Here is a 60,948-nt window from a genome sequence, read left to right on the forward strand (position 1 = left end):
GTAGCTGCTGTTCCACTGTTCTAACCCATACCCCCCCTCCCCAGAGAACAGACGTAGCTGCTGTTCCACTGTTCTAACCCATACCCCCCCTCCCCAGAGAACAGACGTAGCTGCTGTTCCACTGTTCTAACCCATACCTCCCCTCCCAAGAGAACTGTTCTCTGTTCTAACCCATACCTCCCCTCCCCAGAGAACAGACCTAGCTGCTGTTCTACTGTTCTAACCCATACCTCCCCTCCCCAGAGAACAGACGTAGCTGCTGCTGAAGCTCAGTGTTTCCAGGTGCTGTCGGCTGGTGAATTCCCAGCTGAAAGAAGTGAATTTATTGACAGTGGTGTGAAATCGTTGATAAAGATCCATACTCTATTACAGACCTACAGACCCTGGTCACTGTACATACTCGAACTGTGAGGCCTGATGAGTGGTTATATTACACGAGGAATTTTCCTGCCATGGAGTGTCGTCACTGTTTGGTAATGTTTTGTAAAGGCTGGTTTCTACCGCTGACAGAGTGCCCCTCAGCTACTACAACGAACAACACTTGATATTTAGATTTCTTTACAAGAACCGAGTCAGTGTCTCACGACAGAACTGCCCAGATACACAGAAAGGAAAATATCACTGAATATGGAACCAACTAAATCCAGCAAAGGCCCTTCTTAATGTTTTCATAAGTGTACTTTATGGTCAGGATCCCTCCCCTTGTCCCCCCCCCCCCCCCTCCCGTTTCCTCTTCCTCCTCGTCCGTCTGTCCACTCTAGCCGGACTTGACCCCCACCAGGGCCATCAGTCCGTCTGTGCTCATGGACTTGGGCCGCTCCAGGGGGAAGCCCAGCGCCCGGCTCCACACCAGCTGGGCCAGCACCCCCAGCGCCCGGGACACGCCGAACAGCACCGTGTAGTAGTTCATCTCCGTCATGGTGTAGTACTGTAAACAAGGAAGACAACGGGTGGACTGACTACACTGTTCACAAGAAAACCACAACTGCTTTTAAGGTAGGTAAAAGGTGGATTAATTATATTCCGAGTGAAACATATTCTTGGAATATGATTTGGTCCACACAGTGAGAACAGATTTAATAAGACGGTATTCCTCGTTGGAGATAATTGAGGGAAAAAAAGAGCTTTCACATCCACTATGCAGACCAGGTGCAGGACAAACCGGAGTAGTGAACTAGAAAAAGAACAGAGTCCGCACATTGGAGCATATAAATGATGGACTGTTCCCAATAGTTTATAATAACGTTGCAATCATTGTGATATTGATTTCTGATGAAGATCACAATGATCGAAAGGTTAAAATAAACCATTGAGAACAGTCCCATCATTTATATGCACCAGTGTGTGGACTCAATTATTTTTTTTATTCCTCTAGTTGGAGCCCTGGGCCGAGTTTCCCCAGAGTTATCGTAGCGCTACGATCATCGTAAGCTACGGCGTTCATCGTAGCGCTACGATGCCTCTGGGAAACTCAGCCCTGTTCCTCTGTGGCTGTCGCTGAGAGTTTGTCAGTCAATCTGACCACTTCCTGTGATGTCATCCTGCTGCAGACCCACCTGGAGCAGCACCCCGCTGTGGGCGTCGACGTTGGGCCAGGGGTTCTTGGCCTTGCCCTGTTCCAGCAGCACGTTGGGGACGATCTTGTAGAGCTGAGCCACTAGTTTGAACATGGGGTCGTCAGGCAGGTGCTTGAGGGCGAACTCTCGCTGGCAGGCGTAGCGCGGGTCAGTCTTCCTCAGGACGGCGTGGCCGTAGCCAGGCACCACCTGGACGCACAAACACCACGACAACATCTCTCAGAGAGAAAGAAGCTAGGCCAATATCACTACTAATAAATGGGGATCAAAAAATATTAACATGAGTAATGGCTAATAGACTAGTACAGATTATACAAGGCTCAAAATTGTGACCGTTTTGGTCCCATATACTCCTGAAATGTCATCTGTGCAACCTGAAAATATAATTGGGAGTATTTGTGTGAGTGCACATAATAGTTGTGGTGTGACCTTTTTTGCATTCGGACGTCCCTTTCTCTGGATTAGTTGCACACTCACATGCCTTGTCGTTCGCAGTGGTGGTGAAAACTAAAATGTTCCTCCCATGACTTAAAAGCCTAAACAGCCATATCTCGACTCGAGGGTCACAGAAAAACGGGGTTTGAACTGGGACAAAGCTCTTGACTTCATGAACGCTAGCAACATTATCAAGCTCAAGTTAAAGAACACAATGCTTTCTCTAAAAGTGTGGAGCCTCTTCTCCATTCATTGACATAAAACCGCTAGTCTACAGTAACTACATGTTTGGCCTGACAACCTACCTTATAGTCACAGTGCCTTGATGTGTCCTCACAAATGGTCTAGATTGTTTGATATTTAAAAATAAAATGGCCTATATTTTGTTAAAAATGTGTAACATTTACACTTTGCACATTTTAGCTATCATACCGTCAAAATCTCATACCGCCCCATACTGTAGTTGGTTGCTCCTTACACTTTGATGAGTGCTCCTAAATTTTTGCTGGTGCTCCTTGATGTCGAGAGCATCAGTTTGAGCCCTGTTATACCATCCATAATTAATAATGATCAAACAGGATTCGTTCCAAATAGATTACCGAGTGATAATATTATACATATCATGCCACAAAACTACAGCAACAGATTTAGTTTATTTAGGCTTCTGACAGGATAGTCTGGCCATTTACTTGTAGACATTGGACTACCTAGAAAAACGAAACGTTGAGATGGGGTACTGGGGATATGAGAGGACATATAATCATCATATATTCTTGTTATTACCATGCCTTATCTCCCTAGATAAAAGTAATAAAAGACATTAAAAAGCTGTGCCACTCCCACCCAACACACCCTAGGCTCTGTCCTCTCACCCTTCCAGACTTGAGTGTGTTCCAGATGTAGTCCCTCATCTTCTCGTCAGACACCTCCCCTCCCATCTCCTTCTGCAGCGCCGTCAGCCAAACCAGAACCTCCTACACAGAGAGAGGAGACCGCTCAGTCAGACAGACAGCTCAGACAGACAGACAGCTGAGTCAGATAGACAGCTCAGTCAGACAGACAGCTTAGTCAGATAGACAGCTTAGTCAGATAGACAGCTCAGTCAGACAGACAGCTCAGTCAGATAGACAGCTTAGTTAGACAGACAGCTCAGTTAGACAGACAGCTTAGTCAGATAGACAGCTTAGTCAGACAGACAGCTCAGTCAGACAGACAGCTCAGTCAGACAGACAGCTCAATTAGACAGACAGCTTGAAGTCAGACAAACCAGAACCTCCTACACAGAGAGAGGAGCCAGCTGAGTTAACACAGACACAGAGACAGGAGCCAGCTAAGTCAGACAGACAGTTTAGTCAGACAGACAGCTCAGACAGACAGACAGCTCAGTTAGACACAGCTTAGACAGACAGACAGCTCAGACAGACAGACAGCTCAGTTAGACAGACAGCTTAGTCAGACAGACAGCTTAGTCAGATAGACAGCTCAGTCAGACAGACAGCTCAGTCAGACAGACAGCTTAGTCAGATAGACAGCTTGAAGTCAGACAAACCAGAACCTCCTACACAGAGAGAGGAGCCAGCTGAGTTAACACAGACACAGAGACAGGAGCCAGCTAAGTCAGACAGACAGTTTAGTCAGACAGACAGCTGAGTCAGACAAAACAGAACCTCCTACACAGAGACAGGAGCCAGCTAAGTCAGACAGACAGTTTAGTCAGTCAGACAGCTCAGACAGACAGACAGCTGAGTCAGACATAACAGAACCTCCTACACAGAGACAGAAGCGAGCTCAGTCAGACAGCTCAGTCAGACAGACACAGAGACAGGGGCCAGCTCAGTTAGACAGACAGCTCAGTCAGACAGACAGACAGCTCAGTCAGACAGGCAGCTCAGTCAGACAGACAGACAGCTCAGTCAGACAGGCAGCTTCACATCGCTACAGCAAATTCCCATTACATTCTTCTGACAGGATCAAATGACTTTGAGATACAACTGAGGTCCAAGCTTCATACAAACACCCATACACACCTGGTTGACTCCAGACAAACTCCCATACACACCTGGTTGACTTCATACAAACACCCATACACACCTGGTTAGCTTCATACAAACACCCATACACACCTGGTTGCCTCCAGACAAACACCCACACACACCTGGTTGACTTCATACAAACACCCATACACACCTGGTTGACTTCATACAAACACCCACACACACCTGGTTAGCTTCATACAAACACCCATACACACCTGGTTGCCTCCAGACAAACACCCACACACACCTGGTTAGCTTCATACAAACACCCATACACACCTGGTTAGCTTCATACAAACACCCATACACACCTGGTTAGCTTCTTACAAACACCCACACACACCTGGTTAGCTTCATACAAACACCCACACACACCTGGCTAGCTTCATACAAACACCCACACACACCTGGTTAGCTTCATACAAACACCCACACACACACCTGGTTAGCTTCATACAAACACCCACACACACCTGGTTAGCTTCATACAAACACCCATACACACCTGGTTAGCTTCATACAAACACCCACACACACCTGGTTAGCTTCATACAAACACCCACACACACCTGGTTAGCTTCATACAAACACCCATACACACCTGGTTAGCTTCATACAAACACCCATACACACCTGGTTAGCTTCATACAAACACCCACACACACCTGGTTAGCTTCATACAAACACCCATACACACCTGGTTAGCTTCATACAAACACCCACACACACCTGGTTAGCGTCATACAAACACCCATACACACCTGGTTAGCCAGGCCGTGAAGTGGCCCAGCCAGGCCGTTCATGGCTGCACTGAAGGACAGGTAGGGGTCGGAGAGGGCGCTTCCTACCAGGTGACTGGTGTGAGCGCTCACATTGCCACCCTCATGGTCACTGTGGCAGGAGAGAGTTACAGAAACGGGAATTTAATCGCAGAACTGGTAGAGCAATGATGGTAGAGAGAGTTTTAAACCCAGTTCTCAGGTGCCTAACCTGTGGATAGTGAGGTAGAGTCTCATGAGCTCGGTGAACTGGGCGTCGCTGTATCCCAGCATGTTGGTGAAGTTGTGGGACCAGTCCAGGCTGGAGTCGATGGCGCCGATGCTGCTGCCCTCGCGGTAAAGGTTACGGTAGATCTTGGCTGCGATGCAGGGCAGCTTAGCGATCAGATCCATGGAGTCTTCATAGACGAACTAAATTGGGGAAAAAAAGAATGTTTTCTTAGAATGTCGTAGTACAGCTGACGTGTTAGCCAGGGTTGAGTTTCCCAGAGGCATCGTAGCGCTACGTTCATCGTAAGCTATGGCGTTCATCATAGCGCTACGATGAACGTAGCGCTACGATGCCTCTGGGAAGCTCAGCCCAGGTCTGTTGGCCGTGTCCCTGAGCTGAGCTCACCTCCCAGTACTTGGCCTTGTTGACGCCCTCGGAGTAGGCGCGGGCGAAGCTGCTCTCACTGTTCAGGGCTGTGATGGCGGCGCTGAACTGAGACATGGGGTGCAGGTTGGTGGGGAAGTTGTCCAGCATGGTGACCACGTGGGAGGGCAGGGCCGCACGCTTGGCCCACTCCTGCGATAGCCAGCTCACCTGGGGAGATCACACACCGCTAGGGTCAGCGGATCTCGCTCTGCCGAGAAGCTTCATGATTACGATGTGGTTTATGGCAGAACGGTTTGCATCGCTTTTTACAGCGAATATATACTGTATACACCACATACACAAATCAACCTATCTCTACCATGTGATGTCACACAAACATACTCCAGGAGCTTGCGCGATCGCCTTGTTGAGAGGGGTCAGGGAAGAATTTTTACAGCTCACTTATCTGGCCCCCGGGTGATTACTGTTTTTTTGCTTCCCTCTGGAATATGTAGAGAGTGGGTCGTATGCCCACCTCCCTTGTTCTCTGTAAAGCGCATTGTGTTGCCTCTGGGTATGAAATGCGCTATACAAATAAAGCTTTGATTGATTGATTGATTGTCTTCAATCGTCAAACAAGTGAGTGAACTCACCACCATCTCTCCAGACAGCAGCTGTACTGACCTGTTCCTCTGTGGGCACCTGGCCGGTCACTAGCAGCCAGAACAGACCCTCGGGCAGCGGCTCCTGACCCCCGGCTGCCTTGGGCAGCAGCTGCTGGCACTCAGGGATACTGTAGCCACGGAAACGGATTCCCTGAAACAAGTAAGTAAGTAAGTAAGTAAGTAAGTTAGTAAGTAAGTAAGTAAGTAAGTAAGTAAGTAAGTAAGTAAGCAAACTTTATTTATATAGCGCCTTTCACAGCACGAATGCACAAAGCGCTTCACAATACAAATAACATAAAAAGGAAGAAAGAGCGACATACAAAATGCAATACAACATACAGGCAATTACGACATACAAAATACAATACCAGGGGAGGCAGGGGAGGGAATTACCATACAGGCAGCCAGCCTCGACAAGCAGCCATACAAGCAGCGCGGACAAGAGTCACAACGGTATATAGTAACGGTATTTAGTATCAATAGTGCTGTTATCATTATCATTGGGGGGGGTATAACTTTGATCCCTGTATGTTAGGTGCTTTCATTCAGAGCCCACTACACTACTGCGTTCACCACAATTAATTTTTCCCCCATTTTGCTTCGTACATAAAGAGTTATGCTTGGTGTCTCGGTAAACGTATAGTCTATTCTACTAAGGAGGCCCGTCTACGTTCTAAATCCACAGAGTTCAGTGCTTGAGGTGTTTAGGTTCTCCCCGGGGAACCTCCCTGGAGAACACTCACCTCATCAGGGTCAAGAACCGAGGTCTCATACACCAGCCCCTTCATTCCTCTCATCCCACCGTACACCTGGGGACACACACACGCGCGCACACACGCACACGCACACACGCACACACACACGCACGCACGCACGCACACACACGCACGCACGCACACACACACACACACACGCACACGCACGCGCGCACACACACACACGCGCACACACACACGCACACACACACACACGCACACACACACACGCACACACACACACGCACACACACACGCACACACACGCACACACACACGCACACACACGCACACACACACGCACACACACACACGCACACACACGCACACACACACACACACACGCACACACACACACGCAGACACACACACACCACTTCATATTTTACAGTAAAAGTGATACGCAGAAGGTATTTGAGTAATTACCTTGTTTCACGGTACCCACCATGTCCACTGTGATCTGGCCGATGTTAGTCTTGCCATACTGCTGTTTGAAGCTCTTTATCCTACTCTGTTCTTTGGGGATAAGGTCTGAGAGCACATCTTTCAGGTTCTGCAAAGGAACGGCAAAAACAGGCATATATCACCACTCAACCCATCCCATAGTACCGTCTGAGAGAACCTCAGCATAAACTAGGGTACAAAGATCAATCAGTCTCAAATCAACGAGGAGGGCAGTCTCTGGTACTTACAGACGTCGATGAAGTAGCGTTTCTGGAGGCCACAAAGAGACATGCTGCATTCTGAAAAGGACAAGAAGGACAATGTTATGAGGAGTAAGCAATCAGCAAGTAAGACCTTGAACCCTGACCCTAACCTTGACTCAGAGACAACTAGTCAACCAAGGAAGGTTTCAAGTTTCAGGTTTCAAGGTTTCAAGTTTCAGAAGCACCTTGGTCTGTTCATTAAAAACATCACTGGGTTCCAGGGTTTCTCAAGTGCGTTCTGAACTTGGTAGAGCTAATTTTTTCCCATGATGCTCCTTATACCTGGAATACTTTACAACACACTCTAAAGCTTGAGGTACTTCCTTCAATCACAGTTTAAATCCATGGCTTTTGACATTTGTACTTCGACTTGGAACTGTTTTTAATTATTATTATTGTTATTGTGTATTGTATTTGTTCTGCTGTTATTTATGTATTTGTGTGAACTCGTCAACACTGTAAATGAGGGAAATCTCAGTGCTTTACGAGTATAAAGGTCTGAAATGAAATGATTCAGTGAGCCAGTATACCGTAGGACTAGATAGATAGATAGATAGATAGATAGATAGATAGATAGATAGAAAGACTTTATTTAGACAGGGGAGAACATACTGAGACCAGTATGTGCCCTGCTGCTTACAAACAACATGTATAGTAATTCAACATATATAGTAATTCAACATATATAGTAATTCAATATATAGTAATTCAACATATATAGTAATTCAGTGACAGAGTACAGAACATTACAAAAAAAAGGAAAAGAAAACAGTGATAGCAACTTCCCTTGGCTAGATACAGCTGGCTACATACTGTACAGCCAAGTGAAGTCAGGCTACTGTCAACATAACGACCCAGATAGCCGAGTTATTATCACTGTAGACAGACTGAAGGACAACTTCACAATTTAAGATATAGCTTAAAGCAATGGGACGAATGAAAACCAGGTTATTTCACAAAGGCAAGGGCCTATACATAGGCTATGTTCATGGTTCACAGCGCAACACAAGTTTAAACCAATATGAACGGATGGAAGGTATTACATATCAAATCATAGGTGAAAATTGAAACCTTTTCAACCCTGAGAGGGACTGACCTCAGATCTGACCTCGGCAGACAGAAATATAACTCCGCCCAATAGTGAGGAAGGATTCTCTTGCCTGTACGTAATGTTGATTATTTCAACATAATTTGATTTGCCTGACACTGTACGTGTTGCACTTTTGTACAACTTGAGCGTATAACCTAGATTTTGTTACATTTTTTTGTGTACATACATTTTGCATATTCTGTCTACCTACTGTAATCCATCCCTTATTGTGCCGTTTTACTGTACGTATACTGCTGTAGCACTAATACATCTGACATTATCATCGTAGGCTGTGGTGTTGAATGTTAGGACCTCAGGAACAGGCTTAACTTACACTTCCCAATCTTAGTGGCTGCTGACCCCATGACCTCCACAGATGACTGTTGGTCAAAATGACCCCATGACCCCCACAGATGACTGTTGGTCAAAAGTTATTTGTCTTTCAAGGATGAAAGGTGTGCATTGCACTTGCACATACCATGTAATAGGGCTTTATCTCGCTCAAGTCCTGGTGTGCTATTGTATAGCTAGTGAATAAACCTTTCTGTTGTCAACCCGCTCTACCGATAACGTTATTAAAGCCAAACTAAGTTACCAAGTACCCTAGCGTTACATAGGCAAGGCAAGGCAAGTTTATTTATATAGCACATTTCAGCCACAGGGCAATTCAAGGTGCTTTACATGAGACATTAAAAGCATTAAAACAAAAAGCAAGACATTATAGACATTTAAAACTAAAGGCAGAAAGTCGACATAGTCTACTTTACATTATTGATGGAAACACATGGACAGGGCTAACGTACCTAGGGCAATGAAAGCTAGCTAGCCTAGTTAGCTACCCAGCTTTAGCTCGCTGAAAATGTGAGGCTCTTTCAAAAGAACCGGGTCTCTAAGCAAGCTTGCTGTTCAGAATGTAAGTTTTCAAAAAGAAGGCTTGTTTGACAGCTAGCTAGGTAGCTACATGGCTGGCCTGCCCAGGTTGTGCAGTAGTGCTAGCTAGCTAATGCTAATGCTATAGGGGACGTCTCAACGCCCGGGTCCCCCTCCCTCTGGGCCGTCTCATCGGCTTACCTTAGAATTGAGGATCCTGGGGGCAAGTCTGTTGCAGGCGGTCAATAGAGACATGTTGGAGGCAGGGGGCTTGTCTTGAGGAATAAATATTAACCTAGTGTACTGGTCAAGTTCGCCAGTACCCCTGTGAAGGTGCCCCTGCTGGTGTGGTGGCGTAGTGAAGGTTGAGAGAGGAACAGGCCCTCACACGGGATTGGTTGAGAACAAGCATGGTTTAGGTGACGTCAGGGCCAGTGATAATCTGAACATGGTCACTGATGTACAGTATGTTCTTGATGGGATTATTCTTCTAATCGGAGATGTATCGTAGAAGAAATGCACTGTATTCAAGTATTTTAGTAACACATTTTTTAAAGAGGATTTACTGGCCACATATCAACAAAAAATACCCATCACTTCATACTGAACTCGAGTTGATGTTGTAGAAATATATATTTTCAGGAACATTGGAAATAAGTGATTTACTTTATAAACAAAGTTAATATATAAATAAGAAGGAGTGCTGGAGAGGAATAGTTTAAATCATTTACAGGGTTCACCAAACTTTATTTCTAATTATTTTCAAGATGAGAAAATGGAAGAGGAACCCCTGAAAATGTACATTGTTGCATGTAAATATTGAAATCATAAAGCATAACGTTTTATGTATGAAACTTGTGAAGATTTCTTTGGGGAAAAACATTCACGTTCAAAATAAGAGCACAAAAATATATTGTGAAGCCTTATATTTCATATTTCAGTGAGGTACAAATGTGTTATAACCAGCTGTACTGTATCTCATAGCATACACACGAGTTATAGACAGAGGCACAAACATGACGTATACAAAAGACGGTGTTATAACGCTGCACAGTAGTTGCCTGATAATTTATAAAAACCTATTCCTGCCTTGTTGATGGAGAAGATGTTACTTTCAATTTTTGTAATACAAAGGTAAACATCTGGCGATGGGCAACAGCGTTGTGGGCAGTGCCAGAGGAGTGAGCGACCCCAGAAGGAAGGGAGCTGTGACTGTGTACAGCAGGACTGGGCTGGGGTCAGAGTTCATCACGGTGCATCTTCAGGGCATGGTCGCATAGGTCTGCAAAACAAACCACATACAAACATCATGCCACTGTACACAATATCTACACTGACAATCTGTACCCCAAATCGTTCCCTTTACCTTGCTGAATAAATTATTTTGTTCTATAATATTTTTTTTCTTTTTTTTTTTTTTTTAAAATGGCATTTCTGCTTTATTAGATAGCACAGTGAAGATTTTAGACAGGAAATGTGTGTGTGTGTGTGTGTGTGTGTGTGAGAGAGAGAGAGAGAGAGAGAGAGGAGAGGAGAGAGAGAGAGAGGAGAGAAGGAGAGAAGGAGAGAGAGGGGAGGAAATGCAGCACAAGGCCCGGGCCGGATTTGAACCCGGGTCTCTATAGTAAGGACAGAGCTCTGTGGTATGCGCCATAACAGGGCACCCCAAGATTTGTGGTGTCATAATAAATCATTAAATGCACCCAAGTCAATATATGAGTGAAATACAGTAAGAGGAGAGCATACCTGTTCTCTTGCTGCAGAGTTTGTCTTTGACGTTATCTGTCGCATGGGCGAAGAATTCGATTATCTCATCTTCCTGTTGTTCAACAATCGTCTCACACTGGAGGGAAGATTGAACAAATAAATGAAACACACTGAGAAACAAATCCCACTGAGATGAAGAACACTTTCCAATTCTCTACTCTGTGTGCACACTTGGTGAGTAGCACCAAGTAGAACACTAAAATGCCAAATTCATTATGGTAGAACACTAGAATGCTAAATGCATTAGAGTAGAACACTAGAATGCTAAATGCATTATGGTAGAACACTAGAATGCTAAATGCATTATGGTAGAACACTAGAATACTAAATGCATTATGGTAGAACACTAGAATACTAAATGCATTATGGTAGAACACTAGAATGCTAAATGCATTAGGGTAGAACACTAGAATGCTAAATGCATTATGGTAGAACACTAGAATGCTAAATGCATTATGGTAGAACACTAGAATGCTAAATGCATTAGGGTAGAACACTAGAATGCTAAATGCATTATGGTAGAACACTAGAATGCTAAATGCATTATGGTAGAACACTAGAATGCTAAATGCATTAGGGTAGAACACTAGAATGCTAAATGCATTATGGTAGAACACTAGAATGCTAAATGCATTAAGGTAGAACACTAGAATGCTAAATGCATTAGCGTAGAACACTAGAATGCTAAATGCATTAAGGTAGAACACTAGAATGCTAAATGCATTAAGGTAGAACACTAGAATGCTAAATGCATTAGCGTAGAACACTAGAATGCTAAATGCATTAAGGTAGAACACTAGAATGCTAAATGCATTATGGTAGAACACTAGAACGCTAAATGCATTAGGGTAGAACACTAGAATGCTAAATGCATCAGGGTAGAACACTAGAATGCTAAATGCATCAGGGTAGAACACTAGAATGCTAAATGCATTATGGTAGAACACTAGAATGCTAAATGCATTATGGTAGAACACTAGAATGCTAAATGCATTATGGTAGAACACTAGAATGCTAAATGCATTAGGGTAGAACACTAGAATGCTAAATGCATTAGGGTAGAACACTAGAATGCTAAATGCATTAAGGTAGAACACTAGAATGCTAAATGCATTAGCGTAGAACACTAGAATGCTAAATGCATTAGGGTAGAACACTAGAATGCTAAATGCATTAGCGTAGAACACTAGAATGCTAAATGCATTATGGTAGAACACTAGAATGCTAAATGCATTATGGTAGAACACTAGAATGCTAAATGCATTAGGGTAGAACACTAGAATGCTAAATGCATTATGGTAGAACACTAGAATGCTAAATGCATTAGGGTAGAACACTAGAATGCTAAATGCATTAGGGTAGAACACTAGAATGCTCAATGCATTAGCGTAGAACATTAGAATGCTAAATGCATTATGGTAGAACACTAGAATGCTAAATGCATTAGGGTAAAACACTAGAATGCTAAATGCATTAGCGTAGAACATTAGAATGCTAAATGCATTATGGTAGAACACTAGAATGCTAAATGCATTAGGGTAGAACACTAGAATGCTAAATGCATTATGGTAGAACACTAGAATGCTAAATGCATTATGGTAGAACACTAGAATGCTAAATGCATTATGGTAGAACATTAGAATGCTAAATGCATTATGGTAGAACACTAGAATGCTAAATGCATTATGGTAGAACACTAGAACGCTAAATGCATTATGGTAGAACACTAGAATGCTAAATGCATTAGGGAAGAACACTAGAATGCTAAATGCATTATGGTAGAACACTAGAATGCTAAATGCATTATGGTAGAACACTAGAATGCTAAATGCATTATGGTAGAACACTAGAATGCTAAATGCATTATGGTAGAACTCTAGAATGCTAAATGCATTATGGTAGAACACTAGAATGCTAAATGCATTAGGGTAGAACACTAGAATGCTAAATGCATTATGGTAGAACACTAGAATGCTAAATGCATTATGGTAGAACACTAGAATGCTAAATGCATTATGGTAGAACAGTACCACTCACTTCCACTTTACCATAAAACTAATGACAGTTGCAAAACAGAGTGAAATGTTTTTTTGAACGGCTACCCACAGCATATTTCAGATCGGCGGTAACTCTGGAGTCTAGCTTAGCCTCTGAGAGGTCCAGAGCTTTCCCGTCCCAAGACGTGACCCTCTGGTAGGTCGTCCTGCTGGTGGCGGGGTCGACGCGTTCCCCGTAGTCCTGCATGCGCTCACACACCTCCTCCATCAGCTCCAGCAGGTGGCCCTCGGAGCGGGCCAGAGGCACCTGGGAACACACACCGAGAGGATGGAGAGATGAGGGGAAGCGGTGAAGCTGTCTATTAACAGAATGATTGTAAAAAATACAGTTTTACTTAGTTCGGCTAACACATTAACCATGAATGCAAATAGGTCAACTCTGCAGTGATAAAACCGTGGTCTGTGCTACTGCGGTTGGAACGTGAAGTCTGTGACTTCTTACTTCTCTAACAGATTGGCTTCCATCGGGGTTGATTCTGAAGGATCCCGTCTGGATCATTTTCTTGGGATCCACCTGGGATATGGCCCACTCCATCTCATCCACCAGAGCCCGGCATGCTGATTGACAATAGCAATAGGGACAGTTCAATGGCATATGATCATGACAGTTTGAGGAACATAAGAAAGCCACGGGACAGCCACTATGGAGCAAACCATGAAATCAAGATGATCCAAGTGTGAAACCTACCCCCACATCTGATGTCCTGCCCTTGCCTGGCTCCGTGGATGTGGCTCGCCAGGAGAGACAACAGCACACACAGGGCGAGTAGCTGCAGGGGATTCTTCATCTTTATCTAAATCAAAAGTGGTGCATTAAGATTATGACACAATCATACATTTGTAAAGACTCAGACTCAACAAAAAAAAAAAGTGTAGATCTTTTTTAAAAGAATCCACGAGTTAACAGAAACATAAACAGGGAATTATGTGCAGTCACTATCCAAATTCAATGAATGGGAAACGCCAATCGCAACAAATCAGTCGAGGCGCTAAACAGTTCTGCCTAAGCTACTAAATACTATATGCATTATTTTCTTAACATATAAGTCTGATAAAAGTTACCAGTTAATGCAGACCTCAGCCACCGCTACAAACACACACCAGTTCCACGCTGTTTCATCTTATTCGGTAAAATGTGGTGACGTATTCAACGGGACGCTACCGAGAGGTGTCCGTGTGTATGCCAGAACAAAAAAAGAAACAGGACCCTCTACACTGATGGAAAATAAAAGTTATTATTCAGTCCTCTTGGTGATTTTATAGCAAGAATTTAAACGTCCCGATTTTGAAACCCGTGTTTATTTTTTGTTTAATAGTTTGTTTTACATTTTGTAGCCTACATAAGTTATCTCCGCATTTGCCTTTTCCTGAAATAATGTAGGCATTCTAAGTTATGTTAGGGTGGGCTACTTTTCGGCATGGGCTAGGCCTAGTCATTTCCCGCTATGCTATTCACCTGATTCCCTCAAACACAATGTTCTGGGACAGGTCTGATAATTTTGGAGAAAGTAGGCTAATACAACAGTGGAGGTGTGTGGAGTTTACTGGTCAGTAACTACCTACAGTATCCACCTACCTACCTACAGTATCTACCTACCTACCTACCTACCTAAGTATCTACCTACCTCTTCCTACCTCTACCTTCCTACCTACCTCTACCTACCTACCTACCTACCTACCTACCTACCTAAGTAAAGTACCTACCTATCTACCTACCTACTTCTACCTTCCTTCCTACCTACCTACCTATCTACCCCTACCCACCTACCTACCTCTACCTACTGTACCTCTACCTTCCTACCGACCTACCTACCCTCCTACCTACTTACAGTACCTACCTACCGTATCTATCTATCTGGCGCCCTGTTGCCCTCACTCCTATAGTGAGCTGCTTCGAGAGGCTAATTAAAGTCACTGTATTTTGTTTGCACTGTTTTTTGTATTTTGTATTTGCACTGTTTGTGTACTGAATTTGCACTGTCCTGTCCTGCATCCTGTCCTGTGTCGTCTTGAAGACCACAGCTTGCATCTGAAGCGTCATTACCCTTACCACCCACCCTAGACCCTTACCAATTTACATATAGACAACACAGATCCAGATGATGCCATTTCTACAATACTCCACACACCATCCTCACCCACCTGGAGTAGAGGAACATCTATGTGAGGATGCTGTTTGTTGACTACAGTCCAGCATTAAACACCATAGCCCCCCCTAGACTCAACACCAAGCTCTGGGACTTGAGGCTCAACCCCAGCCTATGCAGTTGGATCCTGGACATCATTTGGGCCGCCACCAGGTGGTGAGAATGGGCCCTACACCTCTGCCCCTCTGCCCCTCTGATCTTCAACACAATTTCATGGGTGTCCATATCACTGAGGACCTAACCTGGGAGGTGCTGCACACTGACCATGTGGTGAAAGAGGCACAACAATGTTTCTTCCACCTCATGGCTGAAGAAGTTTGGCATGGGGCCCCAGATCCTACGGGCCTTCTACAGAGGCACAACTGAGAGCATCCTGACTGGGAACATCACAGCGTGGTCTGAGGATGGCTCTGCCCTCAACCACAAAGCTCTGCAGAGGGGAGTACGGTCCGTGCAGAGGGGAGTGCGGTCCGCTCAATACATCAGTGGATGTGAACTTCCCTCCATCCAGGAGTTGCAGTGGCAGTAAAGCCTGGATCAAAGACCCCAGCCACCCCAACCATGGCCTGTTTCAGCTGCTGCCATCTGGCTCCCCTTTAGACTCTGACTGTACGGTATACACACACACACACACACACACACACAGACATACACACCACAGCGTTAGTTCCCCCTTAGATCCCAGGACTGTCCCTCATCCTTGTTAAAAACAGTGATGTTGTCACCATACATTTCCTGTTCAAACCGATACGCTACTTGCTGTTATGCTATGCTGTTACAAAGGAAAAGATAAGGAGCTAATTCAATGTTCAACATAAATGTTATTATGCAGACATGCATGCATTTTTTCTACTCTGTTTCTAGGCTGTGTTCAGACTCTACTCTGTGTTCAGATAATAAAACAGAAACCTGTAGGCTTGTAGGGTAGACAAAAAAACAGAGCAAAAACATCCACAAGCAAAAAAACACGTTATATGTTTAGAGACATCAGATCCACATCATGCTAGACGGGGTGGTGCAGCAGCTGTGATATAATATGACTACATCATAACATTAGTAGTATAGTAGAACATAGATCACAGTTTCAAAACAGCTTAGTGGCTGCTGTAAACATTTAGTAGACTGATGGCAGAAGGAACGAAGGACTTGGCATAGCGGTTTGTTCTCCTGGGGGACTTTGGTGCTTTGTTTTGTGGTGAATCTTACACAAAGGTGAGGAGAGGGTGCAGGCCTTTCTCACACCCCCACGGCAGGGCAAGCTTGAGATGAACATCTGCAACACAAACACCAGAATGAGGGTAATAGCGTTGGCCACACTGGCTTGAACATACATCAAGAACAAGAGTGACAGTGATTCACAAGTTTGTAAGGCCCAGTGGTCAGCTGTGAAGGTCCTGTTGTGTCCTTGGGAGCGCTGGCCCTCCAGGGCCTTAGACAGTCGTCAGACTACTCAGACAGAGGCCTGTTGTCCTCCAGGTCCATGTGTCCTCAGGGAACACCACTCAGTAAGGATGCTGACGTCTAAGCAGCTAGACATACAGTACAACCAATCACTGCAATGATAAATAGCCACCATTGTGTGTGATCAATGAATACAGCACTCTTGTTGTATCTCTTTGTTGAGACTGATAGATATAAGCAAATAATACACCTTATAATGTATGATGAATACTGACAAGTACAGTATGATGACTGTCATCATAATATTCCAACCATTTAGTGTTATCATTGAAAAATGTGTTGAATGTACAGAATATAGTCCCTGATAACACCAAGGACCCTCCCATCCCTTCTCTCTCATTAGAGCCAAGATCATGAGCCATCTAGTGGACATACTGTAGTACTACAGGTCACCCTGGGCTGTGGAAAAGCTAACATTGCTCACTGAAATGGTGTTTTGTGCTGTGGGCAGTCACTCTGGGAATTCCAGGACCTACAACATGGAAATATATCATCAATAGAACTCTCTCTCTCTCTCTCTCTCTCTCTCACTCTCTCTCTCTCTGAAAGTGTGTTTGTGTGTGTGTGTTACGGCCCTCTCCCTGCAGGGTGGTGGGGGTGGGTGGAGCTGGGGCACCTGGGCGCTTTGCTCGGGGGTTAAAACCTGTCCCAGGCTTGTCGTTTGTGTGTGTGTGTGTGTGTGTGTCTGTGCGTGTGCATACTGTATCTGTGTGTGTGTGTGTGTGTGTGTGTGTGTGTGTGTGTGTGTGTGTGTGTGTGTGTGTGTGTGTATGTGCGTGCGCGTGTGTGTGTCTGAAAAAAAGTGAATGGGAGATATTCACACTGGAAAATAAACTGTAACAGAAGCCAAAGATCTCAGTAAGTCCACAGGAGGCCATTTCTCTGGGATAAGCCCAGAGGTTCACATAGGGACATAGAAAACATGCAGATGCGTGGTATTTAATCATTTGTTGTGAATTTGGTCTAATATCTTTTGTGGCTTTACCTGTACCTGTACAGGTGGCGGCTTTGTGTGGCAACAGGCACATTCACGCACACACAGACATACACCAGTGTTTGCCATGTCTCTCCTATGATGTTATTAGCCTCTCTTACTCTGAAAATGTAATTTAATGTTATTTATTGCTTTATAAATGTTCTTAGCCGGTAGACAAACATACTCCAGGAGCTTGCTCGATCGCCTTGTTGAGAGGGGTCAGGGAAGAATTTTTTACAGCTCACTTATCTGGCCCCTTATCTGGGTGATACTGTTTTTTTTGCTTCCCTCTGAAATATGTAGGGGTGGGACATATGCCCACCTCCCTTGTTCTCTGTAAAGCGCATTGTGTTGCCTCTGGGTATGAAATGCGCTATACGAATAAAGCTTTGATTGGTTGATTGAACAGAGCAACTGTGTGCTGTCAGACTGTGCACATGGTAACGTCTGACATACAGAAGTCTCGTTCCCCTGGGTGTGAAGTCACGTTTTCTACCACATATCCAGTCAAATCATATTTTTTTGTGTGACAGAGGGTTACCATGGTGAACGCATTTCCCGTTCAGCTCTGTGTTGCCCCTGGGTCACCCCGCCCCCCAACATCTTCAGCCAGGTCATGTGACATCCCAGGCTACAGAGAGAGAGAGAGAGAGAGAGAGAGAGAGAGGTAGACAGACAGACAGACAGACAGACAGACAGACAGACAGACAGACAGACAGACAGACAGACAGACAGACAGACAGACAGACAGAATGAGAGAAAGACAGGTGAAGAGACAGGGAGAGAATTTGAGCGAAGAGAAGGAGGTGAGAAAGGTTGTGCCTTCCCTTGGGTCAAATGAGATAATGCCAATTATGATATATATATATATATATATATATATATATAATGTTCTCGTATGGAAGGAAGAGTGACAAAGACGTCTCCAGAGAAGAGGTGCCTGCTGTTGGTGAGAAACAGCGATTGGCTCAATTAATGGACATCAAATTACCATTAATGAACTTTCTTATTTTAGTATTGACCTATTTTAGTATCAACCTGAAATCTATTTATTTAGCTTGCCCTTTTCAAACCACTGTCTTAATCGAATCTAATATCCACTTGATCAGAATAGACATTTGATTAGCCTCAGGGTTTCCACTGAGGCACAGTGAAAACAGCAAATGGTAGAGGAGGAGACTAACATATGATAGTCACTGCTGGAATATAGCCTACTGAAATACAACAATGCTCCTTCAGATTTCTTATAATCACCTGCAAGTTAATGCTGTATTCATGTGAAAGCTCTTTGGTTTATTTATTCATTATTATTTCCATTGATTAATATTACTTATTGTTATTACCTGTGGGTGTCGGGGCCAGTTATCCATGAGCATTTTACCATTCTGTTGGAGGATTTCAATATAACAATAATTACATTGTAAATGACAGTCATGCACATATATGAAATTCTCTATATTCAGAATGAATAGATGCAATAGATGCAGTTAATCAAAGTAGTCCAGAAAACCTGGTCTCACAAGGCTTCGTTTGACCTGTTTCATCATTAAACGCCTCAATCTGTCTCCTGAGTTGCAACTGGGTCCAGAGCAAACAACGCTGCATAATATGCAGTGCAATAACGTTAGTTTTATTACAGAGGAAATCTTTCTCTAGATAGATGATAGATACGTCATTAATTCCTCGTGAGGAAATGTTGTCATACATCAGCACAATTCACATGCCGATGAAGACAAATATGTTACAAAGTCCAAGCCGAGTCTCGTGTGCCAAGAAACATGTTTTCCTGAAGCTACATCTGCAGCATGAGCAGATGCTTTCACTTTCTGTGGATTTAGCTCAAGGAAATGAGGTAGTGGTGAAACTACTACCCTGTCCCCAGACTGGACATGGCCTAGGAGGCTCAGTCCCCAGACTGGACATGGCCTAGCAGGCTCAGTCCCCAGACTGGACATGGCCTAGGAGGCTCAGTCCCCAGAGTGGACATGGCCTAGCAGGCTCAGTCCCCAGACTGGACATGGCCTAGCAGGCTCAGTCCCCAGACTGGACACGGCCTAGCAGGCTCAGTCCCCAGACTGGACACGGCCTAGCAGGCTCAGTCCCCAGACTGGACATGGCCTAGGAGGCTCAGTCCCCAGACTGGACATGGCCTAGCAGGCTCAGTCCCCAGACTGGACATGGCCTAGGAGGCTCAGTCCCCAGACTGGACATGGCCTAGCAGGCTCAGTCCCCAGACTGGACACGGCCTAGCAGGCTCAGTCCCCAGACTGGACATGGCCTAGCAGGCTCAGTCCCCAGACTGGACATGGCCTAGCAGGCTCAGTCCCCAGACTGGACATGGCCTAGCAGGCTCAGTCCCCAGACTGGACATGGCCTAGCAGGCTCAGTCCCCAGTCCCCAGACTGGACATGGCCTAGCAGGCTCAGTCCCCAGACTGGACACGGCCTAGGAGGCTCAGTCCCCAGACTGGACATGGCCTAGGAGGCTCAGTCCCCAGACTGGACATGGCCTAGGAGGCTCAGTCCCCAGACTGGACATGGCCTAGCAGGCTCAGTCCCCAGACTGGACATGGCCTAGGAGGCTCAGTCCCCAGACTGGACATGGACTAGGAGGCTCAGTCCCCAGACTGGACATGGCCTAGGAGGCTCAGTCCCCAGACTGGACATGGCCTAGGAGGCTCAGTCCCCAGACTGGACACGGCCTAGCAGGCTCGGTCCCCAGACTGGACATGGCCTAGCAGGCTCAGTCCCCAGACTGGACATGGCCTAGCAGGCTCAGTCCCCAGACTGGACACGGCCTAGCAGGCTCAGTCCCCAGACTGGACATGGCCTAGGAGGCTCAGTCCCCAGACTGGACATGGCCTAGCAGGCTCAGTCCCCAGACTGGACATGGCCTAGCAGGCTCAGTCCCCAGACTGGACATGGCCTAGCAGGCTCAGTCCTCAGTCCCCAGACTGGACATGGCCTAGCAGGCTCAGTCCCCAGACTGGACATGGCCTAGGAGGCTCAGTCCCCAGACTGGACACGTGCCTAGCAGGCTCAGTCCTCAGACTGGACATGGCCTAGCAGGCTCAGTCCCCAGACTGGACATGGCCTAGGAGGCTCAGTCCCCAGTCACATGGCCTAGGAGGCTCAGTCCCCAGACTGGACATGGCCTAGCAGGCTCAGTCCCCAGACTGGACACGGCCTAGCAGGCTCAGTTCCCAGACTGGACATGGCCTAGCAGGCTCAGTTCCCAGACTGGACATGGCCTAGGAGGCTCAGTCCCCAGACTGGACATGGCCTAGCAGGCTCAGTCCCCAGACTGGACACGGCCTAGGAGGCTCAGTCCCCAGACTGGACATGGCCTAGCAGGCTCAGTCCCCAGACTGGACATGGCCTAGGAGGCTCAGTCCCCAGACTGGACATGGCCTAGGAGGCTCAGTCCCCAGACTGGACATGGCCTAGGAGGCTCAGTCCCCAGACTGGACATGGCCTAGCAGGCTCAGTCCCCAGACTGGACATGGCCTAGGAGGCTCAGTCCCCAGACTGGACACGGCCTAGGAGGCTCAGAAGGATGCTAAGGATACCTGGAGGGCAGGTGATGCTGCCATGTTCATATTGACCATAAACCTCAACCTTTTCAACTTCCTCTATATACAAATGCATTTTGGGAGTTTATGCTTCAACAAAATATATTTATTTTGAGGATAAGTATGAATAATGAAACTACATTTTTTGTTATGATTTCTTAATACTGCTACTCAGGATGGATGTACAGTATGTGAGTAGAATATATTTTTGGTCAGATGACGCCTGAAACTTAGTTTCCTTCAGGTTCTTAGAAAAAGGGAAATTGGAGTGGTTATTTTTCAAATAGAATGTGACACCTATGGAAGCGGGTATGAAGTGCATCCATCAGTCGAACTGTGGAGTCAGTCAGCTGTAGCGTGTTCTGACTATGACTAGTTATAATCTATGATTATACCGCGGTTATCACAAATATGAAGGAAAATTGATTTAATACATTAAATCAACTCGTATATGGGGCACCACCCTGTTCTGTACAGGGAAACCGATAACCTTTATCAATAGTCTAATTTATCAATCTCAGTCTGCAGGGGGAGGTCTTGACTCAATCAAGTGACCTAAAGATCATGTGATGACACTCAGACGTCGTCAAGTTAATAATATTTATTGATGTTATACTAATCAATTATCAAATGAATATGAAAACACAATTAAATACTTGATGGAAAAACATCTATGAAAACATAGCAGATGGCAATATGAAAACATAGCAGAAACGAAAAGAATGATTATTACAGCCTATCCTAAATCCTCTAAATGGTAAATGGACTGAACTTATATAGCGCTTTTCCACCTTGGCGGCACTCAAAGTGTTTTACAATGGCCTCTCATTCACCCATTCACATTCACACACCAATGGCGGTAGCTGCCATGCAAGGTGCTAACCTGCTCATTGGGAGCAATTTGGGGTTAGGTGTCTTGCTCAAGGACACTTCGACATGTGGACAGTCGGAGCTGGGATTCGAACCACTGACCCTTCGATCACTGAACGACCCGCTCTACCAACTGAGCTACAGCCGCCCCTAAGCTTAAACAACACTTGGCATCACACCACATCAAAAGAGAATGCTGAATGCAACCTTACGAGTTGTGTAGACCTGTGTAGACCTTACCATCCTCAAGGGAAATGGCCAACACACACACACACGCACGCACGCGCGCACGCACACACACACACACACACACACACACACACACACACACACACACAGAGTAGCATAGGCTGCAAGTATAGGATTTTCATATAGCCTCTACTGTATGGCCTTGGAAGGGAGGAACTTCAGACAGCTTTAAATATACCAGCATGGGTAAAATGAGTTCCAATGGGCCAAAAGCACAAAATAAAACATATAAAGTTATCTGTGACTTTCTTTAATGAACTGTAGTTACAATTAGAAATACTATTGAGTGGCATACATGTCAATTAATGTGATTCAACAGCTTCTCTTATACAATAACCCTAAGACCCTGTGTAGTTTTATCTCATGATAATTGTGTCTTAGCTTTACAGTCAGATCTAATGAGAGGACCCTTATTTAGCCCATTACACAGTAAAGAATGACACTCCAGTCCCACTAATTAAGACCCAATTAGGTGCTATAGAGATGGTTATTCAGAGAAAGAGAGAAAAGGATTTTATTAGGATCACAAACAAATGAAACTAAGTAGTGAGTAGGTAGTTTCCTCTGAAAAGATCAGTGCTAAACTTTGGAATGAGTTCAAAATAAACTGTTTGAAAGGCATAAATTCATAGGCAATGCCAGGTAGAAGATAAAATGCACACTAGGGTATCCTAGTACTGGACAGACAACACTGAGGCCGTCTACAGGAAAGGACAGAGCAGACGGTTCTTCCTCAGGAGGCTCAGGTCCTTGGATGTGTGTAGCAGGCTGCTGAGGATGTTCTACCAGTCTGTTGTAACCAGCACACTGTTCTTTGCAGTCTCCTGCTGGGGAGGCAGCTTCAAGGCAGGAGCCCCACTGTCACCAGCAGACCTCCCGGAGTCCGATAGACACCCCCGTGTCTGCTGTGGATGTCGTAGGATTTAGTTAACACACACACACATACACACAGACCAGCCCACTTCCGGCTTTAGGCCTGGGCCATAGCAAACACACACCAGTATTTGCCATGTCTCTCCTATGATGCTTTTTTAGCCTCTCTTACTCTGAAATGTAATTTAATGTAATGTATTGCTTTATAAATGTTCTTAGCCGGTAGACAAACACACTCCTGGAGCTTGCTCGATCGCCTTGTTGAGAGGGGTCAGGGAAGAATTTTTACAGCTCACTTATCTGGCCCCCGGGTGATTACTGTTTTTTTTATTCCCTCTGGAATATGTAGAGAGTGGGTCGTATGCCCACCTCCCTTGTTCTTGTGTTGCCTCTGGGTATGAAATGCGCTATACAAATAAAGCTTTGATTGATTGATTGATTGATTGATTGATTGATTGATTGAGGGGACTCAAACAAGCTGAAAAAGCTGGTGAGGAAGACCAGCTCTCTCCAGAGAGGAGGATGAGGGACAAGCTGAAGTCCATGCTGGACAACCCCTCCCATCCCCTCCATGACAACCCCTCCCATCCCCTCCATGACAACCCCTCCCATCCCCTCCATGACAACCCTTCCCATCCCCTCCATGACAAGCTGTAGCAGATGGGGAGGACCATCAGCCGCAGGCTCATCCACAACGCTTCAGGTGCTCCTTTGTGTCTGCGGCCATCAGACTCTACAACAGTGCCTGAGTGTTCCTGTGTGAGTGCTGTATGTATGTATGTATGTATGTATGTATGTATGTATGTATGTATGTATGTATGTATGTATGTATGTATGTATGTATGTATGTATGTATGTATGTATGTATGTATGTATGTACTGTATCTGAGTATGTATGTAATTTATATTCTCTTGTATTTTTTTCCTTTTCAATTTAATTTTAATTTTAATTTCAATTTAACTTGATCTATTGTTTATATTATCTATCTACAGTATGTCTTCCGCTGTACCTTTCCCACTGCTACTGTACCTTTTCCACTGCTGAAACCCCAAATTTCCCCCACAGGAATTATTAAAGTATATCTTATTTTATCTTATCTTATCTTATCTTAAATTATCTTATCTCATCTTATCTTAAATTGCTCCCAATGAGCAGGCTAGGATATTGCATGGCAAATGTGTGAATGAGAGGCCATAAGCTGCTGTGGATAAAAGCGCTATATAAGTGCAGTCCTTTTTCCTTTACCATTAACAAATGAGAGGCTTATCGCAAAGACCTACATCCTGTGTATTGCTCAGACCCAAGGACGTGCATGTGTCAAATGAAGCGAAAAAAGGTAGGCTAGCCTACCTTTACCGGATCTACAAATGGCTTGAAAGCCAGCGGTACAACAATGTTATGCTGAATAGTTTATAACAGTGTTACAAGTGTTACACGTTGATTGGATGAGTGGTTGTTACAGACAGATATTCCTGCCTTTATATAGTTATATTAGATAGTTATATTAGCAGTGTGAAACGGGATTTAGAGTGACAACATAGGCCCGCTACTGCTAGCTAGCTAGCCCTCTACTACTTCTGTAGCTACTGTAGATAGGCACTAGCTAGAGACATGAGTTACGGTTGTGGCGAAGAGGCAGAGGCTGCTCAAGTTTTTCCAAACTGTCAATCAAGCGAAAGTCCTATGGGACCCAAAGCTGAAACCAAGGGGATTTTTCGGTGGACACTTTAACATCAGAAGCCTTACTGTAAAGAGCAGTTAACTAACTCATCTTCTATCTGACTCAAATCTGGACTATCTGTCTGACTGAAACATGGTTGAAACAAACAACTGCCGTGAGTATATTTACCTATCATACACAACAGCCACTGTCTGGAAGTGCAACCATTATGAAATTGTATACTGTTAGTGCTCGGTCTAAAAATTAGCAACTAAAAAAAAAAAAAAAACATAATCACGGTTCAAAAAGATAATTGCCTAAAAAAAGATAAGTGACTCACCTGAGTATATACTGTAGACTGCTGATTCAGTGAGAGTGTATCTATTTTGTACTTCACTATTTCTTTCTGTGTTAAAGTACTAAGTAATTCAGTCGCTCTGGGGTGATCTGCTGTTGAGATGAGGAAAAAGTGCAGTTTGTGAAATAAAAGAAACTTGAATGAGATAAGATAACGAAATAAGATATTTCATTTGTGTCATCATATTGTGGCTCAACAGGATTAGCAACAAAAAAAACATAATCACGGTTCAAAAAGATAATTGCGATTATGTCACAAAATTGCGGTTTGGCGACTATGTAATAATTGTTACAGGTCTACCTGCAACCTTACAGGAGAATTCTCCTTCGACTGTAGACAGTAACATAGCTGATGAAGATGGCGATAATAGATAATAACAGTCACACTACTATCCATTGTTAGGTCAGTTGAGTTTCTTCCCTGTCAAGCCAGCCCGATGATTCATAAACAATAACTAGCTAGCTAGCTAGCTAACACTATACTGTAGCTTAATATAAGGTGATTAACATTATGTGAGACAAGTAGGCTCGCTAGCTAATGTATCTAACTACTCAAAGTAGTTCAAGATTGGTGGTGCAGGGGGGATAGTCGGGGGGGTTGCGTCGTGTGGGGACACAAGTCTTGTTGATGAATCTGATGGCTGTGGGAAAGAAGCTGTTTGTGGCGTGTGGACCCGGTCCTGATGGCCCGCAGTCTCCTGCCAGGAGGGAGTGGGTCAAAGAGACCGGGATGGGAGGGGTTGGCCACCATCTTATTGGGAGAGGATGATGCGCTGCAGTCGGCCCTTGTCTTTGTCTGTTACGGCTGAGAACCAGGTGGTGATGGAGGAGGTGAGGATGGACTCCATGATGGATGTGTAGAAGAGGACCATCATTGCCTTTGGCATGTTGAATATCTTCAGCTGCCTCACAAAGTACACTCTCTGATGTGTCTTTTTAGTGAGGGAGCTGATGTATAGCTCCCACTTTACTTAACAGTTATCTTACTGACATTGTTATTATCGGCAGCATTGCTATCTTTAATAGATAAGCTACTAGTATCAGTGTAATGCTATCCATCCAGCCAGTAAAAATACCCATAGAGCCGTTAAATAAGGATTGAAAAGAGTAGAGAACAAGGGATGTTAGGGCCCCATGTCTGTGTTTGCCTTGGGCAACAAAATAACTAAATCCACCCCTGGCTAAGGGTTAGCTTTTTATCATATCTGCTTAGACTTGCACCTCACCCCATTGCTAAGGGTTAGCTTATTAAAATATCTGTTTAGACTTGCACCTCACCCTATTGCTAACGGTTAGCTTATTAGTTTACAGTAAGACCACTGGTCTTCCACAGAACAAGCACCTGCACTAGTACACATACAGTACATGCAAAAGATAAAAAGATGCAACCAAACCAGGTTCACTCTAACAGTCTCTTCATGCACATGATGACACATATAGATACATGCATTATCTGTAGAAGGAAGGGGCGCTGCCCTGGACAGTAAAGAGGAGCTCTATATTCACACTCTAAGTACAGTACTGTATGTACTCACAGAGAGAGAGAGGGAGAGACAGAGAGGCAGGGACGGAGAAAGAGAGATAGACAGAGAGAGAGAGAGAGAGAGAGAAGGAGATAGAGAGAGAGAGATGGCCATATGGAGGTGGAGAGGGGCTGAGCACCATATTGTGGAAATAAAGTGCAACCAGTGGCCATCTAAATAAATCCACAAAAAAACATCTAAGCGCTCTCTCTCTTTCTCCCTCTCTCTCCTTTTCTCTCTCTCCCTGCCTCTCTCTTTTTTCTCTCTCTCTCTCCATCTCCCTCTCTCTTTCTCTCTCTCTTTCTCTACCTCTTCTCCTTCTCTCCCCCTCTTTCTGCCCCCCCCCCTCCCCTCTCTCTCTCTTTAAGCAGAGATATGGTACAGTATGATGCAACCGCCCTGCTCCAGGAATACCTGGGGGGTCCCACTGCTTCATTAAGCCCCCTCCCTTCACACACACACACACACACACACACACACACACACACACACACACACACAGAAGCACCAGAGAGAGAGAGGGAGAAAGAGAGAGAGCGAGCAAGAGGGACACGCGCGCGCGCACACACACACGCACACACACACACACACACATGTGCGCACACATGCACACACACACACACACACACACACACACACACACGCACAGTACATCCAGGAGACTGAGAGGCAAGAGCAATAGTAAGAACAGGAGGAGCAGCAAGTTACATCCATTTTTCATGCTCCATCATCCCTGTAGCCCAGCTTTGAGCCACTTCCCCTCGTCCTGGATGAGAGAGGAAGACTGCGTGGGATTCAGGCTCGGAGGATGAGTTCTGCAGAGAGAGGAGAGAATGACTTGTACTGTGAAAAGGCAGTGGCCCTCATCGTTGACCTCTGTCAGGACAACAGCCCCTTATTGGCGTCCGACACCTGTGAGGAGTTCATCGCCCTGCTGGACAACACCAACCCGAGCCCCAGCCTCAAAGGTTCAGGTAAACAGCCCGAGCAGCTGTGGATGCAGTGTCTGTGTTTGTGTCTGTTCTGTGGGAGACGGGGATCACATATTGGGCAGAGTACTCTATTTCTGGACCACTACAGGCATTTAAGAGTGACTCACCTGAGTATAGACTGCTGATTCAGAGTGTATCTATTTTGTACTTCACTATTTATTTCTGTGGTAAAGTACTGAGTGATTCAGTCGCTCTGGGGTGATCTGCTGTTGAGATGAGGAAAAAGTGCAGTTTGTGAAATAAAAGAAACTTGAATGAGATAAGATAACGAAATAAGATATTTCATTTGTGTCATCATATTGTGGCTCAACTAGATTCCTCATTGGTGCTTTTGGGCGTTCCACAGTTGCAAATGAACTCTCAACAACACCTCAGTTAGGTACGATAAGATTGCCTCACAAATATCTCTTCCAATGCCGTTAGTGGCGATTTATAAGTCAAATGTGAGCCACGTTGTGGGAAGCAAACCAAGCGAGAAGGCTCTGATTCTGATTGTCACTTTGACTTTACATCTTGGACAATCTCAACGTGAGTCTCGGCGCCAAAGGCAGCCGGGACTGAACGAGGGGGACAACAAATGTCACTTTGTGTCGCTAGTAAACAGTCAGGGATGGGTCCTGTCACAGAAAGGTTGCTTTAGCTAAAGATCGTTTCCCAGATCTTATTTTCACTTGTTTGTTTGCTTAGTAGAGGCTGGTCATCTGGAAACTCTCTCTCTCTGACATAATTGTATCCTGCATTAGTGTGGGAGAAAGAAGACAGATCCTAGAACAGACCTCAGGGCCACTTTTTCCATAACATGCTTCTTAGCCTATTGTGCACCAGCCTGCCTTTCATTACTGTCATCCGAGGGGAAACTGACTAGCAGCACAACTCCATTAGAATGATGCCTCACCATTCACACTAGCACTGCTGCTTCTGGCATTACATCACACCACACTACCAGACCACTACCACACCACTACCACACCACTACCACATCCCCTACCAGACCACTACCACACCACTACCACACCACTACCACACCACTACCAGACCACTACCACACCACTACCACACCACTACCACACCACTACCAGACCACTACCACACCACTACCACACCACTACCACACCACTACCACATCCCCTACCAGACCACTACCACACCACTACCACACCACTACCACACCACTACCAGACCACTACCACACCACTACCACACCACTACCACATCCCCTACCAGACCACTACCACACCACTACCACACCACTACCACACCCACTACCACACCCACTACCACACCACTACCACACCACTACCACAACCTCTACCACACCACTACCACACCCACTACCACACCACTACCACACCCACTACCACACCCACTACCACACCCACTACCACACCCACTACCACACCACTACCACACCACTACCACACCCACTACCACACCACTACCACACCCACTACCACACCACTACCACACCCACTACCACACCCACTACCACACCCACTACCACACCCACTACCACACCCACTACCACACCACAGCCACTACCAGACCACTACCACACCACTACCACACCACTACCACATCCACTACCACACCACTACCACACCACTACCAGACCACTACCAGACCACTACCACACCCACTACCACACCCACTACCACACCACTACCACACCCACTACCACACCACTACCACACCACTACCACACCACTACCACACCACTACCACACCCACTACCACACCACTACCACACCACTACCAGACCACTACCAGACCACTACCAGACCACTACCACACCCACTACCACACCCACTACCACACCCACTACCACACCCACTACCACACCACACCCACTACCACACCCACTACCACACCACAGCCACTACCAGACTACTACCACACCACTACCACACCACTACCACATCCACTACCACACCACTACCACACCACTACCACAGCCACTACCACACCACTACCACACCACTACCACACCACTACCACACCCACTACCACACCACACCACTACCACACCACTACCAGACCACTACCACACCACTACCACACCACTACCACACCCACTACCACACCCACTACCACACCACTACCACACCACTACCACACCCACTACCACACCACTACCACACCACTACCACACCACTACCACACCACTACCACACCACACCACTACCACACCACTACCACACCACTACCAGACCACTACCACACCACTACCACACCACTACCAGACCACTACCACACCACTACCACATCCCCTACCACACCACACCACTACCACACCACTACCACACCCACTACCACACCACACCACTACCACACCAATACCACACCACTACCACACCACTACCTCACCACTACCACACCACTACCACACCCACTACCACACCACACCACTACCACATCACTACCAGACCACTACCACACCACTACCTCACCACTACCACACCCACTACCACACCACTACCAGACTACTACCACACCACTACCACACCACTACCACACCCACTACCACACCACACCACTACCACATCACTACCAGACCACTACCACACCACTACCTCACCACTACCACACCCACTACCACACCACTACCACACCCACTACCTCACCACTACCACACCCACTACCACACCACTACCACACCCACTACCACACCCACTACCACACCACTACCAGACCACTACCACACCACTACCAGACCACTACCACACCACTACCACACCCACTACCACTACCACACCACTACCACACCACTACCACTACCACATCCACTACCACACCACTACCACACCACTACCACACCACTACCAGACCACTACCACATCCACTACCACACCACTACCACACCACTACCAGACCACTACCACACCACTACCACACCACTACCACATCCACTACCACACCACTACCACACCACTACCACACCACTACCAGACCACTACCACATCCACTACCACACCACTACCACACCACTACCACAGCACTACCTCACCACTACCTCACCACTACCACACCACTACCACACCACTACCACACCACTACCAGACCCACTACCACACCACTACCACACCACACCACTACCACACCACTACCACATCCACTACCACACCACACCACTACCACACCACTACCACACCACTACCACATCCACTACCACACCACTACCAGACCACTACCAGACCACTACCACACCACACCACTACCACACCACTACCACACCACACCACTACCACACCACTACCACACCCACTACCACACCACTACCACACCCACTACCAGACCACTACCAGACCACTACCACACCACACCACTACCACACCACTACCACACCACACCACTACCACACCACTACCACTACCACTACCACACCACTACCACTACCACACCACTACCACACCACTACCACACCACTACCACAGCCACGGTCGCTCTGCCTCCATATCAGGTGTCTGCCTGTCTAACCAGTCTAACGGGGTTGACTGCCTTTCTAATCAGTCTAACCGGGTTGACGGACGGATACTTGAAGTCCCGGCAGCTCACGCTGATTGTGTTCCAATTAAAGCTTTGGCTGCGTCTGCGGGAAGGAGCGCCCGCTGCCTGGGCAGGAAGGGTGAGGCCCCGCGGCCCGCAGGTAGTAATGCTACATGAATAACGGACTGCCACTGGGTCTCCAAACCTCCCCGCAGAGCGCTGAGCCCAAGCCGCCCAAAACCAAAGGTCATGGATGTGGAGTGGCAGGCTCCGCACCCCACCACCCTATTTCTGCCGGAGCTCAGAGGTGCGTGTCCTACTTAGCTCGCATTGTTTCTGGTACAGTTGTGTGTTTGAAAACTGGGTTGTGATGAAGCACTGCATACTGGGAAATAGACACTTGTATTGGTAGATGTAGAGGTGATATCTCTTACCGCGTTCTCTGTAAAGCGCATTGTGTTGCCTCTGGGTGTGAAATGCGCTATATTAATAAAGCTTTGATTGATTGATTGATTGATACTATGAGGGAAGTTACAGATCTGTAATCTATAGTCCGGGAGTCATGGGGTTGAACCTTGTTTTGTTGGGTGGAATTTTTTTCTTTGCTGTTTCTTGTAGCTTGGGGGTACCTCTTCAAAATACAAGAGGGTGCTCGATGATATCCCTTGAGCATTTTCAGATATGAACCCCTTCATGCCTGAAAATGCAGAAATCACACAAAAATAGAGACTTATGATATTCCATGCTGAATATATATTAATTAAATGCATCCAATTTACATTCTCTAATGTTGTTTTCATACAAGGGGTGATGGGAAATGTATTGCATTCCAAATGATTAGATTTACAGCCAGGCCTGTAAAACAACTTTTGTAGCAGGAGTTATTAGCTGCGACAGACGAGTTTGCATTGTGTTGGTCCATTTATTGATATGGGCAACAAAACATGAGCAACAGGAAAAGGGGTGCAGCTCTTCCCCCCACAAAATGTATCTAACTAAATCAAACAAGTGCATCCCCACCCAGTGAGTATGCACCCACACTTTGTGCATTACAAAAACAGTATGAAAAAAACATAACTAATGTGTGGTGTAATTATAACCGATCATTCTCTACATACTACACATCTTCTCCCAGAATTCACCTCAGTAGAAAGATATTGGGGGTACCTCTTCAAAATACAGGAGGGTGCTCACACAGTCATTTGTTCAGCTGTTTCTTGTTGTCGATGGATGACAGGACAACTTTCTGGGCTGGTAGCTTGGTTGATAGGAGGAGGTGATGCTTTTTGTTGATCACTGTCTCCCCGACATCTCTGGTTTCACTCTTGCATACCGGATCATCTTCAGGATGTAGTCTGGAACCAGTCTGACATCTTCTGGTAGGTGGATTTGGATCAGTGCCCTGTTACTGGTGTCCTTTTTCCGTCCAAATTCCTCTGGGTTCATTGCAGGTGGCAGATTGTTATTGAGATTTCTCCACAGGTACACTTGGAAGTGGGCACTCTTTACATGTTCCGTGAACGCTTCCTTTGTTGGTTGTATAGCAGCTAGATTTGGTGAAGACGTGTCCTTTCCCGTTCTTTTTTCCCCAGACAAGTAGCCTGGTGTGTGTCATGTCCGTGCTCTCCGTTATGCCATAACAGGCTGAGATGAAGGCAGTGCCTTTTCCTGTTGCTCATATTTTGTTGCCCATATCAATAAATGGACCAACACAATGCAAACTTGAGTTGTGTGTCGCAGCTAATAACTCCTGCTACAAAAGTTGTTTTACAGGCCTGGCTTGAAAGGGTTAATACTAATCATTTGGAATGCAATACATTTCCCATCACCCCTTGTATGAAAAAACATTAGAGAATGTAAATTGGATGCATTTAATTTATATATTCAGCATGGAATATCATAAGTCTCTATTTTTGTGTGATTTTGGCATTTTTGGGCATGAAGGGGTTCATATCTGAAAATGCTCAAGGGATATCACCGAGCACCCTCTTGTATTTTGAAGAGGTACCCCCAAGCTACAAGAAACAGCAAAGAAAAAAATTCCACCTGACAAAACAAGGTTCACCTACTGTATAAATTGGGCTCCCGGACTACCAAGGAATTAAACACGAATAAAGTATTATCTTTCTAGTAAAGTAGTATCTTTCTTCCTGTATCTGCTGCACACCGCATGCATGTTGCTCAAGAATGGCAGACATTTGAATTGTAATGGAGTTGTCCTCATGCTCGCACTACGAGGTCATCGGGATCAGACATGCTTTTACCAGCCCAGGGTTTTTTCACTGTTTTTATCTCTTTCACTGCAGTGCCAACAGCACAGACGGTCTAGAGGGGAATAAATCCAATTCCCATATCTTCTCAATAATTCAGATAACTCAATATTTCAATTATTCATTATTATATGGATTGTAGTATTTCATTGGGACCAGCGTTTTGGTAGAGCATTAGCTGCTATTGTAAATGGCAGGGTTTGCTGTTACCAGCCATGACTGAATGAGATTTAGAGTATGCATCCTTATTTAAGTGTACTTGTCGGTGGAATGAGGTCATAGTACCCCAGCTAGGGAGCTTTAGATCAATCACCTCCCCTCTCTCTCTCTCTCTCTGAGGATGTGGAAACAGGAGAGCAGGTGGAGGGCGAGGGGAGGGGCAGATACAGCTCTTTTTATTAGAAAACATCAGAGGATATGAGAGAGGCAGGGCCGCTGTAGCAGAGCAGCTCCCCTCTCCTCCCCGCTGGTGCTGGTGCTGATGGTGAAGACGGGGGCAGAGCCGATATCACCCCGCCTCGGCCTTATCTCTCGTCTGGAGCAGGCAGAGAGCGCCGCACCGTAGCTGCAATATGTGAACATGAATAAATAACGACCTTGCCGCCTGAGCGTATGATAGCGCAGAAAATATCACTAATACAGTGTACTGGGATGGTCTAGTCTCCATCGCCCACAAGGGAGAACCGTGCGGTCAGGTGCGGTCAGGTGCCGTCCGATTGAACTTCTGTAAATAAGGTAGCTGGGAGAGGCCCTTTGTTTGCTAGTCATTTCAATGGCCGTGGATTCCAGACTTATATAGGGGTTGTATGTGTAGTTGGTGGCTAAGTGCTAAGCTCATGGTTAGTTTCTTTATCCAGCATGGGTTTTCAGGAAGTCAGGGGCAGGGATGGGGCACAGAAGGGAAAACAATCTTTTTTCAGACGTTTTGAGCAATAGCCAGTATGTGTTCTTTACTATCTGTGTAGAACAGGAGCTTATCAGAGGAGAAAAGTGCTGCCGTTGGCTTGTTTTCAGGTAACAACAAAATGCTTCGTGGCGTGGATATTATATCCTGTGATGCGAATGTGATGACAAATGCATAAACTCTGAGTTCTACTGTAGAACATATTCTCTGCTTAGAGAGCAGGCTTGAGAAGAGGGCAGGTATCATGTGTTGAAGATATTTTTGCTCAAGCTTACGTTAGCATCAAAATACAACATTATCAGTGTCAGATATGCTAAGATGGTGAAACGGGCCGTTGAGAGTGCACTACTGATGAGAATGAGACTTCACAGGCGAACCTTCTCAGGCTTTTATGCAGAGGAACATTAGTCCCCAAAGACTGCTAAATTTCTACATGGTTCCAATTTCCAGGAAAATATTGTTCTTTGTTTCTGTTTTTTTTCTTTATAACCCATTTAAGAGCTGAGGTTATCTTGGGGAAGAAAGCTACAGGACAATTGAAAAGATGTTCCAAGACTGGGCGGTCTCGCTGGTAAATTGAATAATAAGCCTTTCTGTTGGGAGACGGGGGAGGCGGGGGAGGGAGGGACGGAAAGAAGGAGAGAAAGAGGGATGGAGAGAAAGAGGGAGGGAGAGAAAGAGGGAGGGAAGGAGGGAGAGAGGGATGGAGAGAAAGAGGGAGGGAAGGAGGGAGGGATGGAGAGGAGGAGGGATGGAGAGAAAGAGGGAGGGAGAGAAGGAGGGAGGCAGGAAGGGAGGGATGGAGAGAAAGAGGGAGGGATGGAGGAAGAGGGTGTGGGCAGGGTGGAGGCACACCTAAATTGACTGATTTCAGAAATCTAATTTTCAGCCTGAGGCTGCCTGGCAAACGCTGCTCTGACATTTCTCCTTGATTGTGTTACTGTCCATCTCTCCTCTGGTAGCTGCAGCAGGCAGAGGTTAACGAGACCACAGACACTGACAGGCCTGCAGAGAAGGCTGGACGGGGAGCAGCATAGATGGGATGTAGCCTAGATGCGGATTGGGACACTTTCAAAAGCCTGCCAGCTCAAAAACAGGAAAAATATTTTTGCAATGTGTTTCTGTCAACCTCTAAGTGTACCGAACATGGAACAATGTACAGTTGCGAATTATTACTGATATAGGACAATCAGATGTTACAGTACCGAGTATAGCCTATGTTTTACTGTATATTGCGCCCCAGAATGGATTTATTTTACTGTAACTTGTAGAATATTCTGCTCATATTCTGGTTGTATGCAGGTCTTGGAAACACTTTTGGTTTGGTACAGTAAAAAAAAAAAAAACAGCATTGCTGACGATTACCATAATTGAATTCCGTCCAGATATATTTTTCTTTCTGAAACCACAAGCTAGTACCGGCGGAGCATATTGATGAGAGCTGTGGAAGAGAGATGCAAACCAACATGAATTCAAATCATCCCGACACGCATCACGTTTGACCCGACATACAGTATAATGCTAAATAAACACATTTCCCACAACCTCCACCATCAACCGCCAAGAATCAGACATTCATTAACAGGATCAATAGCGAGGTCAGGGCATGTCGTTATATCGGTTATATCTGTATCATTGATAATACATTCAGCGTTTGATAACCTCTCTCTCTCCAAGGTGACCCTCCGTAACATGAGTTGTGGTCCCGAGGGAGACTGTGTGTTACACTACACTGTGGTCAGCAACTCTGGGGTCAGCAACCCCACTACCTTTCACATGGGGGGGGTTTGAGATGCACAACCAAGTCAGATATGAAAATACAGCACTGTACATGACAGACATGAAGACAAGAAAGGCAAGAATAAAACAGTCTTTGGAGCTTTTCTATCAGAGGCTGTGTGCGTACTGTAGGAAGGAGAAGATGGCAGGTGCTCCGATGGCTATACTGTACGCTCCTCAAAAACACCTCCTTCCCTCATCTCATCGATCAGTATTCCATGGACTTGCTCGGTCAGTAATCTGTGAGCTGAGCCTCCTCCCCTCCGCCTCCCTCCCCGGCGTGTTACCTTAGCGCTCTTCCTCGCCGAGGCTCTGTGAGAATCCAGGGTTAACCTGTGATGCAGCGACTCTGGGCCCTTGAGCTCTGAGTCTGTGGGAACTGGGTTCCTCTTCCCAGCGAGGTGTTGAGTCAGTGTAGCTCTTACTACCGAGACACTGTACTTCCATAATTACATTCAATCATGACAGTTGCTCATGAAAGACTAATGAGTCCAATCATCTTCTTTATTACCAACTGCTATTTGAGTAGCAGCTGATAGCTGAGGTATTATACTGGGTATTTAAGCAGGATCTGATAGTTGAAGTATTGTACTGGGTATTTAAGTAGGATCTGATAGTTGAGGTATTTAAGTAGTATCTGATAGTTGAAGTATTGTACTGGGTATTTAAGCAGGATCTGATAGTTGAGGTATTTAAGTAGTATCTGATAGTTGAAGTATTGTACTGGGTATTTAAGTAGGATCTGATAGTTGAAGTATTGTACTGGGTATTTAAGCAGGATCTGATAGCTGAGGTAGCTACTGTACTTGGTGACGTTGTGCAGCTGGCCACGGTGTACTGTATCTTTCTTGGCAATCAGACACATTCTCACGAAAAAAAAAACCTTTGTCAGTACAATCAAAAGTTGCTTTGCTCAAAGCTGATCTCCTTTGTAATCAAGCCCAAGGCTAAGACAAAAACCATAGGATTTTCTACCTGTTCTATATATTCTGTCTATCCTAGACTATCAAGTGAACTACATGCATAATCACACATTGATTTACATTGAAAAGGCCTTGTTGGACAAGCCCCTCTCCGGGGAGTTCAACAGGGTGGATCTGCAGCTCAGCAGCGCCTCGACCTTCCTCCCCTACGTCTCTCTCTGAGTCTTTCCCCTGTCCGAGGTGCATTGCATCACTTCTGTGCCAGCAGATCCAGTGTAAGTCGCCTCCGGCCAGTGTCTCACCTCTCCGTCTGTGTGAGACCAAGGCTCTCCATGTGAGAAGCAGCTACAGCTGTGCCCGTGTACACACAGCACTGCAGCAAGGCTAACGTGTGGCCTCGCTAGGGCAGCGCAGGATCTCCGGAGGATTCTTTCTGCTGAGAAATCTGCAGCAGATGAAGACTGCCATGTGTCTGTGTGCCGACGCAAAAGATGGGTTTAAATAAACATTTCTGACACCATTAATTAATCTGTGCCCCAGTCTGTGAATCAGGCACCCCCCCCACCACCCCTCCCACCTTCATCTCACCCCCTTCCCAAATAACAGTTCTCTCTCGACAGCTGGCCTCTCCTGTGTGTGAACAGTGTCAATTTACCACAAATTACACACTTGCTCTCGTGAAGGCAGCGATGGGACTTGGAGGCCGCCCTTCCCCCAGCACAGGGCACTTCCCCCTGCTCTAATGCGGTGTGATGGTAATCTGGGCAGAAGTGGGCTACTAGGGACAGCCTCATCTCTCCACCACACAGAGGCAGAGCCGCGCGACGCACGCCAGCGCGCTACATACCGTACCGGGGGTAAAGCTGCTAACACAATGATACACGCTTCACAGACCAGACATAGGCTATACATGTGGCATGTCCCTGTTGGTTAGGTCAGCGTGCTCCTATATAAGTGCTGATTATATAAGAAAGTGTGTACAGTTTATCAGGTTATTATCCCTCCTGCTCCTACAGATGCTTTTCTGTGGCAGTTTGTTTGATGATGTCCCTCCCTCCCGTGGTTTTATTAGTCCCGGTGTGTTACTATATCCACCCATTCATGGCTTTGTTTGATATTCATGAGGATATGTCATTGATATGCATGCACTTCAACCTGGGCGCTCACTCTTTTGTTGTCTTTTTTCTATTGGCAACATAAAAGGAATTAAAATGTGTTTTTTTTCCCATAAAAAGATATAAGAGAAACACATACATCAGTCAGATGAGCCACAGTAATGTCAAAATAAGCAAACATATCCTGTAACATCAAGGCAATGCATGTTTAATGGCCCCAGTCAGCTGCAATGGTTATTTTATTAGTGAAGGGGCTTGGATCTGCCCCCGGCTAGGGCTGGAGCACCTGCCCCTGGATGCTTGGATCTGCCCCAGGCTAGGGCTGGAGCACCTGCCCCTGGATGCTTGGATCTGCCCCAGGCTAGGGCTGGAGCACCTGCCCCTGGATGCTTGGATCTGCCCCAGGCTAGGGCTGGAGCACCTGCCCCTGGATGCTTGGATCTGCCCCAGACTAGGGCTGGAGCACCTGCCCCTGGATGCTTGGATCTGCCCCAGGCTAGGGCTGGAGCACCTGCCCCTGGATGCTTACACTGCAGGATCCAGTGACATACTGGCTGGCATCATCTCAGCTCCATAGAAACGGGGTCCCAAGCGCTGCTGAAAGCTCATTCGGTGAAGAGGCAGGGGAGAGCGAGGTTCCACTGAGAGGACTACAGAGAGAGAGAGAGAGAGAGAGAGAGAGAGGGAGAGAGAGAGAGAGAGGGAGAGAGAGAGAGGGAGAGAGGAAGAGAGAGGGAGAGAGAGTAATAGAGCTAGCTCTTAAACAGATTCAAAGAGAGAGAGAGTGGGAGAGGAGAGTGTTCATCACTGGTGAGTGTAATCACTGTCACTTTGCACGCTATTAGGCGCTTGTTGATGTCATATTCTAACGCTGTTGATATCTTGAGGGGGATGATTTGCACAGGTAGAGATGCTAAGAGGATGTATGTAATTGTAAGAAAAATAAATACAATTTGAGCCTTAAAAGGGGGATGCAGAGTAAGCAGTTCTAGTGTAGTTGCCTGTTGTGCTTACACTATAGGAGAGACACTTTTCAAGCCACGGAGAAAGGATGTGATGCTAGATCTGACGGCTGATCTCATGCTACTTTGAATCTGCAATCTGAGACAATGACAGAACAGCCTTTTGTGTGTGTAATTGTTTTTTTTTTACATGGCTATTTTTTTTAATGATTTGCTTTGAAACACACTTCAAACAGAACAAGGCGTAATGTAAGTGTATTTAATATTATATTGAGTACTGTGTTATATTGATCGGAGTGTACTGCTGCTTTGTCTTTGTCTTAATCCATTGGCTTCAAGCACATGAGACATATTGCAGCCCGATGGGGGTCCGCTGCGTTGGGGCTCGCGAGCTGCTGGGAGGGAGATGCTCGCGTTTCATATCTGTGTTCTGCCGTGGGTCCATCAGCACTGCCGTCTGCATGGCTCTGCTTTGGCTCCACAACACTCATGAATGAACCTCCACAATACTGTACAGTACATACCTTCCCCCAGCGGAGCTGATGTGCTGTACATATACAACTGCAAACACACACACGCACACACACACACACACGCATGCGCGCGTGAACACACACACTATGCACACAATATGATGTGTTGTTTCTTTGGTGCAATAATAACATAGCCCATCAGCACCACTCTGGCTAGCAAGTGGGATGAATTGTGATTGCTCTGGCTGAGATGATGGCGCTGAAAGCAATAAAGATGTTTGCAGACTCGGGGTGGAGCTCCAGGCTGCTGCTTGGTCTTCTGAGGAGAAGGGGGTGAGCTCTGAGGTGACATAAGAGGGAACAACAGCAGGACACCTGAGGGAGAAACTTACGAGAGCACAGAGGCGGTCTCTCTTCATGAAGTCAAGGTGATATCCGTGTCAGTTAGACTAACTGCACACCAGGAACATAGAGACACACACTGAAAATAAGCTCCAGAGAGACCCTGTTTACTTTGATACGTATTTAATGGTGAAATGCAACTCCAATCATTTAAAACCATTTCAGCAATATGTCAACCGATGGGACTTGATGACCGACCAGTCATGATGATTCCTGTCATCGGTGGTAGGACCAGGCACCGGGGTAGATCACGATAGGTCAGTCAGCCGGCGCAATTGTCCAGCACAGTGTCTGTAATGAGGGTGGTAGCAGCAGACAGGCCACCAGATTCAGTCATCTGTGTGAGGAAGCTAGTGTCGCTCGGCTTATTATCACTGTTTAATGGAGACAGATGAAGGAGAGGGCGGGGAGTGCTGCAATGGCCAGTAAAGGCCCAGGGCATGATGGGAGAGATAAGAGTGCGCTCGCTAACTAGCACAGCTATTGCTGACCAAGCTCCTGATTCAACTCCTCAATCCCTTCAACTAGAGACTGACGACGCTCATAGAGGAGAGGTGGCGGAGAGGAAATTGCACTATTGCTCTATGGATATAGATAGTTGACTGTATTAGTCCCCTAGGGGAATACGGAATACTATTGGATACTGTAACACTAAACCCAGTCAGTCCCTCAGAAGAGGAAGGAGGGAGAGAGTTGGTTGAGAGTGAGACTGAACGGTAGAGAGGAGAAGAGATGTGAGTGTTGGAGCTGTCATGTTCTGATACCCTGTGACTGTTGGCATACCGGCGTGTTGACACTGTCTGCAGTCTCTTCTGGGCCTGCCTGTGTCAGTTCAAACTCCATAATTCCTTTAATATTTGATTGGTTCAACAGTGATCAATGTAATGTGATTAAGTTTTCACTGGAGATTTATTTTTGATGTCGCAGGAAGCTCTTTGGCTATTTACGATCGGTGTGTAAGTGCATTAACCAACTATAACAGAATTTTCTTGTGCGCATGAAAGCTCTTGAACACAATAAAGGTGCATCTGTACTTCCTCAATCAATAAGAGGTTACGCTTCACTCACATGAATGGAAATATGACAGGTAATATATGGATATTGAGACAGCATGCAAAACCTATATCCCTCAAACTTGCCATCTTAGATTGACAGTTAGCTTTTTGCAAGAAGAGTTTAGCCCTGATTATGTGGTGCAATGTGACTAATCACTTAATAAAAGCACCAAGCAAACTCATTTGCAGTGATCAATTGACTGATGAGAAAGTATCTGACAATATGTCATTTTATTGATGTTCCTAACAGAATAAGGAAAAGACACAGGGACCATGTGCACAGATGGCGACATGCTTCTGAAATGCAACATCAGCAGAGGTCTGGTCAGAGATGAGAGGGCTGATGTGACGGCTCTGTAGCTTCTAGGATCTATTTTGGACCGCGCCTGGAGAATGTTGTGCGCTGAGGAGGGTGTGTAAACTGCACAAAGCACTTCAGCACAGACAGACACTAGCATGCAGAATCACCGTTTCAGCACCTTGCTCATAGCAGGTGGGGCACACACACGCTGCACTTAATGTGGCTGGAAAGACATTCATCAGGTTTTTGTCGGCACCGATTTCCATCTTGGTGGGGGAGACCAGACTGAGAAGGATAATGCACTGATTCTTCTTTTCTTTCAAACCCCCCCCCCCCCCCCCCCCCACACACACACACACACACACCACCACCTCCTTTAACAGAGCTTTGTGAATTACATGATTTATGTCCTGAAGGAACAAACCTTTGGTTTATTTTATAATAGGGATATTTGCTACGCCACCCATTTTTATTGGCTACCTCTCTGTGAAAGACTATGTCCATCAAAATAGAGCCTCTCTTATCTCCACTCCACACTCCCTCTCCCCCCGACCCAACAAATACCAACCCACCCCACGTCCACACGGAGGGAGAGGCGTCCAGGAGACGCCTACGTGCTGTGATCCTCCTCGTTTTATCTCTGGGGGATATTGGGCTGTTGTGTGTTCCTCCGTGACTGACATGGTTTAGCGCGTGTAACCCAAGGGGCTGGAGACAACAGTGGGGGATGTTGAGGCGGTGAACCGTGTTCGGTTCTACTGAGCACTTCCTGCTTGGACCCCCCTGTCTACTCTGATTTTGCGGTGGAGGTTAAGGAAGGAGACTTGTTAATAATGTGTTCCTGGTGTGGTGAGATGCTCAGACACATTTAATGACCATGATGCCCCACGGCTTTTTGGTGCCTTATTAGAATCCTCTGGGCAGCTCTGACAAGGATTTGAATTTCTTTAATTGCTAAGAGAGATTTTTTATCTTAATGAGACCCCTTTTCCTGACTACATAAAAATAAAAAATCAAGGAAATTAGCCCAAAACTCAAATCAACAGTTGGCCATAACATTCTCTCTCAGATAGTACAGTAACTCAGTATTATATTGTGCCGTGAGAAATAATCTACATTTGCTACCTCATTGTTTTGTTGAGTCCGCTCAAACATACTGAGTCATGATGATTCATCCTCTCCCAGACCAAGAGCGTCTCATTTGTGATACGTTTAAAAAATGATACGTTGGACATTTGCATCCATGGATCTCTCCTTAACAAAAGCCTGCAATCTGTTACCACACACGTACAATTGTTCTCTAGTTGAAGTGCAACAGAGCTCGCTCTGCCTTTCTCTCTCTCTCTCAGTCTCTCCTTTTCTGTCTTTCTCTCTCTCTCTCTCTCCCTCTCTCTCTCTCTCTCTCTCTCTCTCTCCTCATAGACATAATTGCTTTAGTGAGACTAAGCGAAGACCTGATGATATCTCAGACTTTAAATCACAGGAAATTAAGAGACGCTGGGCGGTTGTTATTGGAAAAGCCAATGTGTGTACAGTATGACATTAGGATTATAGCGTAGCATTCTGGGTGATCTGCAGAGAAATCTTATAAATACCCAAGTAGCTCAAGAGATATAATGTTAGATAAGAAACAGCCCTGTTAAAAGATGGTTTAAGTACAGTGTGTGGAGACAGTCAAACACAGACAGGGTAATTGTGGTGGTTTGTTTCCACCAGGCAATTCACACATGGCAATCACCCTAATGGCTGGTGTGGACACAGGCAGTCGTCTCCCGCACTGTACACAGGGTCACAGGTCAGGAGCCTTGGGGACATGATGGCTACAATCTTACCAGAGCACTTCATCTAAATGTCAGTGCGTGAGGGTGGTTTGGGCGTCGCTGGGTGGATGTTGTAGCTGGTACACAGTACTACACACTGCTATTCGCAGCAAAGGATGAGTGCTTTCCTTGGAAACCCACGCTTTGGGCAAGCTAAACAGTTGTAATTAGTATGCGTGTAAAAAATAAAAATTGACTTGACTATGCTTTGAGGCTGTGTATTGTCAAAGGGTAGTTACATGTACATTACTGTTACATTGCTGTAACACAACATTTAAGTGGGATTTATCAATACAAGACTCATTATGTATTGTGAGGTATCAGATCTACTGAACATATGTAAATGTAAATGTTGGAAAATAAAACAGTATGAAAAGATTAACCATTTGATGCCCTGTCACAGATATCACTAGATATCTCCCCAGCCTCCTCTGTTGTGCATTTTAATGACCGTGAGGATAAAACACATGTACTTCAGACACAAAGTGTGTTTACTATCTCACCGTTTGTTCATGAGTGTCATTTATGTGGACGATTCCCTGTGTGGATGAATCCCTGTGTGGATGAATCCCTGTGTGGATGAATCCCTGTGTGGACTGAGAGCACCAGAGAGCCGGAGGTGTGATGGTATAAAGAGTCTCCAAGGCTGCTGTAATCGCTTAGATATTCTTAAAGAACAACCCCCTCTTGCTGCTATTTGATTCATGCAAATCATCGGGGTTGAGAGCCTTTTGTTTTGTTTTATCACACATCATCATCTGTACCAAGGCAGGGGGATTAGTGTGAGAATCAAGGGTGTGTGATGCTTAGCGTGTGGCTGGCTGCTCGGCTACAGTGAGAGCTGCAGCCCTCCGCTCCAGGGTGGGTCAGGAGACATTTAACAGCCAGGTCTCTATAGAGACCAGGTTATATATGAGGGCACTTGATGGGAACAAAAAACCCTGGGGCTTTGGTTGCTCTCTGTCTCCGCTCCAAAACAAGGCTTAATTAGATTTATTGGTCGCAGGAAAAGTCTGTTCTCACTGCAGCTCCTACAGAAGGGCGTGCAGAGGATACAGTGGATGCAGGATGACTCTTCTTTCCCTGTTTTGAAGATAAGATAGTCAGATGATGTCATATTTAGCCTTACAGCAATGTATTTTAACAACTATCTAATAACATTTTATATGAAAATGCTACACTACATTATATGTGTCTTTAATAATTGAACACCAAACAACAACATCATCTGTTTGATTCACTTGATGGGTCTTTAATTGGTAATTAAACCTTGATGTAAAAGGTGTAAGCTGTTTAATATGTGTGACCTTGCATCACTCCCATCAATACTCCACATAGAGCCAGAAGAGACTTTGTGAAACTGGGAGACCATTAAATGCACATCTCAATAAACTGCTGATCCTTGAAATTGCATAAACGCTGTAGTTGATATAAGACTGAACAATTTAGCATTTAAACAGTCTTAAATTTCTTCTGATGGTTTCAGCTTTCAGTCACTAAAGGCGAAGTGCAAGTGTCACATGCATCAGTCAACCACTCATAAAGACGCTATATCAGCCAGTCTTAATGACCATATTAAGTGAGCCACCAATACTGACTGCTAAATTCCTCCCTCTCATTTGAAAGTATGCAGTGATAACGTCACGCTAGTTTCTCCCTCCAGGGATGTGCTGACTGGACTGTTGAGGATCTGTGTCTCCCAAACCCAGAGCTCTCCCATATGCTACCTCTAAAAACAACAACACTTGTACTAGTCCCATATGCTACGAACAAAACAACACAGTCCCATATGACACCCCCCAAAAAGATCACTTGGAGCACTTCCATATTAGCCGGGCTCCAACCCCTGAATTTGAATTTTCGAATAACAATTCAGGGTGTGGAAAGGCTCTCATCCAGAGTGTTTTCTTGGTTGGAATACAATTCCAACCGGGCCAATCAGTGTCCTTTGTATGCGTCCTTTGAATTACCACAACGTCATTGGTTAGTGGATGAACTGAGGACAGCTTCGGCAAAACCCATCTCAAAAAACGTCTGCAATGGGAGTCTGTTCATACTGAATAATGAAGTGAAACAAAATGGGAATTCAGTCTGTGTCGGGGTGTCAGATTGTCAGAGAGTGTCAGGCTACTCCCATATGATAGACCCGCCAAAAAATCACTTGTCTCTGTTGTAATTCTAAGCTGCAATACATATTTTTTTCTTCCCAGTTTTACCTTGAAAACTACTGAATAATTCATGTTGTTCTCATGCATAGTGTATTGCTTTGGACAGCTGTTTTATAATGATAGTACATTCTAATGTACCTCTTTGCCGCCTTCATACACTATATCCACTGAGAGGGGTCACATTCCTAGAGTTGACAAATAGAAATGTCATTATTACATGGTCATAAATAAAGCTCAATAATGTCAACATAATTGCCCCCGAAATAGACTATGCAGGATCAGTCTCATGATCACATCAAACTAATGCAGTAGCAGTTAATTTATCCTGCAACATCACACACCCTGTGTGACTCCTATGCAAACACACTTGTAATGATAATTGAGAACAGCGCTCTCAGCATCCTGTGTTCTGCCCAGATGTAATTGTCTGTTTGTGGAACCGGAGGCGCTGGAGTGGCGGTTCCTCTGGCGAGATGCTCCTCGGTCAAATGGACTGCTGCTGTTCCTCCTATCTGGACTTACACTCTAATTACATTTAGCACATTTGCAAGTCAAACATTGAGTGAGTGAGCGAGTGAGTGAGCGAGTGAGTGAGTGAGTGAGTGAGCGAGTGAGTGAGCGAGTGAGTGAGTGAGTGAGTGAGCGAGTGAGTGAGTGAGTGAGTGAGTGAGTGAGTGAGTGAGCGAGTGAGTGAGTGAGTATGCGAGCGAGCGAGTGAGTGAGCGAGTGTGCGTGCGTGCGTGCGTCCGTGCGTGCGTGCCTGCGTGCGTGCATGTATGAGAGAGGGAGAGGGGGGGGGGCTCAAAGATTTTTGCTCCTGCTAAGATTATAAGATTATGGCAGCATAAATATATAATATATAATATTTTTATCTTTTGCAACAAGGGGATCTAGCTGAATATTGTTCATACATAAAGGCTGAATTTGTTTGATTGAAGACAAATTATATCGTGCATCTCCTCAACATGCAATGATCTACAGACTATGCTTTTCCATCACCTGGTCCACAGGTTGTCTCCAACCACACAGCCAAAGATCTACAGTCTGTTTTAATACAAATTTGACAGTTGGAGGTGGTTTCTGTTTGAACCAGCAGAAGGTCTGCCTGCACCTCTGTCTCCCCGTGCCTGAACACACACCTCACATGAACACACCTGAACACACACCTCACATGCTTACTGACCCCTTTCACTACTATTTTGAAGTCAATTAAAACGGACGGATCCTTTCACGTGCTTTTGCGCCGTGGCAGTCTTTTTTTTTCTTTTAAATTTTTATGATGTGCAGCATCTGCAAATGAAAACACGTCTCTGACCACCAGCTTCATTCACTCATTTCCTGTCTCTCTCTCTCTCCCCACCCCTCTCCACCCCTCTCCCCACCCCCCTCCCCTCCCCTCCCTCGTCCTCCCTCCCCTCCTCCCCTCCCCTCTCCTCCCCTCCCCTCCCTCGTCCTCCCTCCCCTCCCCTCCCCTCCCCTCCCCTCCCCTCCCCTCCCCTCCCCTCCCCTCCCCTCCCCTCCCTCATCCTCCCTCCCCTCCCCTCCCCTCCCTCGTCCTCCCTCCCCTCCCCTCCCCTCCCCTCCCCTCCCCTCCCCTCCCCTCCCTCGTCCTCCCTCCCCTCTCCTCCCCTCCCTCATCCTCCCTCCCCTCTCCTCCCCTCCCCTCCCTCATCCTCCCTCCCCTCTCCTCCCCTCCCCTCCCTCATCCTCCCTCCCCTCCCCTCCCTCGTCCTCCCTCCCCTCTCCTCCCCTCCCCTCCCTCGTCCTCCCTCCCCTCTCCTCCCCTCCCCTCCCTCATCCTCCCTCCCCTCCCCTCCCTCGTCCTCCCTCCCTTACCCTCCCCTCCCCTCCCTCATCCTCCCTCCCCTCCCCTCCCCTCCCTGGTCCTCCCTCCCCTCCCCTCCCTCCCCTCCCTCCCTCGTCCTCCCTCCCCTCCCTCCCCTCCCTCGTCTCCCTCCCCAGATCCCTCGTTCAGCGTCCTGGTGGTGGTGTTCGTGGCGTGCGGCCTGGCTCTTTTGGGGGTCATCGTCTTCGCCTCCTGGAAGCTCTGCTGGGTGCCCTGGCGCAGCAAGGACCTATCAGCCAGCGCCACCGCCCTCGCTCCCGCCCCCACCGCCGGCCACGCCCCCGCCGCCGGCCACGCCTCCCTCAGGCACTCGGACAGAGCCTTCCCGTCGCACGCACACTCGTTCGTACACGCACACAGCATGGCCTCGGACAAGCTGAAGGACCCGGCCAGCTTCCTGGAGGCGGCGGTGAAGATCAGCCACACGTCTCCAGACATCCCCGCCGAGGTGCAGCTGTCCATGAAGGACCACTTCCTGCGGCGCACCCGTATGGCCAGGCAGACCACGGAGCCGGCCTCCTCTAACAGGTCAGCGTCAGGGGGATAGGAAGCAGGGAACGTGTGATAGGATCAACTAACCCCCCCCCCACCACCTCCCCCACCCACCCAAATATGAACCGCCAGACAGGCCAATGACTGAAGAGATGCCGCATATCTTCTCTACCCCCCACTCTGCTTGCACGCCACGTATCACCGCCATCCCTCTGCGCGTGTTCGTGCCGTGCATTAAGGTCTGAAGTAATCGTAGCCTCTGTGAGCTTCTCACGAAGTACGGAAATAGCCGTAGAGTAGGCTGGCAGAGAGATTAATCATTGCATGCATAATCTCCTTTCAACTCACAAACAATGAGAATGTCAGCTCAGATTTCTCATGAGGTACAAATTAAGAAGGATTCAACTTCAGAATATTAACTGTATTATATTAGCTCTGGAATATTAACTATGTAATATTAGCTGAATTGAGCAAAGATTCAAATGTGATGCTTTTTTTAGAGCTGTAGTATATGCACTGCTTTATGGGGAGCCAAAATGATTCTGAAACTGTTTACCTGCTGCATGTTATGTTCTATCTAGAATCTAGCAAGAATCTAGTGATTCTTGCACTTTGCCTTCAGCACTAGATTATGCTCTTAGTCACTTGTTTTAGAAAGAAGATGCACTTGTGAGTTCTGGCAAGTAGTAGTACATTGGCTCTTCCTACGTTAAATGCAATTATTGTTAGTCGCTTTGGATAAAAGCGTCTGCTAAATTACTGTAATGTAATGTAAAATGTTCATGTGTCCAGGCATAGCTCCTTCAAGAAGCACCTGCCCAGACAAATGCACCACGTTACGAGCCTGGACCGAGGCAACGACTTCCCCTGCGCAGAAGACCACTCGTCCAGCCTCGGCCGCATCCAGCCGGAGCTCTACAAACAGAGTCCCCTGGAGGCCGAGGAGTCCTCCAAGAACAGCCCCACCAAGACCTGCGGCAAGATCAACTTCTCCCTGAAGTACGACTACGAGAGCGAGGCCCTCCTGGTCAACATCCTCAAGGCCTTCGACCTGCCCGCCAAGGACTTCTGCGGCAGCTCCGACCCTTACGTCAAGGTTTACCTCCTCCCCGACCGCAAGCGTAAGTTCCAGACCCGCGTCCACCGCAAGACACTCAACCCCACGTTCGACGAGTCCTTCCAGTTCCCGGTGCCGTACGAGGAGCTGGGCGGCAGGAAGCTCCACCTGAGCGTCTACGACTTCGACCGCTTCTCCCGCCATGATATGATTGGCGAGGTGATTCTGGAGAATCTGTTCGAGGTGTCAGACCTCTCCAGAGAGACGGCCATCTGGAAGGACATTCAGTACGCCACCTCTGTGAGTCTGTTTGCTGCTTCTATATGTGACATGATGTGTGTCCGTGAGTCTGAACTTTCTTGGCGTGAGATTTAATATAGAGGGCAGTAGAGATTGCTGAGAAACCGCTTACTTCACCACCTGAGTGTGATTTTTTCAATGCTGATGTCACAATGTGACAAATGAATCAAATGATTCAGAATCGATTCATGAATCCCAAAATCGATCTTTTATTTAATGAATGAATGAATAAATGAAGGAATTAATAGTTCATTCATTCATTCAATGATTCATTCATTCATTCATTTTTGGAAATCAGTATTGATACCCAGCCCTAGTATTGATGTGTTGCATGGTCTTTGCAGTCATGCAAACTTTGCAGTACATGTAATTAAGGTTACAGCTAAAAAAAAAACAGGTTTTAGTAACACTAACCGAATCGATATTGAATCGAATCAAATCGAATTGAATCGTGATAATCGATTCTGAACCTTGTGAATCGGAATCGAATCGAATCGATACCCAGCCCTAATTAGCATTGATGAGTAGCACTTCAGTAGCACTTCAGTAGTGTTGTGATGAGTGTTCTCTGTGGCCTTGCCCACCAGGAGAGTGTGGACCTGGGAGAGATCATGTTCTCTCTCTGCTACCTGCCCACGGCCGGGAGACTCACCATGACCGTCATCAAGTGTCGGAACCTGAAGGCCATGGACATCACTGGATATTCAGGTACTGTCCGCTGGGGTGGCTTAAAGCTTGTTATCTACTCAGGTACTGTCCACTGGGGTGGCTTAAAGCTTGTTATCTACTCAGGTACTGTCCACTGGGGTGGCTTAAAGCTTGTTATCTACTCAGGTACTGTCCGCTGGGGTGGCTTAAAGCTTGTTATCTACTCAGGTACTGTCCACTGGGGTGGCTTAAAGCTTGTTATCTACTCAGGTACTGTCCGCTGGGGTGGCTTAAAGCTTGTTGGCTACTCAGGTACTGTCCACTGGGGTGGCTTAAAGCTTGTTAGCTACTCAGGTACTGTCCGCTGGGGTGGCTTAAAGCTTGTTGGCTACTCAGGTACTGTCCACTGGGGTGGCTTAAAGCTTGTTATCTACTCAGGTACTGTCCACTGGGGTGGCTTAAAGCTTGTTAGCTACTCAGGTACTGTCCGCTGGGGTGGCTTAAAGCTTGTTGGCTACTCAGGTACTGTCCACTGGGGTGGCTTAAAGCTAGTTATCTACTCAGGTACTGTCCACTGGGGTGGTTTAAAGCTTGTTATCTACTCAAGTACTGTCCACTGGGGTGGCTTAAAGCTTGTTGGCTACTCAGGTACTGTCCACTGGGGTGGCATATTGATGCTATTTTGATTGATATTGTCATTGCATTGCAGTCACCTCATTGCTACCGTAACTTTGTCGCCTCAGTGACAGTAACCGTGCTGCGTTTGCAGACCCGTATGTCAAGGTGTCCCTGGTGTGCGATGGAAAACGCTTAAAAAAGAAGAAAACCACCACTAAGAGGAACACCCTGAACCCCACCTACAACGAGGCGGTCATCTTCGACATCCCGCCAGAGAACATGGACCAAGTCAGCCTGCACATATCCGTCATGGACTATGATCTGTATGTAGCGAGCTCATAGTTTTTCTTCTTGACAATATTACAATTTTAGTGTATTTCGAATGCATCATCTTCTTGTGGAACAGAACTTCAAAGGAGGCCAAATACGTCGAATCATCACTTTATTGAGCATGCCGACCACAGGGTCGAACCTTCGGCAATACTACTTTCTTTTACGAGGCGGCCAGCTTATATCTTGGCTTCAAGCCAAATATCACATGACAAACAAATTTGCATACAGGGGATGCTCGTTAACACAGATCTGATCAACAAGTCTTGTAATTGGTCAACGGGTCACTGAGCTCCGCCCCCCTCGGACATGGTGCTATTTTGGGTTCTTCCTGTGTCCTCCTAGGATCACGTTACAACTGTAGGCTAACTGACTTCAAAGGTGCTATCTTATTGACTCAGGGACAAAGGAATGCTTACTCAGTAGTTATCTGTTGTAACTGACCTGTTAAACTACTTATAATAACACAGTTCTACCTAAAGTGAAGTTTATTCATTATTCTTAATAAAATGATTACTACATGAGAGTCATACAGATGTATTGATGCAATACAGTATAATACAGTATAAAAATATACTACACAATCTTACAATGTTACAACCGTCTGTCATATTGTCGGCCGTATCTGTGTGTTTCTGCACTAGTTCTAGCGCTAATGTCGGCTCCTGCTGGCTTACAAACATGCTCTTTATTTTTCCTCTCGCAGGGTGGGCCACAATGAGATCATAGGTGTGAACCGAGTGGGCAGCCATGCAGAGGGGCTTGGTAGAGATCACTGGAACGAGATGCTGGCCTATCCCCGCAAGCCCATCGCTCACTGGCACCCTCTCCTGGAGGCCAGGAAGTCTGAGAAAGAGGTACAGTAGGCCGCAGTCACCCCACCCACAGAACTGACTGTAGTACTCGGAAACGGCATTGAAAGTAATGATGACTGATGACTGGTTGGCGACATTAGTTTTGCAAGCTGGTCTTGCACCATTTCTTGCTACTCACGGAGGAGGCCACGTGAAGGCTGTCGTCATCTCCTCCATTGAAAGTAATGTGCTTCATTATCTGCATATCTTTCTGACTGTAGTTTCACGTTTTTGACTTGAGGAAATCAAGTTATTTGATACTAATTTAATGCAATGTATTGCTTTATAAATGTTCATAGCCGGTAGACAAACATACTCCTGGAGCTTGCTCCATCGCCTTGTTGAGAGGGGTCAGGGAAGAATTTTTACAGCTCACTTATCTGGCCCCCGGGTGATTACTGTTTTTTTGCTTCCCTCTGGAATATGTAGAGAGTGGGTCGTATGCCCACCTCCCTTGTTCTCTGTAAAGCGCATTGTGTTGCCTCTGGGTATGAAATAAGCTGTACAAATAAAGCTTTGATTGATTGATTGATTGACTAACATCCTGTCCATGTGAAACTTCGCCAACAGTGGAAAACCCGCACAGCCAGCTTTGACAGCCAGGGCTCCTGCCCCTCCCCGAGACTCCTGGCCAGCCCGTAAGGGAGTAGCCCGTAAGGGAGTAGCCGACACCTGACTGGAAGGCTCGCGGCCTGGCCTGAAATATCTTAGTCTTTCTCTACCACAAAGTTTCCTGTGCCTCGGAATAGGTTCATTTCATTACGTCCTGTAATACTGTAGTTGGAGCATTCTCATTAGTCTGGACATTAGCCAATCATGAGCCGCGGATCAATGTGTGTCACCGAACAATAGTTTTGAGATTCAACGTAGGTCTATCACCTGGGGTTTGTCCAACTCTGTGGCTCGATCTGAGTTGTGTGTTTTGTTTTGAGAGGTCATTGGTGAAGTTGCTGTTGAGAGAATGACTGCCTTTGCATGCCCTGAGATTTGATACTTCTACACAAATGTAAAGCTGTCAACAGGGTATTATGATATAAACACAATTTTTACATATTTTGTAAAGTTGCCAGATTCTTATTTGGTTCATTACAGTGGAGCTTAAAAACGACAGTAGTATTTAATTTCATAGAGTATTTAATTTCATCTAGATTTTGTTATTTTGATGTCATGTATGTGTAGTTGCTACGGACTACAGCAATGCTTGCAATTTATAGTGCGATTACAAATGTTGGCAATGCTGTTACACTTACAGTAAAATGTATATACACTGTATAACGCCCTTTGATACTGTAGCAGTGTATAGTCACATATGGGCATGACGCCCTCTGAACTTGCTCACAGGGACCAAAGCCTCACAGCGCTGTGGTTTTCTTGTACTGTACCTGCGAACTGTCTGCCTGTGGCTTTATCTCCAGGCAAATGTCATGTAAGTATATGTGTTGAGGGACATGGTTGTCTTGAGCCTGTTGCCTCATTGGCCTTGTGTGCTTAAGTGTTTGAAATAATGACTACAGGTATACTATACTTTTCCAAGCGATTTAGAGTAACTTTCCACTTTTGTATTGAAATTTCTATTTGTAACATAGGGCAACTGTTTCAAGACATCCCTTGTATTTTAAAGTGTCAATAAAGTTCATCCCAGGTCTACATTCGAGCTGGTTGTAGATACAGTATGCTTCCTTAGTCTCCTCAGTGTGCTTCCTTAGTCTCCTCAGTGTGCTTCCTTAGTCTCCTCAGTATGTTTCCTTAGTTTCCTCAGTATGTTTCCTTAGTCTCCTCAGTATGTTTCCTTAGTCTCCTCAGTATGTTTCCTTAGTCTCCTCAGTATGCTTCCTTAGTCTCCTCAGTATGTTTCCTTAGTCTCCTCAGTATGCTTCCTTAGTCTCCTCAGTATGCTTCCTTAGTCTCCTCAGTATGCTTCCTTAGTCTTCTCAGTATGTTTCCTTAGTTGTCTCCTTAGATCACTGAAACGCTGGACACTTTTTAATGCAGGTAAACTATTTATTCAACAACGTCTGATTCAGAGCAGGACTGAATATGAGGTGTGGAAGAGAGGATGTAGTGGGTTTGTGCTACAAAACAATACAAACATTACGCATTACACGGTCTTTATATGACCCACATCCTCCTAAATCTTTCTTGATATTATGGAGGTAATTTGTTTTCAAATAGCAATAAGCACTTTTAGTAAATGTTAATAAACAAATGTTATCTTGCTGAGCGTTTGATAACTAATCACACACTTAACACTTAAGTGTTGCACCATGAGGCTACATCTACAAGGCTCTGTGATCTGAACATGTCTACATGTGTACCTTTTTTCAGTTGAAATCGGTTGGGATTTACTCGTACTGTACCTACTGTACACAAGGGAACGTTGCTCAGTTCATACTTCCAGCTTCTTCTTCATGACCAGCTTGTAGAGGATCTGGTAGCCATCATCCCAGGCGTAGACCAGCTGCTCCACAGGGTTGTACTTCAGACTGGAGTGGGCGCCATAGCGCTTGGGGAAGTAGACCAGTGGCGCATCGTCATTGGTCACCATATCGCTGACATCAAACACACACTGGACACGCGAGCGGCTGGGCAGCCTGGTATTGTAGACCACGTACACCGTGCCGCAGATCACGAAGGCGGCCTCCGCGTTCTCCCGCGGACACGGGGTGTCCCACATCTGCTCGATGTCCAGAGTGTTGGCGTCCATCTTGGCCAGGGAGATGTGCCTATCGTTGTCCCGCGTGGCGTAGATGGCCCACAGGCCCTCCTCGTCGGCCGCCAGGTCGATGATGGTCTCCGGGGTCAACGCGTACACGGGGACGTTGTCCTGGACGGGGAACACGGCGCTGTCCTCCACCGAGCCGTTCTGCAGGTTGTACTTGATCACCCGGAGCTCCTCGCCCTCCTTCACGTAGTAGGCGTGGTTCTTGTAGATGGTGTGGCCGGTTCCTCGCCAGGCGGAGGGAAGCTTCAGGGTCTTGGCCAGGGCCGTGCCCTGAGAGTTGGTGAAGTCTCTTACGGAGGCGAACTCGTAGATGCGGTCCTCGCTGGTCCCGTTGAAGATGTAGACCTTGCCTGAGCCACCGCCCACATCCTTGGTCCACATGCCCTTCGGACCACCGACTCGCTTCAGGATCTTCATGGCCTTGATGCTGGAGATCATGTCCCTGCAGTCTGGGAGAGGGGAGGGGATTGCTTTATATCAGGAAGTGATGCGTACTGATGCACATTTTTTATATGTAATTGATTGCATGGGCGTTACATAGACAAATAGACAGTGTGCTGCCAACCATATCCTTGTCAAAGCACTTCAACAACTACTGTGGTGAAGTTCCGGTACATTCTACACTAGGTCCAACTCATCTGAAGTGTGCTTTAGACAGTCCATTTGATCACACCAGAACACCCCCCACTACGCCAGATGTACTCTGATTGAATTAGCATGTGGTAAGATTGATCATAATTTCAGCCAATTAAATTCTTGAGCCAGAGACATTGTAGTATAACCAGGAGCAGGCGGTCTGTTATGATTATACTTAAAGTCAACAAACATTTTAATGATGTGATTTATCTACCTCATCACTTTAGCACAGGGTTCAGTTAGTAACAACTGTGGTGCCACAATTTTGCACATCCGTAGGGGTTAGCAGCAGTTAGTCATCTCAAATGCATGCACCAGCAATAGAGGGCAGTAGAGATTGCACATAAACCTGTACCGCTTACTTCAACTGGGAGTGATTTTTTGTGGACCTACCGAGTACCGACCAATCGACCAACCGACCAACCAACAAACAAACCCATAGAGCGGGCTATAGAGCTGCTGGTCGCAGCTGAAAACGCTAGTTAGTGACACCACATTCTTTTATGAGAAATGCAAGCAAAAATAAAGAATTTTCTGAATGCTCAATATAGGCTACTGCACTGTAGGTCAACTGTAGGTAAATAAAAAGGCACACCGTCAAGATAAATAACATTCTAACCAACAGAGAATTCATATAGTTCACAGTGAATTCATATAGTTCAATTTTCTAAATTCACCTGCAAAACTGTATAACAGCAGTCACATGGGCAGGGGAGACTAGCCTTGTGAGACCATCCTAATCATGCAAGCTTACATTCAGTTCCTCTAGCAAACGGTCTCACAACGATAGACTCTTGACCCTCATAATAAATGTGACCAGGTGTGTCTGTGTGCTCCACAGCTCACCTGAGAGCTTGGCGTACTTGGCCTTATTCCTCTCCTTCACCACTGTCACCTGCTGCTCCACCAGCTTGTCATCCACGTCGACGCAGGGCGGAGCTCCGTTCTGGGTCTCCATGTAGTCCATCTCGCGCTCCACGCGGTCCAGGCGCGTCCCCACGCCCTCCAGGTCCACGCGCAGGTTCTCCTTGTCCTTGTCCAGCGTCTCCAGCTGGGCCACCATCTGCTGCTTGAACTCGCGCAGCTCCGTGGCGTAGCGGTTGGTCTGCTCATGCCACACAGAGATGCGGTCCTGCGCGTGGGGAGAGACGGAGGGAGAACGGCTTTAAGCTGAGGAGGCTGAAACGAATCCGTGCATGTATGTGCTACCACATGTATCACACTCTGAATGGTCATGCTAATTGTAGCATTTGGTGGTCAAATGCTAAAAACCATTTTTATAATATACTGTGGGTAGCCTACACATGATGATTTCACTGCTTAGACATTAGCCTCACACCTGCCCACAAGTTCCCATAAATTACATAAACAACATTCAGTGTTATCAAAAGGATCCATTATAAACACAGTTGTCTGCCTTTAACCTGCACTGCCAAGTGTCCTATGTCTTCTTTCAAGAGTGACTCACTGACTAAACATACTAAAAGTTGCTTGGAAGTTTTTTAGACGTGTGATGTGATTTGTTTGGAAGGTATTTTTCATCCCCATGCAGCGTTGCTGGAGAGAGCTGTTTTCCATACTAAGAACATGAGAAGCAAGAGGGGAAAATGGGATATGGATAAAGCCGAGCGAGGATTCACATTACCTGCTGTTCATTCTGCTACAGAAAAAAAGCTATAGACATCCTAACCCAAGGTATATTACATGCTCATATAAAATAAATATCAAAATGAATTCTACTAAGAATTTGTCTTTGTACAACAAAATACGAATCCAGAAAATAGCCTAGACCATGTCCACTAGTTGTTTCTCTGTTTGATTCAACTGGGACAAATAAACCAAAAAGTATTAAACCTTTTTGAGTGAAACTGGAACTGTTTCCCCACATCTGCATTCCATTGAAGGTCCCCCAAGTCCCCTGAGACGCTGCTTCCTGACCTGCCATGGAGCCCGCGGCCTGACTGGGAGTTAAATGACTCACTTACCTCGATGGCAAGCAGCCTCTGCTCTAAGTAGTCCATCAGGGCTTGGTGCTGGGCACTGCCCAGACAGGTCAGCGTCACCAGGATGAGGACAGCTTTCATTTTGTGTGAGGATAGTCTTTCGGGCTCATGTGAGTCCAGACAGGAGGAGCGGGTGAGTGTGAGGAGGAGCCAGTGGATCCCCCAGTCCTGGCTGGAATGTTTTAGTGGAGTCTCAGGGAGGAGCTAGAACATCTGGTAGGCTGGAAACACACATTCACGTACATAAGTAGATAAATCTCCCTTTCGTTTCACTTCCTCCTAACCTAATAATTCAATAAAAACACAGGGACGGAAAAAATTAAATGAATACCCCAAAATGTTGCCATAGTGAGGGAGATGCAGCTGGGTTTGCTTTGCCTCAGAGGGAGCCTGGAAGCACTGGTTAGTTTGACTGCAATGCTGCAACACAAATAGACACTCAAGCTATTTCATCAAACGTATTTACCCCTTTCACATCCTCTAGAGTGAGTTTTGTGAGGCCACTATTATTTATTTTCCTGTTTTTAAAAGTTAGACAGAGTTGTAACCTGCAAAAATCATAACATTAAGAGAAAAAGAGACAAACATTGGTATTTACACACCTTCCATAGTCTGAAATATGCATTGACAATGAATCGCCATTATAACTAGTGACTGTCTTGAAAAGGAAATGAAGAGTTCAAAAGAGGACTGTTTGCCTGTGGTTTAGACACAGCAACAAGGGCGTTGAGTACACCACTCCACTCACTCAGACAGAGAGAGAGCAGAGCGTCTCTGATCTATCACCTCAGAATGGCGACACACCACGATGATGAATATGATTATTATGCCTACTCCGACTATAACGAAACTGACCCTGGCAATGACACCTACAATGATTACGACCACCTGGATTGTCCCACCTCAAGCCTTCCCTTTCTTCACATATATATGCCCATCCTATATTTCCTTATGTTCTTCGCTGGTTTTCTGGGGAACCTCTTTGTGATCACAGTGATGTGCAGGAAGGATCGTAGGGGCAGCCGGCTGGTGGACATGTTTGTGGTGAACCTGGCGCTTGCTGACCTGGTGTTCGTCCTTACTCTGCCTCTCTGGGCGGTGTCTGCCCGTCAGCACGGCCACTGGAGGTTCGGGGACCTCTCCTGCAAGCTGAGCAGCTACATCATCACGGTCAACCGCTTCTCCAACACCTCCTTCCTGACATGCATGAGCGTGGACCGCTACTTGGCCGTGGTCAGACTGATGGATTCTCGGTTCAGGAGCAGCAGGTGTGTACGTCTCACCTGTGCTGCGGTCTGGCTGATGTCCTTGGCTCTGGGCGTCCCCTCCCTGGTCTACCGTGGTGTAAGTACCTCTAACAGTGAAGCGTTCTGTGTGGAGGAGGAGGGTTCGCCTCTGTTCCTGGGCCTGAGCCTGGCCACAGTCTTCATCACCTTTGCTCTGCCAGTGCTGGTCCTCGTGCTCTGCTACGGCTCCGTCGTGGCTCGCCTGCGCCAGCACTGTGTGACCACGGCAAACCCCCGCGCCGAGGCCAGGCGCCGACACTCCCTGAAGATGGTCCTCACCATCATACTGGCCTTCCTGGTGTCCTGGCTGCCCTTCAACCTCTTCAAGACCGTTGTGATCAGCTGCCGGCTGGCCGGGGTTGATCTGAGCTGTCGTCATCAGTCGGTCCTGAGTCAGGGTCTCATCCTCTCCTGCTGCTTGGCTTTCCTCAACAGCTGTGGGAATCCCGCCCTCTACTTCTTCCTTGACCATCATTTCAAGCGGCAGGCTCAGAACCTGTGGCTGACGTGCGCGGGCAAGCGTGGGCTGCATCAGGACCACAACTCGTCGGGCTTATTCAACGGCACCTCAGATAGCTCCGGAACGACGGCCTCAAGGACCCGTCTCCAGTCACTTGACCAAAATCTGAGCTGATCCTCTTTTGAAGGAACTCAATAATATACACAATTAATGTACTTTTTCGTGGATGTTTTCACCTGTTATTTTTTTTGCATATTATTTGAACTTGTCAAAAATAAAAATTATTGTCCATAAGAGATTTAGAATTCTTAATTTAAACTCTCTGAATAAGAACAAGTTATACTGTACATTACTATTGCATTGGTATAGATGTAATGGGTTTTGCTAAACTTGTATTATGCATAGAATTGTTATCATACCATAAATTGTTCATATTTTTAATTTCAGAAATGTATTTAATATAGCTAATTCATCAATATTTCCAATGCTTGTGACAGCATTACTAGGATGTGTATACCAAAAGTTGTATATTACAAAATAAATTGCTATTTCAAAACTGTCAGTTGGCATTGCTTTCAAAGCAATATGCTTTTTTACCCGTCAGACCACACACTGAACAAATTAGGATACCATCATGCAAAATACATCTTTTAAAATAACTATGTTAGATTAGGTAATTTCAACTTTATTTCTAAGAAATTACTTGATAATTACCACCTTATTACTAATAAATTACTAATAATTTTATAATTGTAATACTAGTATTTTTAAGTGTTACCCAATTATAATTTAATGAAATTAATTATCCTTTATTAATTTATTCAACCTTTATTCATCCATAGCCATTGAGATTAAAATCTTTTTTGCAAGAGAGACCTGGCCAGGGTAGCAGCAATATACAATGTATATTTATTACATTGTATATTCTTTCTGGTAATATTGTGATGTAAAAAGACTTGTTATTTTTCTCTTTACATAGCCTGAGGCTATTGCATAAACATGCACTCACCTATCCCAACGATTCTCCTCGCTTCATCCATACTGTAATTTTGCCTTGGTAGCAAACTGATACTTCTGCCAGTCATAGTGTGTTGTTAACAAATTCACAGACTTAACCTTATAGATTAGATATTTTCCCATGAAAAACGTTTTGGGCACCAGTATGACTTGAAGGTTCAAATGTTCATCTGTGCCCACGTTTCTCAGTTGCTGTTGCACTATGAATCACTCAGTTTTAAAATGGCCTGATCTGGCCTGGTGGCTTTGATGCCAGTCTGTGGGAACCTGTAGCAGCAAGTTTATGAAACAAGTAAAGCAATGTTAGAGGAACTGGCCTCTGTTCAACCTCTTCAGGTATATGCCAGGTTACATTACATTACATTACATTACAGTCATTTAGCAGACGCTTTTATCCAAAGCGACTAACAATAATTGCATTTAACGTAGGAAGAGCCAATGTACTACTACTTGCCAGAACTCACAAGTGCATCTTCTTTCTAAAACAAGTGACTAAGAGCATAATCTAGTGCTGAAGGTTAAATGGTATTGTATTTTTTCTAAATAAACCATGAAAACAACGTGTCTATAATTCTATATTTGAAGTTTGACTGATCATATAATTGTCTCTGCGTGTTCTTCAATTAACAATACACACACAAGCGAATGGAAGGATTACATTTGATGCAAAGAATTTGATTCGTTGACATGTTAAAGGATACGTTTCAACATTCTGTCAACTGATTATGTTTTCACATTGAATCCTGTATTTTAACCATGACTATCATTTTACTGATATTCAGTACACAGTGTGAGTTCATGATCAATAATATCAAACTCATTTGCATTTCTAACCCTGGAAAGAACAGTATAACTGTAGGGAAGAGTTTGACCCAACATAACCTGGAACTGAATTACACACAAGTGTCAACACAAATTATTCTGATTTACTCTGACTTTTAAATGAACAGAAAAGTCATTTTCTTGTGAGACATCTGTCTAGAATCGAAGGTTTCAGTGGTTTCCTTAAAAAAAAACAGACCTGCTGTT

The 60,948-nt window shown here is 45.9% G+C and overlaps 5 protein-coding genes across 7 annotated transcripts; 2 read left to right on the top strand and 3 right to left on the bottom strand.

The window, feature by feature from the left end:
* Positions 1-740: 740 nt before the first annotated feature.
* Positions 741-9,837, bottom strand: LOC311310890 (citrate synthase, mitochondrial-like). Its single transcript, XM_084440477.1, has 11 exons — positions 9,693-9,837; positions 7,517-7,567; positions 7,270-7,377; positions 6,813-6,878; positions 6,089-6,220; positions 5,444-5,632; positions 5,039-5,238; positions 4,810-4,939; positions 2,885-2,986; positions 1,557-1,766; positions 741-928 (listed from the first exon to the last, which is right to left on the bottom strand). Exons 1-11 carry the CDS (start codon positions 9,744-9,746, stop codon positions 758-760), a joined length of 1,413 nt encoding a protein of 470 aa, XP_084296603.1. The 5' UTR covers positions 9,747-9,837; the 3' UTR covers positions 741-757.
* A 605-nt stretch (positions 9,838-10,442) lies between these two features.
* cnpy2 (canopy FGF signaling regulator 2) lies at positions 10,443-14,430 on the bottom strand. Of its 2 annotated transcripts, none has more exons than XM_084441026.1 (6): positions 14,392-14,430; positions 14,004-14,109; positions 13,758-13,873; positions 13,365-13,562; positions 11,238-11,334; positions 10,443-10,773 (listed from the first exon to the last, which is right to left on the bottom strand). In XM_084441026.1, exons 2-6 carry the CDS (start codon positions 14,101-14,103, stop codon positions 10,730-10,732), a joined length of 555 nt encoding a protein of 184 aa, XP_084297152.1. In that variant the 5' UTR covers positions 14,104-14,109; positions 14,392-14,430; the 3' UTR covers positions 10,443-10,729. The 2 variants fall into 2 exon arrangements, with proteins under 2 accessions (XP_084297152.1, XP_084297151.1); XM_084441025.1 differs by having other exon boundaries at positions 14,378-14,424.
* Positions 14,431-27,811: 13,381 nt separating this feature from the next.
* On the top strand, positions 27,812-52,437 carry syt6b (synaptotagmin VIb; the record flags this gene model as incomplete). 2 transcript variants are annotated; one of them, XM_084440641.1, is made up of 7 exons in its annotated part: positions 27,812-27,977; positions 47,613-48,024; positions 48,781-49,345; positions 49,933-50,053; positions 50,763-50,934; positions 51,648-51,798; positions 52,366-52,437. In XM_084440641.1, the coding sequence occupies 7 exons, from the start codon at positions 27,812-27,814 to the stop codon at positions 52,435-52,437; spliced, it is 1,659 nt and encodes a 552-aa protein (XP_084296767.1). The 2 variants fall into 2 exon arrangements, with proteins under 2 accessions (XP_084296767.1, XP_084296768.1); XM_084440642.1 differs by having other exon boundaries at positions 27,812-27,971.
* Positions 52,438-54,181: 1,744 nt separating this feature from the next.
* Positions 54,182-57,237, bottom strand: olfml3b (olfactomedin-like 3b; the record flags this gene model as incomplete). The annotated part of the gene is made up of 3 exons (XM_084441186.1): positions 54,182-54,966; positions 56,000-56,285; positions 57,139-57,237. The coding sequence occupies 3 exons, from the start codon at positions 57,235-57,237 to the stop codon at positions 54,182-54,184; spliced, it is 1,170 nt and encodes a 389-aa protein (XP_084297312.1).
* A 711-nt stretch (positions 57,238-57,948) lies between these two features.
* Positions 57,949-59,076, top strand: gpr25 (G protein-coupled receptor 25; the record flags this gene model as incomplete). Its single annotated transcript, XM_084440941.1, has 1 exon — positions 57,949-59,076. One exon carries the CDS (start codon positions 57,949-57,951, stop codon positions 59,074-59,076), a length of 1,128 nt encoding a protein of 375 aa, XP_084297067.1.
* Between the last annotated feature and the right edge of the window lie 1,872 nt (positions 59,077-60,948).

Source organism: Borostomias antarcticus (assembly GCF_949987555.1).
Source record: "Borostomias antarcticus genome assembly, chromosome: 7".
NCBI lineage: Eukaryota > Metazoa > Chordata > Actinopteri > Stomiiformes > Stomiidae > Borostomias > Borostomias antarcticus.

Coding starts and splice junctions, on each gene's coding strand:
- cnpy2 (XM_084441026.1), bottom strand. CDS start 14,103: ATGAAGAATCCCCTGCAGCTACTCGCCCTGTGTGTGCTGTTGTCTCTC. Junction 13,874..14,003: donor GCAGGACATCAGATGTGGGG/GTAGGTTTCACA, acceptor ATTGTCAATCAG/CATGCCGGGCTCTGGTGGAT. Junction 11,335..13,364: donor CCGCCGATCTGAAATATGCT/GTGGGTAGCCGT, acceptor TCTTCCCTCCAG/TGTGAGACGATTGTTGAACA.
- LOC311310890 (XM_084440477.1), bottom strand. CDS start 9,746: ATGTCTCTATTGACCGCCTGCAACAGACTTGCCCCCAGGATCCTCAAT. Junction 7,378..7,516: donor ACGCTACTTCATCGACGTCT/GTAAGTACCAGA, acceptor GTTCCTTTGCAG/AACCTGAAAGATGTGCTCTC. Junction 6,879..7,269: donor GCCAGATCACAGTGGACATG/GTGGGTACCGTG, acceptor GTGTGTCCCCAG/GTGTACGGTGGGATGAGAGG.